Consider the following 72,089-nt stretch of genomic DNA (forward strand, 5'->3'; position numbering starts at 1 on the left):
AGCCGCGAGAGCGCCGAAGGTAGTGTAGCGGGCGTTGATGCCGGTGACCGCGATAATTTTTTGTGCGCATACCAATTCTTACACAGAGGCGCACGGCGCATACGCGGTCAACATGCCTCACGTTATCTCCGGCGTGCCGCGGGAGATAAGCAGCCACGCCCCTTTGTGTTGGCGTTTTCGAAGCCCGTTTTTCGTAGAAAAATAAAATTAGTTCTTGCCCAGACTTCAAGGAGTGTAGGTGTTTGCTTCTCGCTGCTCCTTGGGGCGAGTACGCTACAAGTACCCGCGACGTTTGGAAAAACAGCAGCCATGTCAGACGAGGAAGGCACTTCAAGCTCATCCACAACCAACGCCTCGGAGTTAAAGCTTCCACATTATTGGCCCAAAAACCCCAGGGTGTGGTTCAGCCAAGTCGAGGCCCGCTTCCAGCTTCGACGCATCACATCGCAGGAGTCGAAATACCTCCACGTCGTTGCAGCATTGCCACCTGACATCGCTGACGCCATAGATGTGCTCGCCTCCCCTCCATCGGAGAGGCCTACGACGAACTAAAAAGCATCGTCCTGAAACGTCTTGAGGCGTCCGAACAGAGCAGGCTGCAACAACTCCTGTCTCATGAAGAGCTCGGTGACAAGCGTCCCTCGCAACTTCTCCACCGAATGCGTCAGCTGCTGGGCCAACAAGCGTCAGAGGAGCGTCAACAGCCATTGCTTCGCGAGTTGTTTTTGCAGAGACTGCCACAGTCAACACGGATGATACTCGCTGGCTCGGACGACGTGGCTCTCGAGCGTCTGGCTCAACTCGCCGACCGCATCACCGACTGCACCGAGCCATCAAAAATGTCTGTTGCTGCAGCGGGAATATCCGAACATGCAAGCCGGTTAGGTCGCTTAGAGGACAGAGTTGACCGACTGGCTGCAGCAGTGGAAAACCTCGCCCTGTCGAACAAACACCGTCCTGCACAGCATCGTTCATCGTCCCGTGCTCGAAGCCCGCAGCACCGCGGCCACTCAAGCGAGGCAGAGCAGAGCGTCTGCTGGTACCACCGCCGTTTCAGAGAGCGAGCCACTCGCTGCACCCAACCATGCTCGTGGACGGGAAACGCACCGGCCAGACGCTAACGGCGGAATGCGACACGGGCCAGCGCTCAAGCCGCCTCTTCTGCGTTGTCGACCGCATCACCGGCACACGCCTCCTTGTCGATACCGGAGCTGAGCTATCTATCCTACCAGCAACAGCCCAACATCGCCGACGCGGCAAGTCCATTTCCAGCCTAATTGCAGTCAATAATACTGCTATTGCATCATATGGAGTGCAGTCAATGACGATAGACATCGGACTCAGGCGCACATATCGATGGCTCTTCGTTGTGGCCGACGTCAGAATGGCCATCCTAGGAGCGGACTTTCTGAGCCACTTCAATCTTGACGTTAGCGTTCGCGATCGTCGTCTCAAGGACAACGTCACTTCGCTCGCTGTTGTCGGACTGAAGTCTGACCTGTCTTCATGCGGCATTTGCACTTTCCACCCAGAGTCAAACTTTCAAAAGATTCTGGCTGAATTCCCTGAAATCACCAAACCTCGGAACACCGAACTGCCAATCAAGCACAAGGTGACGCATCACATTGTCACCACCGGACCGCCCGTCACCGCTAGACCTAGAAGGCTCGCTGGACAAAGACACGAAATCGCCGGTCGTGAGTTCGACCACATGCTCCAGCTCGGCATTATTCGACCTTCTTCCAGCAACTGGTCTTCTGCGCTGCACATGGTGCCAAAACAAGAGCCTGGTGACTGGCGGCCTTGCGGTGATTATCGGGCACTCAATGCTGCGACAACGGCAGACCAATATCCTCTCCCTCACATCCATGATTTCAGCGCTCGCCTCGCGGGAACGACCCTTCACTAAGCTGGATCTGATGGCCGCTTATCACCAGATTCCAGTAGAACCAAGCGACATCCCAAAGACGGCCGTGACAACACCGTTCGGCCTCTTTGAATTTGTTCGTACGCCGTACGGACTGAAGAACGCGGCACAAACGTTCCAGCGCTTCATGAATGAGGTCACTCGCGGACTGCTCTTTGTCTTCGTCTACTTAGACGACATTTTGGTCGCCAGCAAAACGCCGGAAGAGCACGAAAATCACCTGCGGCTCCTCTTCAAGCGTCTTGACGAGCACGGTCTGGTTTTCAAGCCCCAAAAGTGCATATTTGGTGTTGAAGCACTAGATTTCCTAGGCCATCGAATCACCCCGCAAGGCATCTTGCCGCTCGAATCACGGGTACAAGTCGTTAGGGAATTTCCCACGCCTACCTCTTTCCGCAAGTTGCGCGAGTTTCTCGGGCTGATCAACTTCCATAGGCGCTTCATCCCATCCTGTGCACACATTCTACAGCCGCTAACTGACTTGCTGCGCCGGGACACCAAGAAAACACTCGAGTTTCACTGGTAAGCGGAGCACGAAAAATCCTTCCAGGACGCCAAAACTCAACTTGCCTCCGCAACACTTCTGATGCACCCGCTTTCCGACTCGCCAACGCGGCTCATGGTTGACGCTTCAACGACGGCAGTGGGAGCAGTGTTGCAACAATACGACGGCAAGGACTGGAAACCGATAGGTTTCTTTTCGAAACGGCTGAAACCGGCGGAAGTGCGCTACAGCACCTTTGGAAGAGAGATGCTGGCCATTTATTCCTCCGTAAAGCATTTCCGTTTCTTCCTCGAAGGTCGCACTTTCCACATTTTAACGGACCACAAGCCGCTGACATATGCGTTCAAGAACAACAGTTCCTCATATTCGGAAAGAGAACTGCGCCAACTTTCTTTCATTTCCGAATTTTCGACGGACATCCGCTACATAGCGGGGATCGAAAATCAAGCAGCCGACGCACTCTCCCGTATCGACACCGTTTCAGCGTCCGTCGACTTTGAGGCATTAGCCGCCGCCCGCGGGAAGACCCAGAGCTAACCGTGTTGCGGCAGAATCCACTGTCACTTGTGCTCGCAGAGATCCCACTACCATACACGACGACTATGGTCACATGCGACACATCGCAGAAATCTCCAAGACCCTTCGTCCCCGTCCAGTTTCGGCTCGCAGTGTTTGACAGCCTTCACGAACTCAGCCACCCAGGAATCCGCGCGACGCAGAGGCTCGTCACGGACCGCTTTGTGTGGCCAGGCATTAGACAGCTTTAGAATAGCGTACGCTAAGTTAGCGGTCGTTGCGGGCGTAGCGTTAGCGTATGGGCGCCATATGAGCTTTAGAATAGCGTTTGTCCTCCGCAAACGCTAACGAAAGCTCGCAGCGCCACCGCAGTAAGATGCATCATTTATTTGCTCGTAGAAGCTGGTTTCTTGAAGAAAAAAAGTTATATTTCATTGTTAACCCTTTTAGAACTGTGAAACGTTGTGTGTGATGTTTATGAGTGCAAACATTTTTGGTTGCGAGACGCGTCGTCACAATTGCAGCCAAGACAATCCAATCCGAGTCGGTTCTTTTGTGTCAAGCTTCAAGTCACAGCCGCGCTTGTCTCCCGCCAAAATGCCTCGGCTTCGACGAATGCGTCGCAGTGTTTTGTGCGATTAGATGATCTACTGTGACATGTCGTGGAGTGACTTGGAAGATTTGTACATCATAGTGCCTTGGGAACCTAGACCGCGCACCTACAAGTCGGCTAGCGGTCTCATCAACGCTAGCGCCTTGGACCCGCAGACATTCCGAAGATGGTTCCGTTCCGAGCAGCAACACCTTAAGCCACTTACGGAAGGTCTGCGCGTCCCTCATGTTGTCCAAAGTGCGCAAGGTGTCGTCGTGTCAGGTGAAGAGGCACTGTTAATGACTCTACGCCGACTGTCGTATCCGAACCGGTGGTGCGACATCGAACCCCTGTTCGGTCGTGCTTCGTCGGCCATGTCGAGCATCGTGAGTCAACTGATGGCACACATCGATCGCGTGTTCGGGCACCTGCTCGACGATCTTACGAGGCACACCTGGCTGACCCTTGACGACCTGAACGTGTTCTCTCAGGTGAGCGTGAACAATTGCATTACCTTTTTATAAGTACCATGAAAGGGCGATAGTTAACTTCGTATAATGAGTGCGCGACAAGCCCTTTTGTTTAAATTCGTGCACTGAATTACTTCGAAGCGTGATGACCTCGTAATGGCGTAACTCTAAATGTAATGTTAGTGTTTCATTTCACCAATGCAGGCTGTCTACAACCGCGGCGCCCCATTGACCAACTGCTGGGGCTTCATCGACGGCACAGCAAGACCAATCTGCCGTCCGTCTGTCGACCAGAGGATCTACTTTTCGGGCCACAAGAGAGTGCACGCGTTGAAGTACCAGGCCGTCATGGGCGCCAACGGCATTGTGTGCGAGCTTGATGGGCCGTACCCTGGCAGCAGACACGACGCCGGTTAGTGAAGGTCTCTTGCTTTCCTAGCGCTGAAACTTTGCCAGTAAGATTTACAAGCACTAGTGCAGCGTTGGCAGTCTCTTGAGTACCGAATGGCCCTAATGCGGATACAATAATGTATGCCAAAGTAAGCAAGTAATTACTGAAGGGCCTCACAAAGATTGAGTTAGTTCTGTTACCCTGAAAATGTAAAATTTCAAGGCCTTGCCTGTTACTGAGCACTGCTGTCACCTGTCACTGACCATGATTTTGTTTGGCAGGCTTGAAGGACTGACAAAACATTACGCACGCGATGAACTTTGAGGTAGAAAACGTTGAATTTGCAAGCAAAGTTTGTGCCATGTTCACAACGTGTCGTATTGACCTGCATCTGCAATCTCTTAATGTGCAAAGCTGACACTCAAAGGTTTTGTCTTTTTTTGTGTGTGTGCACAGGCATCCTGGGAGAAAGCGGTCTCTATGCCAAGCTGCAGCGCCTTACACACGGGTGCCTCTACTGCATCTATGGCGACCCAGCGTACCCACTACGGCCCCTGCTGATGCGACCTTATGGAGGTGCTACCCTCACCACGCAGCAACAGCTGTTCAACGAGGGCATGAGCACCGTTCGGCAGGCCGTTGAGTGGGGGTTTGGGAAGGTCATCGCCGAGTTTGCTTTTGTGGACTTTAAGAAGAATCAAAAGATTCTTCTTCAGAATGTCGGTCAGATGTACCGGGTGGCGACATTGCTTACGAACTGCCACACTTGTTTGTACGGCAGCCAAACCGGCATGTATTTTGGTCTTTGTGCACCACTTTTAGAGGATTACCTGGTGCCACGGTTCAACTAATGTGCTCTTGGTTGGCCGTGCATAGCTTCACTGTGGACTTGTTCTGTAATTGGTCTTAATCATTTTGTTGTGTTGTTTCATGCAATGTTCTGCTCAGTGAGGTCAATTATTTTTTTGTTTTGAATTACTTTTGCATCACTGTTGTGTACGGGTACATCTTGACAGTTCGCGTGGGGTATGTGCTGTGTTCGGTAATTGCACTCCCGTGCGATGCATCAAAGCAGATGCCATTTCTAGTCAAAGTTTCAGCGTTCTTGTGTGATCCTCTGCATTCTAGTGAATGTTTCGTACAAGTGTTTTTTTTCTCCCATTGCGTGGCAGTTCGTAAGCAATGCTTCCTTGTGTTTTGCATTGAGTGGTGCACGTTTGCATCACTGTTGTGTACGGGTACATCTTGACAGTTTGCGTGGGGTATGTGCCGTGTTCGGTAATTGCACTCCCGTGCGATGCATCAAAGGAGATGGCATTTCTAGTCAGTTTCAGCGTTCTTGTGTGATCCTCTGCATTCTCGTGAATGTTTCGTACAAGTGTTTTTTTTTTCTCCCATTGCGTGGCAGTTCGTAAGCAATGCTTCCTTGTGTTTTGCATTGAGTGGTGCACGTTTGCATCACTGTTGTGTACGCGTACATCTTGACAGTTTGCGTGGGGTATGTGCTGTGTTCGGTAATTGCACTCCCGTGCGATGCATCAAAGCAGATGCCATTTCTAGTCAAAGTTTCAGCGTTCTTGTGTGATCCTCTGCATTCTCGTGAATGTTTCGTACAAGTGTTTTTTTTTTCTCCCATTGCGTGGCAGTTCGTAAGCAATGCTTCCTTGTGTTTTGCATTGAGTGGTGCACGTTTGCATCACTGTTGTGTACGCGTACATCTTGACAGTTTGCGTGGGGTATGTGCTGTGTTCGGTAATTGCACTCCCGTGCGATGCATCAAAGCAGATGCCATTTCTAGTCAAAGTTTCAGCGTTCTTGTGTGATCCTCTGCATTCTCGTGAATGTTTCGTACAAGTGTTTTTTTTTTCTCCCATTGCGTGGCAGTTCGTAAGCAATGCTTCCTTGTGTTTTGCATTGAGTGGTGCACGTTTGCATCACTGTTGTGTACGGGTACATCTTGACAGTTTGCGTGGGGTATGTGCTGTGTAGTGCTTTTTTTAACCTTCAAAGTGGCACATCATTACGTGTTGACAGGTGTGCGTAGGAAGTGGGAGCATGTAAAGAGTGGTGGCTGAATCATTTAGAGCTGGGAGTATTGCTTAAAGCAGGGAAAAAGCTGTCTGAGAAAACGGAGCACGTTCACAGTTGAAAAATTGCTGATGGAACTTCGCTGGAGCAGCGCAGTTGAACATCTTGTTGCACATGTTCGTGTGTGAAGTGTACATGCTGCAGTACTGCACACACGGAAACAAGAAATACTCACACCGGTTCAGTTGGTTAATCTGCTCACGTGATGGAATGCCGCATGGCTTAATAGGCATGGTATTGAGATCGGCATATCGAAGAGCTTTGTGCTGTTCAACTGGCATGTGCAGCGGAAAGAATTTTTCCAAATCATGCAATAGCATGTTGAATGGCCAGTGTTCAGGAGACGTATGACCAGCATGAGTACGTTACGATCTGCATAGAGATCAGATCGAAAAGGAAAGAACAGCGCACCTCTCCACATATTGCTTCCACTTGATGGTGCAACAAATGAGCTTCCAGACATAACGCCCACCAGTCAATGACGGAGGTCAGGTGTGCACATGGGGTGTGTTGGTGCTCTTTTGTTAGGTCAAACACAATGAGAAAGGCATTGGTGAAAAGTGCTGTGGGGGCATGCATGCCATTATGTAAAAGTTGTTGGTATGTATCGTGTCGCACCTAAGATTGTTTTCGTCAAACAGTGTGCATTGCTGTGAAGGCAAGTGAAGTGGTGAACTTTGCTGCAGTTTGTGCAAGTTGCACTTCAATGGGCATAGTTTGCTGAGAAATAGGATTGTAGCAAAATACAGTCAAACCCTTCAATAACAAAATCCACGGGGAAGCAAGTTTCGTTTTTGCGACATAGGAAAGGCTTTTGGTGTAGCGCAAAGGAAACACGGACACAGGAAGGCACATAGGAACACCACAAAGCGCTCATATGAGTAACCAACAAGCCACATTGCAACCCCTTTCACGACAATTCGTCGCAAAGATTGGCAAAAGCGCAGATCAATTGTGGAATGCTGAACTCTGCTACAATAGCCACCTGTTCTTCTGCCTTTCGCAAATTCAGAGACAATCCCAAACACCTACCCAAGCATCAGAAACGCATGCTTTTTAATAGGAGGCAGAATCTCTTAAACAGGCCGCTGCTAGTAAGCAAAACGTGGGAGATCTTCACGTGCATACGGAGAGACGCACGAGCAAGCATTTAGACAGTCTGCTGAATGTCTATCAGCATGCAGACTTCTGTGCGTGTCGTCACTTGTGTGGTTGCCAAAAGAGGTGTTCGCAAGGAAGTGTTCTCATTGGAAAAAAAAGAAGGCTTGTTGCTATCATGTAGGCGATTGCAAATGACAGTAATAATAATATCTGGGGTTTAACGTCCCAAAACCACGATATGATTATGAGAGACGCCGTAGTGGAGGGCTCCGGAAATTTCGACCGCCTGGGGTTATTTAACATGCGCCTAAATCTAAGTTCACGGGCCTCAAACATTTTCGCCTCCATCGAAAATGCAGCCGCCACGGCCGGGATTCGATCCCGCGACCTTCGGGTCAGCAGTCCAGCGCCATCACCCCTAGACCACCGTGGCGGGGCTGCAAATGACAGTGGTCACAGCAATACTTGTGGGTGAAAATGTGTGTTCACGACTACCTAATGAGCTGGAAAAAAAAACATTGGTGATCACTACCTGACATATATGTTATTGTGGGAGCGATATCTGAAAATCTCTGCACTGTCGATAGGAGGCAAATGCATTGAACTCTATGGACATTTAACGGAGACGCCAGATTGCTTGGTTGCTGTGAGAATTTTGTTATTTAGGGTTTAACTACAGCGCAGTTAGACATGCAGTGCTGCAAGCCATTTAAAATGAAACGTTCGTCCAGCACCCTGGCCTGTACATTCGTGATCTCTCAGAGGAATGGAGAGCCATGACATGGAACAAAGAGAACGAATGAAAAAGAAATTATGAATGTTTATTGAAGCTTGTTAACAAGTGTTTGGAGCACATCCGCCAGCAACCGATTTTGCTGGAGGATCATGGCCCTCTCCTGGCGCCGCTCCTCGTGAACATCATTGAACTCGCGTACTCGTTGCTGCAGCTCCCTTTCTTGCAGGTCCAGGCGCCTTTCTTCAAGTTGTAGGCGCCTGTCCTCTTGAGCTGCAGCTCTTTCACGGGTTTCCGCCTCTAAGGCGAGGCGCCTTTCGAAAAATTCCAAGTGGCGGTCAGCCGTACGCCGCCTCCTTCCTGTCATCATTGCATACACGACATGTATAAAGACAGTGCAAAAAAAGGAAAAAAGGAATGCTAATTGGATTGCGCTGAAAATTCACAGTTTATGCGTAGTACACCATGTGACTGAATCCAAGATCAAGAAGGGAGCCGACGGATGGATACACGTTTAGGTTTAAAACAGGAGAAAGTGCCTCAGATCAGGCTGGCAGACGTTTCGATAGGGGACCTATCTTTGTCAAAGGCGCCTTGTCATCCCTGGCGTGTTAGTTTTAAGGGGTTAGTGATGACGTCATGTCCAGCGGTGGCGCGTCTGTTGCTGTTGGTTTTTCTTTCTTTGCAGCTACCTTTAACTCTGACATGGCAGACCCGAACGTGTTTGCAAACTCTCTTGAAATGTGGCAAGGGCTACACTCCTCTGCTTTCGAGTTTCTCTCTTTCCAGGCAGAAATTACCAACAGCAACAGACGCGCCACCGCTGGACATGACGTCATCACTAACCCCTTAAAACTAACACGCCAGGGATGACAAGGCGCCTTTGACAAAGATAGGTCCCCTATCGAAACGTCGGCCAGCCTGATCTGAGGCACTTTCTCCTGTTTTGAAACCTATAACATGTGACTGAATGTAATTTTTCGCCACCACTAGACCGCGGCGTACGCTAACATGAAACTTGCATTGCGAGTCCACTGGTTCAAAAACTGCGACCTGTTGTGGTTCCGAAATGAGAAAAACTACACCGTTGCACATGGCAGACAAGCCGAGGCCACTCCATGTACCTCGTGCCCTGTCAGTGATGCGGGCTAAAAGGACGAGTAATTCTACCACTGGCACTGGTAGCCTTGCTACATTTGTTTAAACTCGCAACAACGCTGATATTTCTTGAACATCGCATTTGTGTAACGTTTCTTCAACCTCGCAACAGACGTGGCCCAGTGGCCACGCGTGTGCAGACAGTTCCTTTGTATTTGCTTGGTCATCAATGAGTAAGCACAAAAATTGCACATGCGATGTACAGTTAGCACTATGTGCAATTTGATTTTTTGTCTATTATGATTTTGTCCTCGTCATATTGAGTTAGAGGTTGGATTTTAGTGCATTTCATCCCGTACACATATGCAGCTCTGTTTTGCCTTGCGTGAAAGAGAAACACTGCAGTAGGTCCTCTTGTTTTGATGACTATGTGTCATGTATATTTCGTACTGCTGCACCTTTGTGAACTTGTGGTGGTCTGTACACATAGTGCCTTTGACTTTATTTATGGCAGTGTCACTGTACCTTTTAGCATAGGGACCGTCAGCCTTGAAGTTTCATGTGTCCGTAGGTTGTCAGAACTGTTAGAGCTCTTTCAGCAGAAAAAGTGTGCTCTCAGGGCTCGCTCGGACTCAGACTCAGTGAAAGTTTCCTCATCCTGACTCATTCGGACTCTGACTCGCTAACCTTTTCCTGAACCGAACTTGCTCACACCACATGTAGGCGAACTCTCTCGTGAGTGACTCTTATACTCAGACTGAGCCGTGAGTCTGAGTGCGTCTGGGCGAGTAATATTGTGGTGAGTGTCAGTCCCACTGAGTCCAGTTTGGGAAACTTTTAGTCTGAGTCCGATTGAGTCCATTTGAGGAAAATGCTAATGAGTCTGAGTGAGCTCCACGTGTTATTGTGGACCTATGGCCCTTTCTACTCGCCTGTCAGCATTACTATCAGCCTTTAATAGCCTACGTTTATGCTCAAATTTATTCACACATGCCTCAATGCACTAGCGTTCACACGTCACCTCCATGTTCTGATCAGAGGCGTGAGTTATGAGGGGGGGATGCCATGACCCCCCTTCCCCCCCCCCCCCAGAAACCCTTTCATGGGACATTCTTGAGAGATATCGCTCGTGCGAGTCACATATTTGATAAGGAAATCCTTACTGAATTGCAGTCACTGATAACTCGTACTGTTTCAAGGCACTATCGCGCTCAGTATGAGCTACACCACGCGAGCGCGTGGCCGAGCGCTCTGCAAGGTTGTACAATGGCGCCGATCATGGCATATTTTCGAGTTATTGGGAGAGAGTTTGGCTGTCCCTGCGAGCGCGCATCGCCGCTCCACTTGCTTTCACCCTCGCCCTCATTTTGCCCTGCGGCGATATGAGCTGCGAAAATGATAACTTCGAGGGTGAAAGCAAGCAAGTGGGGGCGATCGCGCTCGCAGGGACAGCCAAACTCTCTCGCAATAACTCGAAAATATGCCATAATCGGCGAAACTGTACAACCTTGCAGAGCGCTCGGCCACGCGCTCACGTGATGTAGCTCGTACTGAGCGCGATAGTACATGATGAAAAGCCCCATCATAGAGCGTCCATTATATGTGGTATTGCCGTTTAAGGAGCTGACACAAATATTGTCTTGTTTTTTTTCTGTTGAAATAAGTAGTTAACGACCCACTTATAAAGAATTCAAAGGTTATTTGTGCAAGCAATCAATGTTTAATTCATTGGAGACGGTTTGGTAGTGCCCACTAGCACTTTCGGTTTCGGATAGCACGGAGTGAGGCGGGACCCAGAGAGGTTGGTGTGTAAACATATGTGGCTACGAAGGTGGCGGTTGGTTGTTGACACCGAAAGCAAAGGCGGGTATCGCGTGCAGTGACGCGACACTCACGTTAAAATTAATTTGAAATATGTTCTAGGCAGCATTATCCGTTGATATTTCGTAGCTGATGCGTGCGTCCCCACAAATATGTCCCACAGGTTATGTCGCCTTCAAAATTTGTGTCGCCACTCCTTTAGAGACACTTGACACCGTGATTCAAAAACGTCACTTCACGCTCACGGACTCATGAACTGACACACTCAGGCCCAGCTCGAGGCGTCAGTTTGAGCCCGAGTGGACTATCAGAAGAAAATGTATTTCTTGATTGCGTGTGCATGAGTAGACTCGTGAGTCAGTGAGCGTGAAATGAGTTTCTTGCATCATGGTGTCGATGCTCTTTAACACCAGTGTCGCACATAATTGGAGCTCTGCAGTACATCTTTTCATCTTGAAGGAAAGGAGGGGACTCCTAAGGGCTCGTTTTTCTTTGTTAGACACAATATTAATGAGAACTAACAGGCATTATTGCCTGTTAGTTCTCATTAACCTTTTCATCTTGTACCTTCAATTACGAGTTATCAGTGGTTTCAGCTTGGGACATTTTTATAAAATACGCTACTCACACGAGATGTTTTCAATCAAGAACTTCCCAAGAAAGAATTTAGGAAGGGGGGTCAAGACGCCTCCCCCCCCTGACTCATGCCTCTGCTTAATGAATACTGAGGTGGCGCACGAATGCTGCTCCGCTGAAATATGTGTGAATCAATTTGAGTATAAACGTAAGCCGATATAGGGCAGATAGTAATTGGTGAAGATTTGTGGAGAGGACCATACGTCACGGATAAAAGATGGGCTCATTCACTCGTGAAATATATGTTGCACTTAGGGGTCACTCAAGCTCGGACTCATCTACATTTTCTTCGACTGCACTCATTTGAACTCGAGGCCCGATCTGAGTGAGTAGACTCACGGGCGAGTTTGCTGACCTATGCATATGTTGCATGGTATTGCTGGTGCCTTATTTGCAGAGATGTGCTTTCAGTGAGCTTTGTGTTTGCTCTGTGATATACGTGCCATATTGTGGTGTGGTGTACCGTTCTGGCAGTTTTAAATGGTGTTTATTCATGTTAGTTTTAAATGTTGTTTAAATGGTATATTTATCTGTTGCTTCATGCAAATAAACAACAAAGTGCATGTTCCACAACAACTGTTACTTATTTGTGTGTGGCAGGAAATGGTATTCATATGCCACACTTTCTCCACATGCACGCCTCACAAATGTGTTCTTTCATAATAGTCGGATACAACCTAAAAGGTCTGCAGAGGTCCAGCCAGGATTACTGAAGCGTGGTAGCCGGTTGTTTGTGTAACTAAACAAACCATCCTGCTCATGCATGCACTTGACAATGCTCTGTGAAAATGGGTTCACCAGCTGCCTGACCTACGACGTTACTGTAGAGGGAGTGCCCATTTGGAAAGGCTTGTGTTCGTCCCCTTTGAGGAGAAAGTGCAACAGACTTTTAAAGGTTGTATCCGATTGCAGTACTTTTTTCTTATTGCGTGCTACTGTAACCCAAGTACTTAACACTTCCTTTCCCTTTTCGTAGTTCGGCTGTCTTTTCAGCCTGCAATATTACAACATAGTCACTTGAATTTGTTGCTGCCACAGTTGTTCTGTCCAACCTACCTCGTCGTGCCCTTGCTGCACCTGCACAGCACTAGCGCCTACCGCTTGCGCCGCCCCTCCTGCTGCTACTGGCGCAGTGCTGGTGCAGTCTCCTCCTGTGGAGCAGGGATGACTGTGAGAAGTCGCCGACCACCTCGTAGGGCTCCTCTGGTGCCGTGGTGACGACTTCCACGTTGTCGAACACAGCTGTCGACCCTAAATGAAATGGCAACAGTCCACGATATTGTACTTGACACAGTTACCATCTCAGTATGTCACAAATGCTTCATGACATGCAAAGTCATGAGAGGTTGAAACGTTGTAGAGTCACACTTTCCTTACGTAGCTGTGTTAAAGCAGTTTTAAAAAGAAGTCAAATACACAATTGTGCGACCAATGACAGTAATCCAAACATGTACAGGCAACAGCAGATGCTTGCTACACCTCTTCTCTTGCAAAGACAATGTGCACACTGATTCAAGAATGAATGATTGCTGTCTGCACATGGCAGCTGTTGGGAATGAGCCACGGAAACGCTATATTCAATTATTTTTTTTAAAGATTGCAACGCTTCGTTAGGCAACACATTCTCTTTTTGTTTGTGGCTATTAATAACTGTTAGCGGGGGAACCATGGTTTCCAGTAAGGTGTTTCATTTTCTAGTGAACAATTCACATGAGCATTACCTCTCTTTCTTTACTTCGTGAACATCATAACTTTGAAAAGGTTAGATATGGCATGACATCTTGATTGTACTATTACGAAAATCCATTTCCCAACTTACCACCTGCTACTGCAACACGCCACTTGTCTAATTTACCATCGCATTTAAAATCGTCGCGCACTGCTCTTGAAAACTGTCTGCTATGTTTGTTGTGCCTCCTTGTTACTGAGTAGGGATGCAAACCACGTAAAGTGGGTAAAGTGAGAGCAAGCATGCCCCTCGTGCACGCTACGACAATGCACCATTCATGGCCCATACCAAGGCAGGCCTGTGCACATACAGTGACATCTGTAGGCTTGCCTTAGTGTTAACGAATGCTGCAAGCCTTTGCAGTAATTTGAAAAAAGCATCTAAGAAAGTTTCACTTCAAACAAAGGCACCCGTTTTATAGGACTGCTTGCATTAATTTAACTGAGCTTTGTCGTGCCTTCACTACGTAGCAGACGACACCACAAAGCCACGCCCCTCAAGCGCCACTATGTTGCGGGAACTAGGTTGAATCCACAACGACAATTATTCATTCAATCACTAATTGACAAACTTACACAGGTTGGGGGGGACCTGGTCGCCGAAACCTGTGCTGTCCTCCCCGCTCGCAGGTTCGGCGTGTAGAGTTGCGGAGGCAGAGTCACGCACCGCCGACGCGACTCTGCGCTCCGCTCTGTCAACGCCTGACGGCGCCTGCGACGATGGGGCGCTGGTGCTTGCCGCCTTTCTTGCCGCCCCAGGGCGGATGCGGTACCCGTGGCTTCTCGCCACATCAAAAATTTCCTGGAGAAGGGTTTCCTTCTCCCCGTACTGCTCCTCGGTACCCGACCTGCGCAAACTGCACGTTCAGCTCTGAACCGCATAAGCACTGCACCGTCGAGCACAGTGCTACATACTGTTTAAACTAATAGCACACTTACTTTCTCAAGTTGGCCCGGTCTTCTTGTGCAAACTGCGCGAGCAGCAGGTCGCAGCGCTCGCGTATTGCCCGCGCGCTGATTGGCCTGCCGAGCGCCAAAGACAAGTTTTCTGCGACATTGAGCCACAGAGCAGGATTGTGGTAGGGATCCTGCTCGCGGACCTCGCGCAGCATGTAAATATCGACTTCGATCGTAAATCGAAAACGCTTTGCCGGCGGCTCCATCGCTGCAGTTTCCCCGATTCAAATGTAGCGGGAGAAAGCTGGCTTCCCGCGCGGCTCGTCTTGGCTGTAGTTGTGGCTAAAGCCATCTCGTGGTTTCACGCAACGCGGGATCTCCTCGAGATCCCGCGAGATCCCGGCCGCAAAGGGGCGTTGCGGGCCGCACGCTATTTCGGATTTTTTGCGGCGGAACATGGCGGAACGCAAACAGTAACCGCGGTTAGCGTTATGGCGCATGCGCATGGCCGCGCCGCAAGGAATCGCGTACCAAAGCTTAGCGATGCTATTCCAAAACTGCCTATTACGCCGAGTCGACGCTAGGCAAGACGTGCCGAGCATGTCAAGCAGTCAAGGTGACTCGTCCACGCGCACAGCACTTCAAGCATTTCGGCCACCAAGTGTCGTTTCGACCACGTCCACTTGAACTTGGTAGGACCTCTTCCTCCTTCCCAGGGTTACAGATACCTGCTCACATGTGTCGACCGCTACTCACGGTGGCCTGAGGCGATGCCGATTCTGGACATCGCAGCCGGGACAGTCGCACAGGCGTTTGTGGCCACATGGGTTTCACGCTATGGCTGCCCACTGCGCATAACAACCGACCGTGGACGACAATTCCAGAGCAACCTATTCTCTGCGCTGGCAAGGCTTCTGGGAACACGGCTCCAGTTCACCACGGCTTACCACCCAGAGAGCAATGGAATGGTGGAGCGGCTACACCGTCAACTGAAGGCATCTCTAACGGCCAAATTGAATAGAGAGCACTGGGTGGAGAAGCTCCCTCTCGTTCTTCTGGGCCTGCGTACCGCGCTAAAAGAAGACCTCGGATTCAGTGCAGCAGAAATGCTGTACGGCTCTACAATCCGACTACCGGGAGAATTCTTTGGTGAGAAACCAAGCACTGCGCCGACACCTTCAGAACATATGGAAAGGCTATATTCCTGGTTGGAGCACCTGCGACCCAACGCGCCACGCGTCAGCCGCGAACAAAGAGTGTTTTCGTTCCCAGACATGAATACGGCAACCCATGTGTTCGTGCGACGAGACACAGTGAAAGCGCCGTTGACTCCTGCGTACGACGGGCCCTTCCGTGTGTTGTCGCGGTCCAACAAAACTGTGACCATTCGTGTTCGCGACAGAGAGGACATCGTTTCTCTCGACCGCGTGAAACCGGCTCACCTCATGGACTAACTCGTTTTTGCTAACATTTGCTCGTTTTTTTTTCATGGCTCCGCGGTCTAGGGGGGGGGGGGCTCTTGTAGCGGGCGTTGATGCCGGTGACCGCGATAATTTTTGTGTGCGCATACCAATTCTTACACAGAGGCGCACGGCGCATACGCGGTCAACATGCCTCACGTTATCTCCGGAGTGCCGCGGGAGATAAGCAGCCACGCCCCTTTGTGTTGGCGTTTTCGAAGCCTGTTTTTCGTAGAAAAATAAAATTAGTTCTTGCCCAGACTTCAAGGAGTGTAGGTGTTTGCTTCTCGCTGCTCCTTGGGGCGAGTACGCTACAGTAGAAGAGAACGATGGACACGGGTATGTTCGCGGCTCGCGCTCAGTGGCCGTTGACAGTGAGTCGCGGCCGAGTCTTGGAATGATAAAGACGTGTTGCTCAGTGTCTCGTTCTCGTCTCCGAGGGGTTTTGCGCGGCGGTTGGCCCAGACCCTTACAATGCAAACACAGGCGGTCTTAGAACAGCTCAGAACACGCCGGTGCCACTGGACGCGTGCAGCTCGTGGCAGGAATTACTAAAATTGCCCCACATCATACGCCCATGGAATGCACATACCTTCGGCCAACTGAAGATAACTTTTTCACGCTGGTATTCACGAATTTCGGTGAGCGAAGCATTGTCGAAATATGGAGAAGCACTTAAAAGGGCGCACGTTTATCATTTTTATAACGGCACGACATGACGAACCGAAGCATTCGGAGCCGAAGGCGTTCACTTCGGCCTGCATGACGCCCCAAAAATTATGTAGTGGCCTTACGTAAGCGTAAACAAAGGCCGATGGTTGTTCTTTGAAGATGACTGGTAGCAGAAGTACTCTCAGTGAGTTTACAGTGGAATTCATGTCGTATTATTTCGACCTTACCGCTGAATCCATCTTCGGGATATCTTTGACGTGAAGTGTATTATCCAAAGGTTAAATGATCGTGTGCGTTCTCTGTCAAAAGAATAATAGAGTTAAAACCCTCAGCTATATAATCAAACCCTCATGGTTCACGAGGGGCCGCTCTGCGGCCTGTTAATTAAGAACCTGCTTGCAACTCGATCTGTGCAAGCACTGATCAAGTCAGCACGAGATCCATGGCGTAAGAACTCAACGCCGCACAGAAGTTTTGTAAGATATGAGTCCAGTTATGACATTCAAAACTAATCTAAACACGTGAGGCACAAGTGGCTGCGATACCGAAAAGGCAGTGTGCCAAACTTTGGTTACGCTTAAAGGTGCGCCGGCGCGCTGAGTTCATCAGACGACAGTTGGCCTCTACCGGAAGTAATTCATCTTTTTGAAAACTTGCAACAAAGTTTTTCCATATTTCAGCCTGTTTATTTAACTACAACTTTTATCACAGTATCAAAGGGAACACGCGCATCTGGTCCAAACACTGCTCTTGATTTATGTCGGCTGGTTGGCCAATAAGGATGCGATGTCTCTTGAGACGCGGACAACAGATACGTGACGTCAACTGAGAGGCGCCCGCCCACCTACGAGAGTGAGAACCGGCCTCTCTGTGAAAAGAGGGCGTGGGAGGAAACAGCAACTTCGCGCTCCGCTTGTAGTCTTTACGCGCCACGCACGACTGCAATATTTGGCTGAGCAATTCATAGCCGTGTCAGCTTTCCGCAGGATGTGTTATTTTAACAAGCCCAAGGGTGCTCCATGACTAGACACGGGATTTTAAAAGTACCTCTTCTGTTCCTTACGCTCCTATCGTGCTATTTTGATATGTGAGCATGAATTAGAGGCTAAGAAGAGTTTTTATAGTGTTTTTATAATGCCTATAAATGCCTATTCTTGGCGTTCGTGCCTGTATGCCCATAAGTGCCTATAAATGCCTATTTTCAATAATGGCGCGTATATGAACATCTACTTAGCCTCAAGTTTCCCTTCCGGGTACAGATTAAGCTCGCTATTCATTTTACCACATGACATTGAGTGTTCGGAACTAGAGCACTGCACGGGCTCGGGTCCTCCCTAAAACCCGGGCCCGGCCCGTGGGCCGAGCCGGGTAAAGTAGTTTTCATGGCGGGATCGGGCCGGGCTCGAGCCTGAAGCTCCGGGCTTTGGGCCGGGCCCGGGTTTCAGGTGGCGGGCTCGGGTCGGACCGGGCTTGGACTTTGCACCGTTCTTAAAGGATCACTAAAGTGAAACACTGAATCGGTTTAGACCGATAAAGTGTACTCTAAAAACCCCAGCGTCATTTATTTCGCCATTAATGAGTAATAATAAAGGAGAAAATCAGGGTAAAAGTTCCATGCTGATATTTCGCGCTGAAATCTCCGCACGTGACGTCACGGATTTCAAGCTGTATTCGTCGTACTTTGGGGACCTTCGCTCAACGAAATTTCCATAAACTTGGTATGTTAAGTCTGTTAACCCTTTCAGCCCTGGATTTTTTTATTTTGGCCGGATACATTTTCTGTGCATGTTTTCCTAATAGTTGGGACCTCAGAAGGCCAAAACCGAAAAATTAAGCCAGTGGTACAAGTATTTATGGATTAATTAGCATGGAATCAAATTAGGTAATCAGGGCTCAGTGGTTGTGAAATTAGGAAAATGGCTTTTTATTTATGCTACTCCCTAGAGTACACAAAATGTGAACCACGTCTCATTTTTCAGTGTGATATTCCTTGAAACAGCTTCTGTATGACGTCCCGAAAACGGCGCTTAGCCGCCTCACCTGACCCGCCACGGCGTCAACGATCACTACGGTCAAGGTTTTTCTTCTTTATGGCTCGCAGCTCCGCAAATATGTTGCAATTTTGGTGTCAATCACAGTGGGATCATTGAAGAAGCATTTCCCAAAAATGAGCAGTTTTGGTTTCATTTACGAGATGCTAGGGGAACTTTTGTGCGGTGTCGTCAATTGACGACGCCAGGGCCGAAAGGGTTAAGGCCCCTCAGAGGTTAATGTACTTCATTTTTAGCCACTATAATCTACGTAGGGCCCAGTAGGTGCCGTCAGAATCTATGACGTCACGGCGTTTGCTGCGTGAATTTCAAGTTGGCGTCACTACCTGCATTTCCCTGCGAGCTTTCTCTCTTACCAAGAGTCTTGTCGCGGCGAGCGTGGTGATTTTGTAATGGTAAAAGAGTAATTGACTGATAACAGAAAAATCGTTTCTTTCTTTAATGTGCCTTGTTCCGCATACGCTCTGCATACATAGAAGTCCCACATTTTATCTCGAAAAAACGCTTTTTTAATGTGGGCTAAGCTATTTGGAGAAGTGTTATGAGGGATGAGCACTGAACTGCTTTTTTCTTCTGCATATGAGCTACTTGATTTATCTGAAACGGGCGAGCTAAACTAAATAGACCAGGCGCTTATATGTAACATCTCGCTATTCCATACAGAGAGCAGTCAAATAATAATACCGCTCTCTAGAACTGACGCTGCATGGAAGCTCCGCGTGCTTGCTCGTCAATGCACCACGTCGCAATGGAACGAGCCGCACTTTAAGCATGCGCGACTATATTCCCTGGACCCAACTCTGAGCCTTCAAATTCCTCCAGGCCTTCGTCGAGCTGACGCGACCCTCCTATGCAGGTTATGGTTGGGTGTCGCATTTACGCGCGCGTCGCGTGCCGCTAGGAATGGACGACACCGCATCATGTGACCACTGCGGCAGTGATGAAACTATTCAACATATTCTGTGCGACTGCCCACAGTACTGTTCCCAGAGACAGTCACTTTGCAACGCGCTCGATAAGTTGGACGACCGCACTCTGTCGGAAGAAAGAATCCTGCGCCATCGACCGGACCAAACGTCACAGAAAAAGGCTGTGCAAGCGCTACTGCGTTTTCTGCGTTCAACCGGTCTCTCAGAACGGCTCTGACTGGAACGTCTTGCGTGTGTGTGCATGTGTGCGTGTTTTTTTTTTTCGTTTTCATTTTATCTCTCTCTCTCTGTCCTCTTTCTTACCCCTATTTCCCCATCCCTGTGCAGGGTAGCCAACCGGTCACTCGCGCCAGGTTAACCTCCCTGCGTTTCCTTTTCATCTATTTCTCTCTCTCTCTATTCCGTGCTTTATTTGCTTTCGTTATTATTTTATATCCCAAATGTTACTCTGTAATCGCTGTAATAAATGTAATATAATAAACTTATACCAATGAGATCAAATCAAATCAAATCAAATTTTATTCCGGTGTACAGCGAACACTGTATACAGAGGAAATTGGGCTAAAGGTGTGTTAGTACACCTGACGAGGGCCCAACTTCCCTACGGTAGGCACATGTTGCAGCATGAATTGCATAGAAGTGTTACACAGTGATGGTACAATATTATACAATGTTATACAATGTGTCAGTTATACAATGCGTAAAGGCACTGCCTCGAATCAAAGTATCTCACATGCTAAACGCAACAATAACAAATACAAAATAAAGTACATTTCAATCAGTCACTTGTACATAACAGTAGTTTAAGACATCAATGAATAGCTGGTAAATATTTATTGGACATAAAAGATCATGAAAAATTACCTAAAGAAGACAAGACAACATTATAAAGCTTTTTCTACATTTCTTCTTATAGCAGACTGTTTAGCACATTTGAAGGAATGTTACAGTTTGAATATTCCCTTATCAGAAAATCAATTTTTGGATAAACATTCAAGGTACGAGGTATGATAACCGAAAGTTTCTGAAGGCCATAATTTGTACGTGTTGTATGGAAGTCATAGTGCTTATGTCGAAAATCGTATGATGTGTTGACATTTAGATATCGTTGTTCAAAACTCTTTTTATCATTTCTGACAAGTTGGTGTATATGAATTGATAGTTTTTTTCTGATATATTTGTGAAATGTTCAACAGGTTGGTTTTCGAAATGCACTTTTCGTGCTTTCACGAATTGAGATACTTTCGATAGCACGTACAGCTCTTTTTTGGAGTACTGAAAGCTTCATTACGTCAGTCTCCCCATACAAGTATGCAATAAATAAAATGAGAATAAACAAGCGAGTAGTACAATAACAGCTTTACTCTAACCGGCAGTGCATAACGTAATTTATTTATTGTGCCTATTGAGCGAGCAACTTGAGTGCATAAGTAATTGATGTGTTCCGACCAAGACATATTCTCGTGAAATACAACCCCAAGAAATTTTATTTTTGATGCGCGTGCAATTTCGTTGCCGCGATATTTCAAACAAAACTGGTTATTAATGGTTTTATTTTTTGGTCTGAACAATACATACTTTGTTTTTGTGACGTTTAATTGCAACCGATTTGTTTGTAGCCATATTGATAGTTCGGATAACCATGCGTTTGCTGCATACTGTAATTCTTGGCAATCCTGTCCGGCGAAAAATACATTCGTGTCGTCAGCATAAATCACAATGTCCTTAATACCTTGCACGTTAACTATGTCGTTGATATTGAGTAAAAATAGGACGGGACCAAGAATAGATCCTTGTGGTACACCAGTTGAGATGAGTCCTGTGTTTGACCTAATATTATTAACAAACGTGAATTGCTGGCGATTATTTAGGTAGTTACTGAGTAAGTCCAACGCAACTCCTCTTATACCGTAAAAATGCAATTTTCTCTTTAGTATGTCATGGGCTACTGAATCAAACGCCTTGCGCAGGTCTAAAAAAAATACCTACTGTTAATAATTTATGCTCAAAGTTGTCTAGCATTTGTCATCCCCAGAGCGGTGACAGAGCTACAAAGCGGGGAAACGTTGTTGAATGTTAGAGCCCCCCTCTAAAACGAAACGACTGCACGGAATCTTGATACATAGAATCCCTATAAAGGCACATTCTTTTTCTATGACTCTGTGACTGCTCCCAGTGCTCATTTGGTGCGAGATGGACATGCACAGCCTGCTTTGTGTGCCCACATTCTTAACGTCGGAGCTTTCGTCTTCCGCCATATCAGGGTCTCAAACTCACCTCAGCTAACGGGCCGCATTCATGAAAATTCAGTCCCGCAAGGGCTAAGGCAATGACGAAGGCAGGAGCGTGGGAGGGGGGAACAGGTTTTAAAACTACCGTCATTTCATAGCAGACCTTTCTCATATCTAATATACGGGATCATTTTTGAAGGGGATTTGGCGGCAGGAGTTCAACAACACATCGATAACCATTGTCGCAAAATAGTGCGGAACGGAGCAACTTGGAGCGCGCCAGACTCCATCGAAGAAGATGAAACCGAGGGGCATTGAGGGCACGTGCAAGTGGCCGGCGCAGCAGTTCGCCTTTAGTATTGCCATTAAACGGACGTCTCTCTTTCACGTCTGGAAAACCAGTCATTTCATATCACCCATAATGACTAAAATCTGGACGCCGATTCTGAAATATAGCTTTTGTTTGACGGTTATGTATCAACACACGGTGACCGCAGGGGGTGCCTCCCGAAAAATATGCTTTCGATCTGTGATGCCTGCGTATCTCAAGAACATACTTATAAAGAAAAAAAAATTCGGCAGATCTCACGTGCCGTGGGAATCGATGTTATGCGAAGCATGCACAGGAAGGTGACTGTGTCGCAATTTTTCACATGAAGCGAAACGTTACGGAATGACGCTAGAGAAATGCGCAAATCGTACACGCACACACATTTTGAAGAGTCGCACATGTATTATATAACCAGTTGTTTACAGATGCTTAATGATGCCAACAGCAACATAGGTGTTACCAACACCAAACGCAGTAAGCTGATATGTACTGCATATATTCTTCAATAATTTATAGCGTGAATTTGAATTGGACAATGAAGGAAAACAGATGCACAGGACAGGCGCTACTGGCAACTAAGCCTTATTCAGAAAAGTTTCCCTAGATATATACACCGCCGAGTCGCACGCACAGGCGCCGTGCACATACGTTACAGTCACAATTGCAGTTGTTAGAGTTGCATTGCAGTTGTTATGCTTATACTTATCCTTTATGACGGAGAACGCACGCACGTTTCACGAACCCGTGTGCATTTGTGGAAGGGCTTCTTGGCAGTTCTTCAATAAGCTCATCATCACCGTGATCAGCGAGCACCAGCAGCTGGACAGAAGTTGTCATCGGATCCGTTCGTGATCGCGGCTACGAACGGTCTAAGTGTAGGGAAGTGCGAGATATAGTAGAGCTGGTGGAAACCACGGATGGCTTTTACGAAAATGATCTATATGATGCCTTCTGTCCTGGACGTGGCACCGAGATCTTGTGATGCCCTGTTCATATCCAAAGCGTCTTTCATGCCGTCTAAAAACCAGACGTTGTTGGGTTTCGATAAATCAATGCTGAAGTCACCGGTAATCATGAGGGACATAGTCCTCTCGGCAGAGTTATTGTAGGAAGCATTGACTCCTGTTTTTGCGTAATCCACGTGGTCGACGTTGTGGACCACGTGGACGAATGGATGGTAGCCCAGCGTGTTCCAGGGGTGCTCTGTCTTCAGCACCTAACTTTCCTTGCGTCGGCCGCAGTGGTGTAGTGGTTACGGTGCTCGGCTTCTGACCCGAAGGTCATGGGTTCGATCTCGGCCGCGACAGTCGCATTTCGATGGAGGCAAAATGCTAGAGGCCCGTGTACTGTGAAATGTCAGTGCAGGTTAACGAATACCACTGGGTTAAAATTTCTGGAGCCCTTTACTATGGCGTCTCATAATGATATCGGGGTTTTGGGACTTAAAACCCCAACAATTACTATTATTAGCACTTTCCTTCCGTGTCAATGTGTATGTTCGCGGTTACTGCGTTCATTGAGACTCTGTTTTTACCTTTGGCACATACCCGCATAACATGAACTCTGGTATGGGGTTTGTACCACACGTGACTGAAGGAAAGGGTTTCATGACGTACGCGACAGGTATTCTTCGTTATCATGTCATGACCAGTGAATCGTGTTCGTCATACACTCATCCTATGCTATGAAAATTTTGGTATTACAACCTATGGAGACGACGGGAGAGCGCCCAGACGTAGGCGGATAGATAGATAGATAGATAGATAGATAGATAGATAGATAGATAGATAGATAGATAGATAGATAGATAGATAGATAGATAGATAGATAGATAGATAGATAGATAGATAGATAGAAAGAAACGCCCAAAGGGCCTGAGGTTCGCTATGAAATGCTTCGCATTTCTTAGCATTCCGCTCGCAGACAGTCATGTGCGAGCGGAGGGCCGCTAGCGAGAAGTCCGCGAGCTGCGTAGTTGAGGCCCATATAGTGCGCTATATAGGGCGAGAGCTACTGATACTGCCGCAGCAGCGTTGGAATGTGCAGGAATAGAATAGGTCCATTAAACAAGGCGTGGGTGAAGTATATTCGCTTGACGAAATATCTGGCTAGAAAAAGGACAATGACAGATTCCGTGCCGGGTGATGTCCCCTTATCTCGAACCATATGCATCCAATCTTTAAGCTTCGAGAAGCTTAGTCGCGCCTTTATTACCACACTCGAACGAACCCCGAAAATATATCGAAATCTCTTCGTCCACCTCCTGCCAGTCCTAACCGCGTAGTCCAATGGCCACTTTCTACCGGACAACATCGCTGGGAAGGCATAAGCCTATTATAATATAGAAAAAGTGAGCATGGTGCAAGCCGTGCATAACATACACTGCTGAAAATTGCAAGGAGAAGCCCTCAAAGAGGCGGTTTATAGATGACATTCAAGAGTGGCACGATGTTCGGGAATGAGAGAAGTGGAGGGAGCTACAAGCCATATTCATTCTACAGAGCTCCAAAAAGACATCCTAGATTTGCTCCAGTGGTGGAAGTTGAGAACGACTGCCGACGCCTTCGCAATCGGCAAGGCATATCATATGTGGTGCGCCCCTGCGGCTAGCGCGAGCGGTGCAGGAAGCTTTAGCGCGGCAGGATATGTGGTGCAACAGCGCATGGCGTGCTTAAAGTAGGGATCTCTTGATACCTTGATTTTGCGCACAATAACATGTAAACACTAAACTATCAACTATGCCGTAAGGAACTTATACACTGTCTATACTAGCAGTGGTGTGCTATATGAAAATAATACTATGACAAATAGTGTTTTTCTTGCTTTCGGCTGCTTATACGCATACACGTGGTGCACGCGGTTCCATACATTTACCTAGACTGGTGTGTGTACAACAACTGTCACAAAGTTGTTTTTTTTCCCTCTGTTTCTGTTGCTGTGGCAAGGTTCTAAAATGGTGAAAACAGGTGCTACATATCGAGAAGGGTGCACGTCTCCCTTTGTGGTTAGAGCATGCTATAAATTTCAATAGTCTACAGAGTGCAATAAAAACAAAGTGAAGTGATCGTTTTGTTCTCTGCCAAGCTGATCTAGAACACATGATCTGGCGGTGCTCTGTGTTACGTGGCGGCAAGGTCATCATGCCGTCCAAATGGGAGGCTCCTATTACCAGCTCCGCGCTAGAAGAACAGCTATATGGGCCGTCCAACTGACCTGCGACGCAGCAGAGAGACTTGGTCTTTCTGTCCCGATGTCGGAGAGCGGCCCGCGACGTGCTAGAGCGCGTTCCGGTGGACCATAATAAAGATTATCTATCCAAATCCATCCTTTGTTCTTATTGCGCTCCCTATCGAAACTGAACTCGTGCTGCAAATCACTTTCCTTGCTGAAATATCTGCTACAAAACGCCCTTCATGATCCCAAGTGTGTTTGCCGAAAAAAAAATGCGTAGAGTATGCCACTGCCGGAGAAACAATCATTGTATCTAATATATCCGCTCAACTGTTTGCACCGTGAGCCCCTTTTTACAAGGAATTACCTCATGATAAAGTATAATATAAACATACGCCAACAAAGCGTAGATATTTGCCACTTAAACACCTTGCTGTCGATTCCATGTTCGGGCAACACCACCTAGATTACTAGGTCGGGCCTCAGTCGGGGCCTGATCTGTGGTCGGGCCGGGCCGGGCCGGGTAGGCGAAGTTTTTTCTCGGGTTCGGGCCGGCCCGGGTCTCATTTTGAGTCACTGGGCGGGTTGGGGCGGGTAAATTTGAACGACTTCCGGGCCCGGGCCGAGAATTACGGCCCGTGCAGTGCTCTATTCGGAACTATACGGGCGTTAACCTAGTGCTCTAGTTCAACCAACTCCCGGAAACAACCGCTAGTCGCAGTGAAATCGGACGCACCGGCGAGCATACGCCGCCGCGCTGACATGCGAAATTGCGGAGAGGCATCAGGAAGAGCGAAGAGCAAAACAAGAAAGAATAATGTGGTGTGCCCGCGAGTTTTGTTTAGTTTATAGCTTACTTTTTACCCCTTTCTCTACCGAAGACGAGCTGAGCTCGTCCACGCTGAAAGAAGCGTTTGCGGGCACAGAAATTAAGCTACCCTGATTCATATTGCAGAGTTCTCTTTGTCTTGAGCAGCTGGTGCAGTAAAAAATTAAAACAAAGCGCGCTCAAAGCATGCATTTTGGTCGAGAAAATACTGGAGTTTGGTAACCGGAATTAGAAAATGGCGTCCTCCTCTGGGCCACTCGTGCTGGCAGCGCCTTTTTTCAGATAAAAGAAACGTTAGTGGAGCTGAAACACCCTTCCCTACATGCTTCGCCCCTTCCTATCTTTTTGTTTTTCTAAATCATCGGATTCGGACGAAGACCGCGTCCCAACGTTGGGCAGTACAACCCCCCCCCCCCCCGACGCCTCCAAAGCTCTATTTCACAGGCTTCCTTCTGCCTGCGCATTATTTTTTTAATTTTCAGAGATATTTTGTTCACCGAATACCGGAGGGGTTAGTGTAGTTTCCATGGTGCAGTGCAGTGAAGCCAATCCTCTGCTTATTTTAAAAAAATTCTTTTGCTTGTACCTTGGAAATATAGTGCCTTTAAATAGTTTTTAGTTGTTTCGAGACACGTAGAATAATATCGGCGAAGAAAGAAGTCGCATTGTTCTATCGTTTTTCGTAAAAAAAAATTGTTAGGGAATGGGTTAAGGCGTTCACCGCCTGGGGAGAAGCTGGTTCTACGCGATTCGACCCGGCCAGTAGGAATAATCTATAGTCTTTAGCGACCTGCATGGATATTTGCTCCTGTTCTACCCTCTCAGTCATGCAGAAAAGAACGGCACAGGGGTGTGTTGATTTGACCGTAGACACTTGGCTGACCAGGCTACAGAATAAGCAGAGACACGTGATCTGCAAAACGTGCGTGACAAAGACATTGCGCAGTTACATTCAAGTGTTGGTGCCTGTGTGCAACGTTAAACACTAACGTTTCTTGTTTTCCTGTCGTAAATAGACACCGCGCACGTCTTCCTTTGAATTATTTGCATCATGTGAAAATTTATTCTGCGTATATTTACGATATTGGAGGCCTAAAGCGTGTTTGCCTCCCTATTTTGGTGCCTAAAACACGCTAGAGTGGTTGCTTGGGCGAGTTGGTACGACATACTTCACTAAAAAACAGCGCTAAAAATCGGCGGACAAGAGAAGAAGGACACAGACAGCGCCGCCGTCTGTGTCCTTCTTTCTCTTGTCCGCCGTTTTTTAGCGCTGTTTTATGTGAACTACAACACGCGTTTTCAGTGCGTAAAAATCCGGCCTCTATGAAACATGACCCCTTTAACTGGCAACCCCACATCGAATACATGGCTGAAAAATGTGCGCTTGGTTGGCATGTTGCGTAGGCTAAGCAACTACCGCACAGGTATGAGAAGAGACGCACTCCTAATGATCTATCGCATGTACGTTCGCCCTATTTTGGAATTTCGTTGCGTACTTTTCTCTGGTGCTTCAGCTTACAAGATACGGCCTCTAATTCTTCTGGAAAGAGAAGAGCTGCGCTTATGCCTCGGTCTCCCTAAAACTGTTTCTAACAATGTTTTGTATCGAGGGCTCTTCCGGTTTCGCCTTCTGACTGTTCAGACATTCATCACCACGATAATCGAAACAGCTTTTATTTCCACTCGAGAATATTTTTTGGGGCTGCATGGTCGCAATTTCGCACACCACAAGTTATATTTGTACAACGTTTACTGGACCCTCTCGACGTACGTATCTGCGATACAACCCCGACTCGTGATAATTCGTACGTACCCTGTAGATATTCAATATGACGATATTTTTCCTAATCATGCAATACTAATCCCCCATCATATTTTATACTTGTTTATTACATGAACACCTGCAGAGCATTAGAACTAACGTTATTATTGCTCAGGCGCATCACAGTGTGACGAAAAGTCAGGGGTTGGTATATTTAGCACGAATTCGGTTTGGTCCTATTCCTTTGGATTACCCGATTTCATACCCGTTTTTCTGGGTGAATTTCAGGGAGTGGTGCTCGCATTGCGCAGGTTAACTCGGCAATTACATCTCCCGTTATAATCACAGATTCTCTGTGTTGCGCTTTCCGCTGGGGCTCACTCCCATGTAATAAAGGCGCTTCGTACACTGGTACCCGCATATCTGATAAAAGCTCGATTAGTGTGGGTTCCTGGTAGTGATGCAGAACTATCGCTAGCACTACCGATAGTATCGATAGTTGAGTGACTATCGTACTATCGATGGTAGAAAAAAAACTATCGATAGCGGTATCGATAGTAAGATTGATACTACTATCGACAGCATAAAGCAACCACACCAACTCATTGCGGCATAAACTTCGTTCCTCGAGTGCGTGGTAAATGGTGGAGCACAAAGAGCATGCAGAAGGGCAAGAAAGTTGACATGCACGTTCTTTCAAAATAATGCTTCGTTGACACTAATAATTAAGTTCAAGTGTTCACCTGTAGCGGAAAAGAAGCCGTTAAATATGGCGGAACTGAGTGGATTCAAAGTTATATTGCATTCTCTGAATTGAAAGGTAAAAAATATCAAGTAGTAATTGTTGAGATTTTACGTTTCAACATGAAAAAAAATTGCGCAGCTTGCGCTATGCGGCGCAAGGCTTGTTGACAGCAGAGCTGCTGGGCACCTAGTGGTCCTGGCTTGGCTAGGCTTTTATGCTCTCGCCTGCCTCTTCCCCCTCTTGCTGTACTGTACACATGGCTGTGCTTTCACTCTCCTATAGCAATGTGTCACAGAAATTGGACAAGTGTTTGCATTCGCGACACTCGTCCACTAAAACGTAAGGGAACATACGGGCGGTAACAACCGATTAGGGGCCACACGTTTCAGCTTCTCCTTTGACCATGCATCTGTATCGAGTGCTTGTGCGGTGATCGAACGCGTGCCGGTTCATGATGACGATAATTTTCTATCTACTACGCACGTCAAAACTCGACCATAACATTTCTGCTGTAACAAATTCCTGTAGCACGCATGTGCCACTGAATTTCGGCAAATCCCGCTATTAACCACATTGGTCCACTAAAAGGTAAAGGAACACACGGGCGGCAACCACCGATTAAGGGCCGCACGTTTCAGCTTCTCTTTGTAACCATCTGTACCGTGTTCTTGGGCGGTGATTGAACGCGTGCCGGTTCACGATGACGGTAATTTTCTATCTACTACGGACGTCAAAACTCGACCATAACATTTCTGCTGTAACAAATTCCTGTAGTACGCATGTGCCACAGAATTTCGGCAAATCCCACTATTAACCACATTGGTCCACTAAAAAGTAAAGGAACTCGCCGGCGGCAACCACCGATTAAGGGCCGCGCGTTTCAGCTTCTCCTTTTGACCATCTGTACCGAGTGCTTGTGCGGTGATTGAACGCGTGCCGGTTCATGATGGCGATAATTTTCTGTCTACTACGGACGTCAAAACTCGACCATAACATTTCTGCTGTAACAAATTCCTGTAGCACGCATGTGCCACAGAATTTCGGCATATCCCACTATTAACCACATTGGTCCACTAAAAAGTAAAGGAACTCGCCGGCGGCAACCACCGATTAAGGTCCGCACGTTTCAGCTTTTCCTTTTGACCATCTGTACCGAGTGTTTGTGCGGTGATTGAACGCGTGGCGGTTCATGATGGCGATAATTTCCTATCTACTAAGGACGTCAAAACTCGACCATAACATTTCTGCTGTAACAAATTCCTGTAGCGCACATGTGCCACAGAATTTCGGCAAATCCCACTATTAACCACATTGGTCCACTAAAAAGTAAAGGAACTCGCCGGCGGCAACCACCGATTAAGGGCCGCACGTTTCAGCTTCTCCTTTTGACCACCTGTACCGAGTGCTTGTGCGGTGATCGAACGCGTGCCGGTTCATTATGATGATAATTTTATATCTACGACACACGGCAAACATCGACCATAACAGCTCTGCTGTAAAGTATCAGCAGCTAAGTTGGTAATTGTAAGATGTAACTGATTTCTCTTTAATTATGAATTTTTTGGTTGTACAACACCGGGCATTTTCGCTGCGGAAAGAATTTGTCTCTGTCACCAAAATGTTCCTGATAAACAAACTCAGTGTTAATGATAGTGGGCTATCATGATGGTTTTGACAATATCGTCTGCCAACAAAGGCGTCATTATTCACAGAACTATCAGTATTATTACCTGCAGTAATGGTACCGATGGCACTATCGATTGCACTATCGGTAAAACTATCTATAGGTTATCGATAGTAGTACTATCGATGGTTTTTCTTACATAATCGATAGTTTCAAAAAAAGCTATTGATGCTATCGATAGCGCATTTAGCTATAGTTCTGGATCACTAGTTCCTGGACATAAAGGGTTTCTCCTAAATGTAATTGCTGATTCTTGACTGAAGTCGTCGATCAGTGGACCGATTTTACCTTATTTTCCAACATCCGCTTATGTGGTGGCTGCGCGATTTCGCAGGCGAAGCATTATGGAAGTAGTAGGCTACGCATTTGGGCTGGTTGGTTCATGATTACGAGTGAAAAACAGCGCTAAAAAGACGGGACAAGAAAGGACACAAGCAGCGCCGTGGTCTCGTGTCCTTTCTTGTCCCGTCTTTTTAGCGCTGTTTTTCACTCATTACGGAAGTCTTTGCACACACAGCACTGACAAGTTCGACAGAATATCGGCACTTATTATATGCCTGGCGGAGGTCATTCTGTGAATCCCGTATACTGAAGTGCCAATCCGCCTCTTTCATTTTCCGGTGCTTCCCTCTGCCGTTTTGGTAGGGGTTTGGTAGGGGCAGGGACAACCGGTATTGCCTGAAGCAAGGCCTCGGAGATGATACACGTTTAGCGACTTTTCCGCTTAGGGAGAGCGCATGCGCCGGGCCGTGTTGAAAAAGATTCAGAGGCTGCGCTGTCGTGTACCGAAGCTAAATTTCTATCAACACAGGTCCGATCAGTAGTGATAACTATCAATAAATTGAATATCGATAGTATCGATCGTTTTTTTTTTAAACTATCGATAGTGTAAACAAACTATCGATAGTCCAGTCGGTAGTACCATCAGTAATATTACTAGCGATATTACTGGCACGCGTGTTTATTGCTTTGTTTCGACGGATTTGGGTTTGACCATCGAAGACTGTTCGGAGCCTTTGACACAGACCGTGCCGCAACGTCTGAGAAGCTTCCCGATTGTTTGAGATCATTTTGTTAAGCTTACGCGCTGGACGCGAATAGTCAAGTTTATTCGAAAGCTTACGCGAGCACAAGCGATAACGCTGAAAGGTTCGATGACTGATGTATAAAAGACGAAGCGTTCCATCGATCATCAGATTATTCGACGGCCGGTGACTGTTCTCGCCGCTATCAGTTTGCAGCGTGTATGTCTTGTATGTTGAGTTTCGATTTACTGGGCACAAGTTCGCCCAAATAAACAGCTTTGTATTTCCCAGTCTTTCTGCAGCATTCTTCACCCTCACAGTCACGTGACAAACTATCCCTAATGGTGCGAATAATGACTATGTTGCTGGCTGGCCATCTAGCCAAAATATTTGCGATAGCCTACTATCAGCTTCGCTTAATTTATGAGCAATTTTCGGCGAGAGAAATAAATTATATCCGCAGTGGAAATGGCGGAATATGTCCGTTAATAAATCTATGTTCAGAAGCAACCAGTTACACCTTGCGATTAACAAACTTGGTTCTTGATATTTTTTTTTTATTTTGGAATGATAAAATGCAATATCAATTTGAAGCCGCGTAGTTCCACCACATGTAACGGCTTCGTTTCCGCTACAGTTTGACTTTATGATCATGTGTCAGCAAAGCACTCTGGTGAAGAGCACAAGCATGTCAACTCTCTTGCCCTTCAGCTGCTCCTCCGGAACCACTGTATACCATGCGCGCGAGGAACCAAGTTTATGCTGCAATGAGTCCGCGCTGTTGATTTTATACTATCGATAATACTTAGTATCAATAGCCCTATCTACAGTTTTTATACCGTCGATATTTCGATAGTGACTCCGCTATCGATAGTATTGATAGTACCATCGATACTTCTGCATCACTACTGCTCAGGCACATTCTCCACTGTGCGCATTCTGCGGTGAGCTGGAAGCTATCGATCATTTCTTTCTGACCTGCAGGCGATATACTTTAGCATAACAGACTGTTGGGCTAATTGTATCATGAACACTGAAAGAATAAGCGCTAAAATTCACGAGCACAAAAGGGAGAACAGACAAAGGACTGGCGCTACTAACAACTGTTACTTTCGTCACACCACCGAGTTTAATTACATATAATGTGGTGTCGCGCGTGCGCAACTTCGCATTGGAAACATAGAGAAAACAATCAAGTATAATAAAAAAAGACAATATGCGATAACGCCTGCCATATAACAAGGTGCGAGTTACAGCTGCGTATGTCAAAGGGAGCCTTGCAGAAATTGAAATTCGGAAGCACGCAAGGATATTGAAGCCTCAGCTATACACGCGCCATCAGTCTTTTGATAAAAGACGCTTCTAAAGCGAGCCGAGATGACATGCGCTCGCTTTTGCCCAATATTCTAGTGTCTCGGAAAATCGGCTCGCACCCGCGTGCAGAAATGTGCGCGACCAGATCCGCATACTCGTCCTCTTTCTTTTTAGGGGCGTAGCTCCTCTTAGTCTAACCTTGTCCCATGTCAGGCTTTACCGCGGCAGTATCTCCCGAACAGTATAATAGATGGCGCTGTCCCATAAAGATGCATGCAAACTGCAGTTGGGTGACGATATACTAGATGGCGCTGTCCCATAAAGTTGGAAAGAAATATTTTAAAAAAGAAAGAAAAAAAGAATAAAAATAAAAAATAAAAATACAGAACAAAATAAAAAACGAAAATAAAAAATAAATAATACAAAAAATAAAAAAAGAAGGAGAAACGGAGAAGGAAAGGAACAATAATCAAAGCGCGTATCGCTTTGATCACTGCTGGGCGAAAACCACTGAACATTTCACGTGTACACATGATTGCTTCAAGAGCTTCGCCCAAGCTCTTCATCGTTCACCCGTGGATATGCTGTAATTTTTTTTTTTTTGCACTTGTGCGTGCTCCCTAAGTCGGTCATTGACGCATCTTTCGGACTGACCGATGTACGTTTTCCCGCAGGACATGAGAATAGAGTAAACAACTCCAACAGAGCATTCGACGAAAGGGTTCGCATGCCTGCTGCTGCATCCTCGTTTGCTTTGAGCACAAGTTGGAGGGCAAAGTTTGCAACTTATTAGGGGCAAAAAAACACCAGAGGCACTTCATGCGGTTTGCCACCTTCTCGAGACCGTGCGACAGGGTGTGTATGTATGGCATGACCAGTGGTCTCCCATTCAACATCCGAGCCCCTACCCTTTCTTCTCCGTGTTTGACTCTTTGCAAGAGCGCCTCGGCGACTGCTACTATGACCTGCGAAGGGTAGCCTGCCGCCAAAGGCGGGTCACTTGCCAATCAAAGCTTTCCTGCATGCGATGTGGGCACGACCCTCCGAGAGCAGATTTCATGCACTGTACAACTATTCCCCTTTTGATGAGCTTTGAGTGAGCCGATTCATTAGGCAATAATTCTTTCTTGGCACGCGGAAGGTGCGCCAAGCAAGCATGATGTGCACGGAATCGCAAACTTAGATCTAAAAATTGCAACTCATTGGAGTTGGGGGTCTCGTGCGTGAAAATAAGCCCTCGTTCTAAACGACTAAAACTTGTAAACTACCCTACACTATATTAAGCAAGGAAGAATCACTGTGTCTGGTCAAAAGTACTAAAAGGTCATCAACATACCTAAAACTTTTAAAACTGGCCCCCCATAAAAGCATCATGCAAGGAAGAATCAATATCAGGTGGATGGATGGATGCGAAACTTTATTGTAAGTCCTGAGGTGCACATAAAAATATTTCACATAAAACAGGAACTACGCATGCTCCAACGCACACGCCTTGTCGTTGCAAGTAAGGTGCTTGTCGAAAACAATAAAAGTTAAGAAATTAAATAATAAAAAGGTAAATAATAAAAGTTAAGAAATTTTCAGTCGAAACCCCTGTGTGATTTTGGAAATCACACTCGCCGTTCTTTTCAATGCAAGACTTTACAGCCACTAGAAGCTTGTCTTGAGGCACAGAATAATAGAGGTCTTCAATATCCACCGAAAAGGCGCTTCCTATCTCTTCGGTTATTGGGTGTGTTATTGTAGTGTCCACGCGCATGCTGCGCAACTTGTCTTAGCGACATTGCGTATTTAAGAAGAGCGCTGAGGCATGGATCAATTTTGTGCGACTGTGTACATAAAAGATGATGCACTCCTCTGCATGCCCGCCTAGCGAAGAGTGTATGCTAGGCAACCTCATTCGATTTGTTAACACGAAAAGGATCCTCAGCAATCAGCTTCCTCAATTTTTGCTGCAGAAACTGGCTCACATTGTGTTGCCCCGCCCTTCCCTCGCTCACAATAGTTCCAAAAGGTACTATCGCGCGCAGTATGAGCTACACCACGCGAGCGCGTGGCCGAGCGCGCTGCAAGCTTGTACAGTGGCGCCGATCGTGGCATATTTTCGTGTTATCGGGAGAGGGTTTGGCTGATCCTGCGAATGCACATCACCCCCACATGCTTGCTTTCACCCTCGCCCTTCTTTATTTGGAAGAACCTTTTGCCTTTCATTTTGCTCGCTGGTTCCGTCTTTACTGAAGAAGAAAAATTCGAGCACAATACAGCGACTTCACCGCCCACCAGACATGTCGTGCGAATCTTATCAAAGAATGAGCGTTAACTTCGTGCAAGAATGGATATGCAAGTGCTGTTTTAATTGAATTGGGTACTTTCCGATTGCGTCATGCTTCTAGAGAAAAGGCAGAGCCGGCGACGACGCGGGCCGTGAAATATTTTAAAAAATGTTTTACCAGAGCTCTGCTGCCAATACCCAACGCGTTGCCGTTGATACCGTTTCGGTGATCGCTAGCAGCATTTCTTCTTTGGCGCGGCAGCTGTTACTTTGTGTTGACAACAACTACGCTGACAATACGTTTTAATAACACTAGTTCTGAACATAAATCACTCTCTAGTCAGTTAGCCAAGGAAAGGGGGAGGCAGGAAGTGCTTTTCATGGATACGTCAACGTGAGACCGTGTGCAGTGTTCTCGAATAATAAACTTACCTGGCTTTCCAAAATAATTGTGTGGTCATCAAAAGAGAGCATAACACTGCCTGGATAAAAAAAGGTAACTAATATTTAAGTGAAAACAAAAGCTGCGCTGCTTTTTTTTTTTTTTTTTGCGTAATATCCATTAAGTGTAGCTTGAAATGGCGAAGAAAAGTCAATTTCTCGCAGTCAAAGAAATTAGCAGGAGGAAAATACCACGAGTATTGTAATATTTTTTCACTGGAATACAAAGCAAATAACATAGTGAACAAGCCACAGTCAAAATATATATGAATAACAATGCGAATAATGCATACTGACTTCATTCAGAACGCATAAAAAAGGCAGAATTGTGCACAAAAATAAACCAAAATGAAAAACACTAAGATGCATAACATCAGAAGCAACTACAAGGGAATTTCTGCTATTCCGGCCAGTCACTTGGGCGATGGTGCCTGGCTGCGGACCCAATGCTGACCGGCTGCTGCTGAGCCGATGGCGCGTCAGCGCTGATAATAGGCAGTTTTAGAATAGCGTACGCAAAGCTTTGCGTTGGCATTTCGCGCAACTGCGCATGCGTCGTACGCTAACCGCTTGCGGGCTCCCGTTAAGTAACGGAAATAGCGGGCCGCAAACGCTAACGCTAACATAGCGTATGCTATTCTGAAACTGCCTAATATTAAGCTGCAAGAACTCGAGTGACGGGACAGGAAATTAGATGAAGCGGTCGCCATGCCTTAGTGGTGGGTCATGGCCCCTTGCACGGCAGTCACATCCTGCATTCTGGACTGTAGTGACGCGTACAGATTGTCACGAAACTGCGTTCATTTTGGAGCGCATCCATTCTTCTTCGACAGCGCTCCATAAGCTCATCGCGGATGAACTGTGTAATCCTCTTTTGCACAGGACTGACCTTCATTCTGCCCATACGGCCATCAATGATGTTGAGGTCTGCCCCTTTGGGTACCACCTGAGGCACCCGCACCCCCTCGCATGTTGAGAGAGCTCTTCAACACCTTTGCAGTGTGGACAGGGACGGTCTTGCTGGAACAGGATGTCCCCGTCAGGGAAAAGCCGTCAACGCGTAAGGTATCACGACGTAATCGAGGATGCTCGCAATACCTTACCGATTGTCAGCGGTCCCTCAATGCGGTGCAAAACGCCAAGCCCATCACGGGACACAGCGCCCCAAACATTAACAGCCGTGCGTCCGCTCGATGCTACTTCTGCAGGTAGAGGGGTTCGTAGCGGGAATTGCCAGGGCGCCACACACGTTCCTTTATGGTCCCAGCGTGTCTGTGAACTAGATTCCGTCAGAAAAAAAGTACTGTTTCCAGTGGGCCGCGGTCCAGGAGACGTGTTCTGTGCGAAGTTAAGACGCGCCGTCTAGTTTGACAAGGAAAGCGCGGCTTCTGGGCCGCAACGTGGCTCTTGAGTTTGCCTTCCGCTAGCCGTCGTTTTATTCTCGACCGCGCTTTGCAGAAACTCCAGCGGCCGCACCGATATCTCTGGCAGTACTGAAAGGGGCTTGCCTTCGTGGCGTCGAGGATGTCGGCGTCCTGAGCAGCAGTCGTTGCGCGAGGGTGCCGCCTATGTGGAGCATCGCTGATGGCGCCTCTTTCATATAAGCTTGGATGATGCGATTTACGGTCTTATTAGACCTCCCCGTCACTCCCTGCTATTTGGCGTTGTGTATACTGCTTCTGGGGACAGCTCAACTATCCGCAGGCGCACACTGTTAGGCACTCGGGACATTTTCTAATGTGAAGAACATTCAGTGTCTTACAGTGCACGCTACACACAGCCACTTTCATGGAATACGGTAGCGGTTGCATCAGCCTAGAATTCCCGATTGAATTAAAAAGGAAGCAAACAAAAGAGCAAGGCTAGATATCACGTGTTTTTGTGAAGGTCGACTTGCTGAGCACAAATTTGTCTTCAGGACACTGTGGCAGTTATCATTTTCGAAGCTGATATCACCAAAGGGTCAAACGAGGGCGAGTGTGAAAGCAAATGTGGGCGATGTGCATTCGCAGGAAGAGCCAAACCCTCTCCCGATAACTCGAAAATATGCCATGATCGGCGCCACTGTACAAGCTCGCAGCGCGCACGGCCACGCGCTCGCGGTGGTGTAGCTCGAGCGCGATAGTACTCGGGTTTATGTGTTTTTGCTGTGAAAAACACGCTAAGGCTTCCGCCCTTACTACTCTTAATATCTTCGCCGGCATTGCTCAACTCTAGACTACCGCCAAAGGTCAATAAACTGAGACTTTACCCTGACAGAACTCTTCTTGACGGGAACAAATTTCTTATTTAGTGCAGCCAAAGCTTTCTCATTATACAGGCATCTAGGCATAACAACAAAACCACCCTCTTTGTCAGCTTGAAGTAGAGCCAAATTATTCCGTTTGAAGAAAGTCACTGCACGATTCATCAGTTTGTCTTTTCGTTGTTGCTTCTCTTGAGATTGGTTGTTGACTAGGCGTTCAGCACCTTCCAAAATGCACCTTTCTCTGTTTTCCTGAGACGTCTTAGCTGATATGTCTCGGTTGATGCCGATCAGATCCTGGGCAGGAACATTTGTGGGGGCAGCAAACTTTGGTCCTTTTTCCAGCAGGCTTGTTACGTCCACAGAAAGCTGTACACTTCCAAGCACTTCGACAGGCTTGCAGCTTCTTGGAACGTTCTTGTCCAAATGCCTTTGTAAGGCGCTCAGAACGCTTAGCCATCTTGACTCAATTAATCGTGCCACTAAGCATTTGAACTCCCGCAGTTTTTGCTGCTAGCCATTGCGGGTGATTGGTGAAACACAAAACGCGCAGCGAGTCCTGAAACAACCGAACTTGCCGCCACATTTCAGATTTTAAAATTTTACGGAGTCTTTTAACATGATTCCACGAAGGCTTCACAGCGCCAAAAAGGCCACCAACCTCATGACGTAGAATTCCCTTGCGAATGCAGAAGGCGTAGCACCTTGCCCGGCAGGTAGCGTCGACGATATGGGCAATTAAAACATCGGTGAGTGATGACGGAGAATGCACACAGAAGAAAGGGCCCAACGTACTAGAAATATACTTTAGCAGAACAGACCACTGACCTCCAATAAAAAGGCTGGACGGCGCATTCCCGCACTGCGAGGCGGGCGCTTGTGAAGCCACCGGAAGGTGCCCTGTTTGTCCCGGAAGCCGGCGTCTTCTGTGCGTCTCAGTCGCGCAATTCAAATATTCTCGGGTGGCAGCTGTTGTTATGATCGTTTTTATTTTTATTTTTTCAAACTCTGCGATTACGCCTCACTTTAGACGCCGACGAACGCTACACGAAAGATGACAGACGCCGTGCCGACACCGTCCGAATACGGCGGAGTGCTGCAACGTACAAAATGCGTAAAAAGTAATGCAACTTTGAGGTACTTACGCGTGAAATGTCTTCCCTGACGACTTTTCCGGTCGATTTGTACAGTTTACTGCGCTACAAGCAGGTATTTCTTTAAAAAAAGAACAGAAATGCTCTTTTCCGGGACAAAAACTGCGGCTTCCGGTGGCTTCACGCCCGCGTGCTCGATGCGCCATCCAGCTCCTCCTAGTGGAGATCAGTGGAACAGACTGTTAGTCTTGTTGGTTATCCATGAACACTGAAAGAATAAGCGCTAAAATTTTCGACCAGAAAAAGGAGAACAAGCAAAGGACTGGCGCTACTAATAACTGCTTATTTTCGTCACACCCGCCGAGTTTAAATACACATAATCACGGTGTTCCGCGTGCGCAACTTCGCATTGGAAACATACAGCACAAGAAAATCAATTATAATGCAAAAAAACAAAATGTGCCTGCCATATAACAAGGTGCGAGTTACAGCTACGCATGTCCAAGGGAGCCTTGCAGAAATTCGAATTTGCGCTCAAAGCAAACGAGGATGCAGCACCAGGCATGCAAACCCTTTCGTCGAATGCTCTGTTGGAGTTGTTTACTCTATCCCCATGTCCTGCGGGAAAATGTACATCGGCTTGTCCGAAAGATGCCTCAACGACCGACTTAAGGAGCACGCACTAAGTGCAAGAAAGAAAGAGGACGAGTATGCGCATCCGGTCGCGCACATTTTTGCATGTGGGTGCGAGCCGATTTTCCAAAACACTAGAATATTGGGCAAAAGCAAGCGCATGTCATCTAGGCTCGCTTTAGAAGCGTTTTTTTCAAAAAGAATGATGGCGCATGTATAGGTGAGGCTTCGATATCCCTGCATGCTTCCGAATTTCGAAGTTCCGCACGCGCAACACCATGATTATGTGTATTTAAACTCGGTGGGTGTGACGAAAATAAACAGTTGTTAGTAGCGCCAGTCCTTTGTCTCTTCTCCTTTTTGTGCTCGTGAATTTTAGCGCTTATTCTTTCAGTGTTGAGGCGATACACTACAGCACGAAAAACCCTTTTCTAAACACCTTTACGAGCTATTGCAATGAATTTATCTGTGCCAGTAAAGTTAGTTGTGAGTTGTAAAGTTTTTGTAAAAATACATAGGTATGTGAAACAGGGCTTCATTTTCTTTAGTCCTGGTGCATGACGACAAACTATCATGGCATAATACTACGTTGAGCTCTGATCTGTTTGAATGTGCCTCTCAGATATTTTTCGACGTCTTTATTTCCTTCAATGGGTAAAGGGACATCTTCCAGAAAAGCGTCCACTCACAGTGACACAAGACAAAATAAGTGCTTGAAGGGGGAGGCATTCAGCAGCGACCGGCGCAGGCACCGTTTCTATGAAGCTGCCTGGGTGGAAAAAGTATTCTAAATTCCAGGAGGAGGAGGGGGAGGGAGAGGTCAGTGTCCTCCCTCTTGCCTAATCCCTTCTAGTATCAAGTGAGCCGTAAGCCGTTAAACAGAGCCGGTTCACTTGAGTGAGCTGAGCCGTACGGAGCCGCTCACTGAAGTGAGCCGCTTTGCCCATCTCTGTCTGTCTGTCTGTCTGTCTGTCTGTCTGTCTGTCTGTCTGTCTGTCTGTCTGTCTGTCTGTCTGTCTGTCTGTCGTCTGTCTGTCTGTCTGTCTGTCACGATTCAGCCACCCGGCAAAGTTTAAGCACTTGCTGAGCGCCCAGCCATCTTGAACTGGTAGCTGCGTTCATACTTGTGAACATCATCATCATCATCAGCCTGTCTACGCCCACTGCAGGGCAAAGGCCTCTCCCATGTTTCGCCAATCAACCCGGTCCTGTGCTTTCTGCTGCCACGTTATACCTACAAACTTCTTAATCTCATCTACCCACCTAATTTTCTGTCTCCCCCTCACGCGTTTGCCATCTCTTGGAATCCAGTCAGTTACCCTTAATGACCACCGGTTATCCTGCCGACGTGCTACGTGCCCGGCCCATATCCATTTCTTCTTGATTTCAACTATGATATCCTTAACCCCCGTTTGTTCCCTGACCCACTCTGCTCTCTTCTTGTCTCTTAAGGTTACACCTATCATTTTCCTTTCCATCGCTCGCTGCGTCGTCCTCAATTTAAGTTGAACCCTCTTTGTAAGTCTCCAGGTTTCTGCTCCGTAGGTAAGTACCGGTAAGATGCAGCTGTTATATACCTTCCTCCTGAGAGATAGTGGTAGACTACCATTCATGATTTGATAATGCTTGCCGAATGGGCCCCATCCCATCCTTATACTTCTAGTTATTTAACTCTCATGGTTCGGCTCCGCGGTTACTACCTGTCCTAAGTAGACGTACTCCTTTACAACTTCCAGTGTCTCGCCACCTATCGCAAAGCGCTGTTCTCTGCCAAGATTGTTCCACATTACTTTAGTTTTATGCATATTAATTTTCAGACCTACTCTTCTACTTTCCCTATCCAGTTCAGTAATCATGAGCTGTAATTCGTCTCCCGCGTTACTCATCCATGCAATGTCATCAGCGAATCGCTGATGACTTGTGAACATTGTCGATCAAAAGCAAATATTACGCATAGCACAGGCGCACATGGTGGTGTGTTTCTTTACTAGTATTAGGTGGTGTGTTCCTTTACTAGAAACTAGATAGATACGTAATTCTGAAGACCCTAGTGCTTCTTAGGCTGCGCCGAAGATGCTAGTGTTTTTGGGCTGCGTTGAAACGGCGCCGAAACGGCCGGCAGAAACAAAAACAAAAAAAATGGCCGGCAGAAGACCATCGTCTTTCGACATTTGTAGCGAAGCACGCAGATACGCGGCCATTTTTTCCCGTACCTTCAAGCAGGCCGCCTTCGCCAGTTCTTTATCTAAAAGCGTTTACTTAGTGTGCATGCCGTGACAATCGGCCACACCGAGGGCTTGCCGGCTTTCCAATAAATTTAATTTTGATTTCATGGAAAAATGACATAAGCAAAGTCATTCTGTTGTCGAAGTTCTCCGTGAACCCGAGCCCATCGGTCTAAGGTGTGTCCTCCGCAGCATTCCATACGACAATGTATATCAGTCGACGATACGAAAAATTATTGTTTAGCACGTTCATGAATTTATGAAGCATTCTGAGGAATTTGTGCTTCATATGACAACACACTTCTTCCCCCTGCACAGCTGCATGCATGCCCGCCAGCACTGAATGCATTGTAGAGAGCTTCGGAATCAAATAAAAGAATACATGACAGAGGAGGTGAAATGAGAGTTCTTGGCCTCGCTTGTGATGAATGACGTTAGATCGTGAATTTACTTTTCTCCCACCTTTTATCCACATCATTTCTTAACGAAGTAAAATTGAAGACGCTGAACTTTATCACACCCCCCTAATTAAACCCTAACGGAGTATGGTCCAGATGCAAATAGTGTTAAGAAGGACTGCAGCCCTTAAAGCGCCCAAATATATAGACTAGTTTGCGTTCGCAGTGTACCACACCCAACCTGTTTCCCACGTTCAGTGGCAGCCGCCGGTTCCTGAGTTGTGGACTTTAGTGGTGTGTCACTATAAGGGTCGAAACCCGATTCTCGTGTCCTACGTTCAATCCGCGCCCGGAGCGCGGGATACATCAGCGTGCTATTACGCCTGCTGCTGACGTCTGTGCACAATCGAAAACAATCAGCACACAGAGAATGTAAGCATGCGCGCTTCCGTGCCAGTAGGCATGCGACTGCGAGAAACATAGCGGATTAGACGACACGCAGTGTCAATGCAAAGATCGCATCAGCATCTAGACCCAAGACGCGATACATCGACCGGAAGCAGCCGACCGGAACTATCGAGTTGCCAGCAGCAGCCGTCAACACCGCCAAGTTACGCGGAAAGGAAACCACACAATATTGAAGCGAGGGGAAGTAATGCATTGGGCGGGCACCTCGAACGGCGCTGCCCTCTCCTGCGGTAAGAAACGAGTTTAGAGGGAATGCGTCAGGTATATGTAGCGATCGCTTTACCTCTGGCCCTACTTTAGCTTTGCGAAAAATTCTTTCGGGGAAGGGTCCGACTTTCATGGGAAGGGTCCGACTAATTCCAAGCTGTTTTTCACGCCAAGCTGGAGGGATGGTTCATGACCCCTTTAAGAGATGGATCATAATTTACCCAAGGTATTCAATAACTCCACCTGTGGTATGTCCTCATAATGATAACTCTCTGAGATGTGCAGAGGACATTGCAGTGGGAAAACAAGAAGGGCACATTTACTCGGATTAAGCAAAAAGTGAATGTGTTCGAGCCAGTTCTATAGGGTATTAGGTAAATCTGCATCTGTTCATATAATGTTTGGATATTGTATGCCGTTGCAAAGAACGCGATATTGTCAGCGTACACATAGGTTGTTTTTTCCTTGTGTCGTGGAATGGTGCTCATTAGTAGATTAAATAACAGCGGGGAAAGCAATGAGCCTTGCGGAACTCCTCTCGTTTGTGTGTGAGTAGTCGATGACAAGCCGCATTTAAAATAATAACATTTTCTGTCCACAAGGAATTTCCGAATCCACGCCACTATGTATGCCGGAAAATTGCGGTATTGCAACCGATCTAATAAAATACCATGTTCTACAATATCATTTGCTTTAGCCATGTCTAAAGTAACTAAAACAGCATATGAATGAAGGAAAGAAGTGTTAATTTTTAAGGGCTCGTTTTTCTTTTATACACAATATTAATGAGCACTAACAGACAATAATGCCAAGGAAAGTATAGGGATGTGTTTAGTAGGAAATGTAAGGTAAATGTGCATCGGACGCGTTATTCGAAGGTCGGAGGTTCGGTCTCTGGCTGCAGCAAGTTCTGTTTTCGTCCACTTTTCTTTCTTCACATTTACCTTACATTTGCTACTAAACACATCCCCCATACTTTCCTTGGCATTATTGTCTCTTAGTGCTCATTAATATTGTGCAAAACCGCATATGTATTACGTTGTCGTGTTCATTGTATACGACTTTCTAAAACAACATGGGCATTCCAAATGAACAACCAGCCCTGAACCCAATTTTACAGGGGCTTAGAATGGATATCTCGTCAATAAAACCATTGATTGGAGTATGGATAATTGTTTCAATCAATTTCACTAGATTTGACGTCAAGGCGATTGGCCTTATGTGATCCAAAATATACCTTCCATCTTGTTTCTTAAGCAACAACATTATTTTAGCAACTTTTCATTCTAACAGTACCCTTGCGTTCTTTAAGGAATAAGTCACAAGTTATAAAAGAACGTTAGGCGATTCCTCAAGTAAAACTTTTAACATTGAATTCAGAATTCCATCTGGTCCAGTACCTGTGTTCTGTAAACATAGTGCAGTCTAATTCAATTCAGATAAAGAAATTTCTGGAAGTTCATTCGAAGGTACCGACATGTTGCGAATAACCGATATATTTGTAGTAGAGCAACGTTCTCAACCTTTGGCTATCTCTTCCAGTGAGGCGTTCATTTCTTGCGGCGTTAAGATACATGATTCTAATGTTAAAGGCGTTGGCTGTACTGTTCTTGTCAGAAGATATGCGAACAAAGCCCGCTTATTTTTTATTTGGAAAAGTAATCGTAATGTCTACTGTCAAATTCTGCTTTCATGCGTTTAAAAGTGCCCTTAAATAAGCTACCAAGAAAGTGATAGTCTTTCCTATTTGTTGGGCATTGATTATGGAAAAGCTTTTCCAGGCAGCTTTTCATATTCTGTAATCGCGCGTACATTCATCATTCCACCAACGAGAAGCGGATCGTTTACTCGATGGGATAACCAACTCGGTGTTTTTCCGAGATCCGTCTACTATTAAGCCAGAGGAGGTGAAATGTCTACTGTCAAATTCTACTGTCAAATGTCTACTGAAATGTCTACTGTCAAATTCTGCTTTAGCGCGGTTAAAAGTGCACTTAAATAAGCTACCAAGAAAGTGATAGTCTTTCCTATTTGTTGGGCATTGATTATGGAAAAGCTTTTCCAGGCAGCTTTTCATCTTCTGTAATCGCGCGTACATTCATCATTCCACCAACGAGAAGCGGACCGTTTACTCGATGGGATAACCAACTCGGTGTTTTTCCGAGATCCGTCTACTATTAAGCCAATGTTAGACGCATATTGCTGACCACTGGCATTCTGAAGTTTTGAAAGGTCAGAACACAGACAGCTTTGAAACTTATGATTGATATTATGCGTGTTGGCTAATCTAAAGCCACTATTGGGCAATTATCATCAAACACTACAGGTAGGTGATCGCTGTTAGTTGCAGAGTCAACCACGGACCATAAAAAAACATTTATCGCATTTCCGCACGACGTTAAATCTAACACTGAGCGCGTCTCACCTCGAAGAAATGTTACCTGCCCTTTATTCATACACGCTAGATTTTTAAATGGTCCAATCCCACAGTCTCCCACAGAAATCTGTTCTTAGCCCCCAAGACAAATGATGTGAATTAAAGTCTCCGGTGAGTAAAATTTCCTTTCTACAGGCTGCCAAAACGCTGTCCAGGAGGCTTGTAATTTGCACACCGGTGGGGAAATAACAATTTATGACCGAAAAAGGGTGGCAACCTGGAAGACACAAATCTAATGCGATAAGTTCACAATCAGTCCGACATTCTGAAAGAAAGTTTCGCGCTATGACATATTTTACTTGATACAAGAATCGCGAAACCACCACCACGTGTTTGGCGATCTAATCGAAAAGAACGAAAACCGGTGTGATAGAAATGTTTCTGGTTTAAGCCAAGCTTCTTGGAGAATACGGTACCAGGGTTTAAGTTGGTAACAAAGTAATTTAAGTCGGTTGAGCTGAGAATAGGTCGGCAGTACCACTGACGTACCTCACTGACCATGGGTTGGTGCACCGCAGAGACGCTTGTCGCTTCCTTCTTGTTATCTGTTACTCCGTGAGCGACGATTCACTCTTTTTATTTTTTGACTTGAGAGCAGCCGAAATGATCTTGTACGTTTATGAGCTCGAACAATCATTTCCATATCTTGTGGCATCACTTGTGCTGGCTGAGGAGTACATCGGTATGATTGCACGTGTGATACAGACTGCTTAGCCTTATGTACAGATGTAGAAGTTTGTCCAGCACTAGGCTACGTATTCAGTGTGTCATGGTGATATGTGATTGAATGCTGTAGTAACCTGGATTCCTTGCATCATCTGACTTGAAATGATTTGCATCAAACATTCAGATAAGTTGCATAACAGTTTATCCATAGCCTTGACCATTGCCTTCTCGACAGCAGAATAAACTGGCGTGATAGATTAGAATCTAGAATTGAAGTGTGACGTGCTGCAATACCAGAATATTTGAAGGCCTGTCTTTAACCATATCAATAGCTTTCCTTCGCGAACAGCGTCGGCGGTCAATAATTTCTAGTATGTCTAATTCATAGCACGAGCAGAGCAGTCAGAGTCGTCTCCAAAGTGACTCCCTCCACGAGACAACACGTTTCTGATATTGCGGAGCATTCGCTTGAAGAATGGCTCTCTCCATAGGCACGGCAACGAAGGTTCGATTTACTCCTCATGCACTGTGGCCGAACCTCCAGCACTTTTACATTGAATTGGACAAGAAGCGAGGGGCTCTATGCGAAAGATGAGGGGACAACTTTATTTCTGACGGGCATGTTGTGCCACAACTGTTGCAATGACAGATTCAGTTGGGATCCCCTCGTTGTTAACAATGCGATTACCGGTAAACGGAAATGACGTCTGATCCAGGAAGCCTGTCTAGGGTCTCGTATGGACTTAACTTGGAGTCGACGCCGTGTACGAGGTCTTAGTACACACAGGTGAAACGGTATGAAAGCACTCAACGCGGTTGAAGCAAACGAGGTACACTTAAGCAGATCCTGCACACAGGTCTGGTCCGGTGACCTACGCACTGTGCCTCCTCGTCCGAATTGGCGCACATCGGTGATGGTGTGGAAATGGTTTGACGTGGCTTTTGTATGACCAGGAATCAGCGTGACAGCCTGTGCGTCCGTCAGGAAGCCAGATCTGCTCCATTTATTCAGTCAGTGCAGGTGATATTCATAATACAGTCTGGGCAACGCCCCTTAGATGAACAAGCGATACAGCATCAAGAACAGTCGGGCCAAGCCCCTTGAGCATATGGCGCAGCGCACGAGTGAGGCGCGATACGATACATTCTTTAGGGGCGAAGCTCCCTTAAGGCGGCACCCGTTCGTCCCTCGTAGTCGTAGTCGTAGTCCGTAACCAGTCTTACGCTTTGACCTCCAAGGTGGTGCCGGTGGGAGATTTTTCTTGTGCGTTGTTGAACAATAAAATTCGCAGCGGTAGCTAAAAGCCGACTTCTTCTGTCTCTCATTCCATTAGCAGCCATTCTTACCTCCAAGGTAGTGCCTGGTGAGATTTCTCCTGTGCGTGATTAAACAATAAAAATTTTGTTCAAAACGCCGTTGATGTGAAATAAACCAACGAAAGACGCCAGATGTTTTGTAAAAGCAAAACGGAAGAACGCCAGATGTTTCTAAAGCAAAACGAAAGACGCCAGCTGCTTAACGAAAGACGCCAGATGTTTCTAAAGCAATGGTTTTCTAAACAATGAAAATTCACAGCGTACATGTAAAATTAAAGTGAGCTGCAAGTCGTCATAACTCATCGAACCTTTAGTATAACGCGCCTATCTCACGTCGGTGATGATGTACTGGGCAGAATTCATGGAATTTCACGGTTTACCGATGAACCTCCGCAGCTTCGCCACATCATCATTAGCTCCGTGGATATGCTGTGATTTTTTTCCTTAGCAAAACAAAGAAATGTACAGTTTTTATATATAGTAGGGAAACACGGTGGCTTGAGTGGCACTTTATAACAAATGAAGAACATATAGAAACACGGACAGAGTTAAAGCAATTTTGTTTAAATTCTCGATCATATTCTAGTCATCGTGGCGGTCTTGGCGTTCTCAGCGACCTTCAGGGTGCTGGCGTAGGACTACTCGGCGTGCCCGCAGTAGTTGAGTCGTTACTCGGTGCTGTGTCTTCGACGTGCCGTGCAGCTGTCGAACTATTAATTGGGTCCTACTTTGCTCCTGTTGGGGACAAAGTCTGATGTTGAACCACTCGGTGTGCCCGCGGTAGTTGGGTCATTACCTGGCGCTGTGTCTTCGACGTGCCACGCAGCTGTCGAGGTACTTGTTTCTAAGTTGCTCCCGTTGGGAACAGAGTCCTGCTGGAAGCATTCTCCGTCCGTAGCAGAGCTTGCCGTTGCGCCGGAGGCAGCGCCCTTCCTCTGAGATTACGCGGTACGACCTAGGATATGTTGCCGGCTTCAGAACCCGTGCTTTGGCCCACGAGCCCGCGCTGGACTCTCAAAAGTCGCCCTGATGGAGTGGGGCTAGTGGCTGTGTGGACGATCGAGCCTGACGACGGTTGACGACTCGGTGGGACGGGCCACACTGGTAGCCGGGTAGCCGCGTCCGTACCCGCGACCCTGGAGGATCTTTGCAGGTGCCAGTCCGCATTTCTAAGAGAGGTCCTGTAGGCCAAAAGAGCCAACCAAAAATTCTGCTCAGCTTAGGTATCCTTCCTAAGAATCTCTTCACCACCTGCAGCCCCTTTTCAGATAGCCCATTAGAACGCGGGAACCATGGGCTTGAGGTAATGTGCTTGAATTCGTAAGTGCGCGCAATGAAGCGAATTCACTGGTCAAAAATTGAGGACCACTGTCCGATAGCCCCTCCATAGGTATGCCATAACGTGCAAAGATAGCACTAGTGGCGTCGACGGCAGTCCCGCAGTAATGTCTCGGAGGCATTCGACTTCCGGGAACTTTGATAATGCATCGTAGACACACAAGGACTTCCCGCCATAGCAAAAGAGGTCTATGCCTACGCGATACCAAGGTTGGTCAGGCACGGAACGCATCACAGGCGGCTCCTTCGGCTGGCTGTAGGCGTATTTTATGCATGTGGCACATCTCTCGGCGAATGCTGTATTTCAGAGTTCATGCCAGGTCGGAAAACGAGACGACGAGCCCTAGCTTTACATTTGGTGACTCCTAGGTGCCCTTCATGGATCCTATGCAACGGCTCGCGCTTCATGCTGCCCGGAATTATGACCTTGAGCCCCTTAAACAAGACGCCGTGAATGGAAGACAGCTCGGGTAGAAAAGGCTTCAACAGGCCCTCTATTGGTTCACCCGTAGTCAAATTCTGCAGCACTATTTTCAAATAGCGGTCTTGGGCAGTTTCCTCGGCAAGACGCATCCACGTTCCCTCGCTGATAAATGAGGATACCGCACTTACGGCATGCACTTCTGCGCCATCCGTGCTGACGTCATTACTGCCTTCACTGCTGGGGGCTCTCGACAGCATATCTGCGAGCATGAGCTGCTTCTATGGAACGAAATGCAGTTCAAAGTTATATCTAAGCACTCGCATGAAAAAACGTTGCAGCCAGGCTGGCATGTCGCCGATCGCTTTCTTTGATTTGGCAATCACAGGGTGATGGTCCGTTTCAATGATGACCGTTCGGCCGCACAGAAAATTGTCCAATTTCCCGCAGCCGTATGCAATGGTAAGGGCTTCTTTTTTCTGTTTGGGAGCAGCGCGTTTCCGCTCCAGACAGCGTTCTTGATCCGTATGCTACAGGCTTCCACGACCCGTTGTAGTTCTGCAACAGCGCGGCACCTACACCACTGTGTGATGCATCACATTAATCTTTGTTTCTCTTGCCGGGTCGAACACCGCCATTAACAGATGGCTACACAAGCTGTGGCATATTTGACGCCATTCTTGTGCGTGATTTGGAGTTCATTCGAACACCGCATCTTTCTTTATTATGCTGCTCAGTAGTTTCATCCTATCCGCTAATGTGGGAATAAACTTGCCGAAGTAGTTCACAACCCCTAGCATTCGTTGTGCTGCTTGCTTGTCGCGTGGCTCAGGAATCTATAGCATTGCCTGAATGAGTGAAGGATTCGGCCTGATGCCTTCCGCAGAGATTACGTCGCCTAGGAAGCTTATCTGAGTGACGCCAACGACGCATTTAGCTGGGTTAAACGATAGTCCTGCCTTTTCGGCAGCCTTCAACACTTGCCTCAGTCGTTCGTCGTGCTCTTGCCTCGATGATCCCCAAACAAATATGTCATCGACACAGACTTTAGTTCCAGGCAAAGCCTAAGATGCCAATAAGGGCTTTGTGAAAGACCTCAGAAGCTGCTGATATGCCAAACGGCAATGGCAAAAAACGGTAACGACCGAAAGGTGTCGCGACAGTGCAGATTCTCGACGTTTCGTCATGCAGCGGAATTTGGTAGACTCCAGAATTGCCGTCTAGTCGCATGAACACCTTAGCTCCCGCGAGCTCTGACTCGATATCTTCGCTCCTTGGCATTTCGAAGTGTTCCCGCTTCATGGCCTTGTTAATTTTACGCGGGCCCATGCACACGCGCCGTTTTCCACCCTCCTTGCGCTCTATGACGAGAGGGCTCACTCATTCTGTAGGTTCCGTGACTTGTACAATTATGCCTTCCCTATGCATGCGATCCAGCTCCTTTCGAAGGGACTCCGTCAAGTCCAGCGTACTCGACATGCCGTCTGGACGATTGGGAGTGCACCTTCACGCAGGACCATGCGGTAGTGGCGTTGGAGACAACCTGCGCCAGCAAAAAGATGGCAAAACTCTGTCACAACTCCTTCGGAACTGCTTTGCGAAATGTTGTCCACCTGTCGCGCGACTATTCCGAGCGTCTGGCATGCCTGCAGACTGAGAATCGCTTGAGCTCCCTTGCGGACAATGAAGAAGTCTTGAACGGAAGTACGGTCATGCAATGTCACTTCTTGCCTCACGATACCCATGTGTTTGGTCTCGTTTGCACCGTAGGAGCGTAAGACTGCACTGGTGGGCTTTAACTGTGGCTTGCTGTTCAAGCTTACGTACAACGCGGCTGGGAGCAAATTAACCTGAGACCCAGTGTCCCCTTTGAAAGCAATAAGATTTCCTCAAAGTTTTGCCGTTACTATACAATCCGATCGACTGCTCTTACTACCAATCGTGAGAACTTCAAAATCATCATCGCTGCCGTGTAGCTCACCTATTTGCGGCTTTGTTTTGCAGTATACGAAAAAGTGATTTTTCTTATTACACGCGCGGCATGTTTGTCCGTGCGCTGGGCATTTGCGCGGTGCGTTCGCCCGGCCGCACTTTCGGCATTTGCAACTCTTCTGCTACTTAGCCTGTGAACTGCCACGTGTCTTGAGCACGGCATCTACTGGTTTCTGCTCTCTCGTCCAGATTTCTTGGTTTGCTGCCGTTATCTCAGCTGCCTTGCATACTTCCTCGGCCTTTTGCGACATTAACTTCTTGTCGGACTAATGATTCTCTCGAGTCTTGGCGTCGTTTGTGCCAAAAACCATTTGGTCTCTTATCATTGAATCTCCTTGCTCTCCAAAGTTGCATGCTCCTGCTTCGTCTTCAAGTCTCGTAAAAAATGTTCAAAAAGCTCACCTGGTTCTTGTTTCGCGTACGAAACAGATAACGCTGATGTAATTCATTGACGTGTGAAGCGCAGTAGTCGTTCAAACTTCTTTACTACCGCGTCATAGTCATCCTTGTCCAGGTCTTCGGTGAAGCTGAAGGTGTTGTACACCTTCTGTTTTCGTCGAAACACCACGTGTCTTCGTAGGCTTTGTCGCTGTCAAAAAGAGCTCGAAACGTTGCTTGAAAAGGCCCCATTGATTGCCTATATCGCCTTCCAACTGGTTCTGGAGGCTTCACGAATTCCATGCTGGCATTCCGCGGATGAGCGGCTGGGGTACGGCTAAATGCTTCTGACACCATGTATGGGACCAGGGATCAGCTTGACAGCAGGTGCCTTCGTCAGGCAGCCAGTGCTGCTCCATTTATTCAGTCAGTGCCATTTATAATACACTCTGGGCAATGCCCTTTAGATGAACAGCGATAGCATCAGAACAGTCGGGCGAAGTCCTTTGAGGTTATCGTGCGTAGCGCACGAGTGAGGCGCGATACGATACAGCTTTAAGTTCCTTCTGGACGACAGCCTACGCGTTCGCGAGCCTGATGATCCTCCATTTGCAGGCATCAGTGCAACAGCAATGCTGCTGACACCACTACGGAAAAATGCTAACTGTTGACTTCTTCCTTTTTAGTGGACCAGTGGGGAGTAGTGGGATTTACCCAATTACTGTGGGACATAACCGTTTGTGATGACCTGTTTATGATGGTTTTCCGGAGGTTTGCCTAGGCTCTGAGGACTTAGGTCCAGTTCCGAGGTCATACTGGCTTGGGCCCATGTTCGTGCCCTGCACTTAAACCTCCATACTGGCCTCAGGTTGGGAGGCTGCGGCACGACGCGTCGCAAGGCCTAGCGTGGTGGAACGGGGCCTGGCCTTTTGGGCCTCGTGGCTCTCTTGGGGTCGCCGAAACCTCAACAGGGGTTAGTAAGAGCGCTCACCTCCATGAAGGTGTTCGCGCTGTTGAGGGCACTCGCGATACCAGCAGCTGCCATTTTTCGCTGTCGCGGCACGGAGCCGAAGCGAAGTGGTGCCGCACTCCAAGACCCCTAGCGGTCAATCTCCCGTTCGGTGAGCGCGTCACCGCGAACCCGTGCTACAGTGGCTAGAACAGGGGAAGTCTGATGAACGCGCCGGCTAGCGCGTGCCGCCTCAGAAGCAAGCCGCCAGGTGGCGATGGCACGAGCTTGCACGTCGGCCGCGGAGGCAAATGCGCTGCGTGGGGGCTGGAATCGTCCGCACGCGCAGGCAATGCGCAACTTTTTAAATAGTATTGTTGGTCGGTGCATGGCCTCAAATGGCGCCGGAGTAATTATGCTAGCTTCTGGAACTCCAAGCGAGCGCGCGACGCCACTGAAGTATTTTAGCGATGTGATCAAGGCATGGTAAAGAACGACAAACTCAGTTGTGAGCGATTATTTGCAACATCTTGATGGCTACCTCAGTGAACCATCATCTCTTCAAGCACTCGTCTGTAAATAACACCCATCATTCGTAACGATATAAATGAGTCGCTATAGCCACTTTACTTCTGCCAACACATAACCAAACACAAACACAAGAATTCCGAGCGGTAACTCGGAAGAAAACATTTCATTTTCTACACACGAGTCTCACGACACATTAGGAATGGTGACTAATTATCTGTCCACAACAATACATTCACACTCATCGATGTTGCTGAGCGTGATGCATATGAGCTGGCACGTTTCTTTTGTTTTTATCCAGGAGAAAACGTTTTATAGTCCACAAGCACATCACAGGACATTGTCTGTCTTGGGCTGTAAACATAAGTGACGCGCCTGAGCTTCAGGTGCTTCTCCTTTTCACGGGAAGAGGATCCCTCCTTGTTTAGAACCTTCGTGTAGAAATGCCAGTAGGTGAGCAGAAAGAACTTTTGTCACCTGCTTGGTGAGGCTCGGACCATGTTGTGCGCACCCCAGTGTGACGTCGTTTTTATGCAAGCAGGAGACAAGCTCTTCCAAGCTGTCGCTGTGCAGCTCGTTGTAACTAAACCACATTGAAAAGTGATTTCAAGGGCGTCAACAAGCGAGAACAGCTTCTCCGAAGGGCAAAGGAGGCCCCCGTTGTCGCAGAACTTGGTGAGCATCGCCAGGTATTCCTTAGCTTCGTCTGCTGGAACGAGGAGCTCGTCTAAGCATTCCTTACACGCAGTCTTCAGGATTGTTTTGCGTGCAACATAACCTGCCATGAAAAAGACTAGCCGCGGGTCGCTCAGCTTTTCAGGGTACTCATGGCTAGGGAGCATTTCAGCCTTCTTTATCATGTTAGAAGCTTCTTCAACTTTACCATTGTCCAGCAGTGCTTCCAGCTCCTGGCTTGCATCCTTAGCACCGAGAAGAAATGTCAGATTGCAAAAAGAAACGAAGACGAACGTGCGCGACTCACCGCCGGTCAACGTCCAAACAACGCGGGTGGATAGATGGATACTATGAGCGTCCCCATTATAACGGGCGGTGTCATGTCTGCCACCATGCTCGAAGGAAGAAAAAACTTCCTTGTTTCATGCTGGCCTAATACCTTATCTACATTGATTAAATCTATGTTATTATACCAAAAAATTAGAAATTCACGGTCTATCTCTCTGCCTCTTAAGGCAGAATGACCTTATTTCTTTCCCCGTTATTTATTTTTGTACTTTATCTCTACTTTTCTGCCCCAATACTCTAACCGTCTCTTACTTATTTCTATCGCGGACGTGTTGAGCTTTCCGTTGTAAAACCCAAGGCTTCCTGTAGACTCGTGCCCACACGTATACCTGAGTGAATATCGCCACATTCAATCAGTACATGTTCCATTGTTTCCTTAGTTCCCCCGCAGCATGTACATTGTTTTTCTTCGTTACTGAATCTCGCTTTATAACTACGCGTTCTAAGGCAGCCCGACCTTGCTTCAAACAGTAAAGCGCTTCCCCTTGAATTTTCATGAAACCTTTCCCTCCTTATTTCGTTTTTTCCCTTTCGGTAGTTCATCAGAGCCGGCTTCTTTTCCATCGCTGTCATACAATAAGTCCTCTCCGCCTCTCTGAGCTTCCGCTTAATGCTCCTTGTTGCCATATCGCCCGCACTGCTAGCGTATATTTACTGGTGAGCCTCCTAGTTCTTTTTCTCCACTGCGTGTCAACGCTTTTTGTATACAAATACCTGAAAACCTTCTCTGCCCATCTACTCTTCTTCATTTTCCTCAGCCTCTCTTCGAATTCATTTTGCTCTGAGCTTCCCTCACTTCAAAGCCTGTCCATCCCATATCACCCTTTACCGCCTCATTTGTCGTCTTCCCGTGAGCGCCCAACGCGAGGCGGCCCACCGTCCTTTGATTTACATCCATTCCTGATTGTACCTCTGACTTCATGCACACCACTGAGTTCCCAAATGTAACCCCCGGGACCATCACACCCTTCCACAACCCTCGAAGCACCTCGTACCTATTGTGTCCCCATAAAGCTCTGTGCTTCATAATTGCAGCATTCCTTTTCCCTTTGCTACCGATGCTTTCTTGTACCTCCATATATCTATCCCCCTCATTTACCCATACTCCGAGGTACTTGTACTCGCTTACCCTCGGTATTTTTTGGCCCTGTATGTAGACCGCATGGTCTTCGTGATCATCGAATACCATCAATCCACATTTTGTTGCACTAAATCCTAGTCCTAGAGCCTCACATTCCCTTCCGCATATATCTGCCAGTCGCTGTATATCATCTTGACTGTCCGCAAATAAGACAATGTCATCAGCATAAAATAGACCTGGAAGCTTCTGCTCAACCATCGTGCCGACCTGTATGTCCGACAAATTAAATCCAATTTTCGTACCTTCTAGTGCTTTTTCCATCCTCACCATGTACAGCATGAATAACAGCGGGGACAAAGGACATCCCTGTCTCAGCGCCTAGCTAATTTCAACGCTGTTCTTGCTACTTATTTCTTCCCATTCTATACAAACTGTATTTTCTCGGTATATTTCCCTCAAAAGCTGTATACAGTCGTCCCCTATGCCACTTCTTTCAAAATATCCCACAAAATTTCCTGATTAACGTTGTCATACGCCCCGGTGATATCTAGATAAGCTACGTATAAGGGCCTGTTTTCTATTTTCGATATTTCTATACACTGGGTAAGAACAAACAGATTATCGTCTAACCGCCTGTCGATTCGAAATCCATTCTGAAATTCTCCCAAAATATCATTTTGTTCTACCCACGCTTCTATTTTAAATTTTACTGCCTGCATCACCAACCTGTATAGCACCGCCGATGTAATGGTTAGGTCTATACGAGCGAATGTTATCCTTTCTCCCCTGCCTTTATAGATTAAGTTCATTCTACTTTTCGCCAACTGTCTGGTATTTCCCTCTCCTGTAAGCACTTTTCTACGGCTTTCAGCAGTGCTTCTTTAGTGTTATGTCCGAGTTCGTTAATGAGGCTGACGGGAACCCCATCTAAGCCCGGAGTAGCGCGCTTAGGAATTTTTCCTTCGGCCTTCTTCCAATTGAAATTCTCTAGTACTACATCTTCGTCAGTTGCACTCCTTTGCGTACTTTTACTCACCGGGGGAATCCCTTGGGTGACCTTTTTAAACGAATCGGCTGTTATCTTCTAACGTGGATGGATGGATGGATGCTATGAGCGTCCCCTTTATAACGGGGCGGTGACAAGTGTGCCACCAGGCTCGAAAAAAAAAAAAGAAAACCTTTACTCTCTTTTTCCTTTTTTTTAGCGTTGGCCTAGTGTCTTTACTTCAATTAAAACTATTTTACTCCAGAAGACAAAAAAAAAACCTTAAGTTTTCAGCTTCGTTCTGTGCCCTTTACGGCAGAATGTCCTTATTTTTTTTTCCCCATTATTTATTTTTGTCCTTTCTCTCTAGTTTTCTGCCACCAATACTCTAACCGTCTCTTACTTATCTCAATCGCGGGTGTGTTCAGCTTTCCATTGTCTCTAAAACCCAAGGCGTCGTGTAGGCTCGTGCCCAAACGTACACCTGGGTGGATGTCTGCACATTCAATCAGAACATGCTCCGCCGTTTCCTGATCTTCCCCGCAGCACGTGCATTGTTCTTCTTCTTTACTGAATCTCGCTTTATAACTACCCGTTCTAAGGCAACCCGATCTCGCTTCAAACAGTAAAGCGCTTCCCATTGAATTGTCGTAAAATGCCTCCCTCCTTATTTCATTTTTGCCCTTCCGGTAGTTACTCAAAGCCGGTTTTTTCTCCATAGCTCTCATCCAGTAAATCCTCTCCGCCTCTCTGACTTTTCGCTTAACGCTCTTTGTTGACATACTGCTTACACTACCAGCCGTATATTTACTAGTGAGCCTCCTAGTTCTTTTTCTCCACTGTGTGTCCACGCTCTTCCTATACAAGTAACGGAACACCTTCTCTGCCCATCTACTCTCCTTCATATTCCTTAGCCTTTCTTCGAACCTTATTTTGCTCTGAGCCTCCCTCGCCTCAAAACCTGCCCATCCCATATCGCCCTTTACAGCCTCATTTGTCGTCTTCCCGTGAGCACCCAACGCGAGGCGTCCCACAGTCCTTTGATTTATATCCATTCCCGATTGCACCTCTGCTCTCATGCACACCACTGAGTTCCCAAAAGTAAGCCCCGGAACCATTACACCCTTCCACAGACCTCGATACGTATAACGACTGCGCGCGCCCACGTATAAACGACTGCGCGCGCCCCTCGCGGTTCGCTCGCGGCGGCTTCAATGCGCTCCGTAGGCGCCGCTTGCCGCTCATCACATTTCCCCTATTCTAGCCACTGTACCCGTGCCAACGGACGGGGGCTTCGAGGGGGTTCCACCCCTTCACGCTTCGCCGCTCGTCGCTGTGCCGCGTCCGGGGAAAGGGAATCCTGGGGTGCCTGACGCCAGGTGATTGGACCTTTAAGCCCCACTAACGGAGGCAACGCACACGTTTGGACCCTGCTTCGCGTAGACAGCATCCCTGGGCTGACCCACCCAGGGCAGATCGGCGGTCGCCTTTTCCTAATTTCTTTCCTAGTTTTCCTGTCTCCTACTCCCTTCAATTACTTCCTAGTTTTCGTAGGCGGCCTGGGTTACCATTGTGTAAATAGCTAACCTTGGCCTATGCGCATTGGGTTATAGCAGTGGTGTACGGCTGGCGTCGGCGTGTTTTTCGGCATCACGAAGATTGTAGCACCCCTGGCTCGGCTCCATTGCGGGTGGCTGTCACCACTGCTGAATCAAATTGAACTACAATGCCTAGAGCCTTTCCTAAGTTAACTGATCGTTCCGACTCAAAGCGCCTACGCACCGAAACACTGAACTTTCTCAGCCGAGCAATGGAAGTATTCCCCACTATGCGCACATTGAGATGAGTAACGAACCAGCTAGAACCGTGTCCCCTTTTGTAGTTGCCAGATCACTAACACACACCATAGGTGTTAGCTATAAGATTACTGTCACGAGCGATAGCAGACGACGCTCGGTTTGTGTCTCGCGCTTTCGCGCGAAGAAAACGAAGAAGATCAATGCCGAGCTCGCGCGCGCTCGGGAGATTCGAAGAATAAAGAAAAGGGTCTGGCAGTCCCTTCCTGGTCTCCAATGTGTTCGGACGTCTTTCTTACGCCGCCTCGGAACCCATAGATTCCGACGGCCACAACGGCACGTCACATTTGGCGCCCAACGGCTCGGGGTGAGCTAAGAAGACGTTCATATTTTCTATGTGGGGACATCGCTCTGTACGCGCTCCGTTGGCTGAACCACTGACTTCAGGACAACGTCGGCTCCGTGAACCCAAGATGGCGACCGCCCCGTGTTCCATCGACGTGTTCGAACAGCTGGATGACGCCGCCAGCGTGGAAGCCTACAGGTCAGCTGTGTCCGAAGCCGATGCCCTGAAGACCGAGGTAGATCAGCTCCGGCGCGAATTGGAGGGACTCAAAACCATGATTTCGAAGGACCGCGACGCCGCTAAAGCCGACGACGCACCACAGCCACCTCTTGACCCGCAGCTGCAGGCAAGTCACAACTTCTTTTGCAACTTACTCGCTCCACTTGTAGAACGCATCGAGCGCTTGGAGTCGAGAACGCATGAGGATTCTGACGCCGCATCATGCACGAGTGCAGAGGAGAGCAATGCGTCGATGAATTTTCAGCGCCGCTCGCAAAATCAACAAAGCAAAGCCAGAAGCGACAATGTCCTATGCGTGTCTAACGGGGAAGACGCTCGCGAGCGACTTTCAAGTTTCGCGACGAGCTCCTTACCGCATCTCGGAAAAGACCTAAACGCCTGGTTTCACCAAGTCGACTATTGGTTCAAAACTTTCAGCGTTCCTGAGGAGGTCGCCATACCGTTCATTATTTCGAGGCTCCCAGCTAAAGACTTTACATGGATGCGTCAGCACACAAAGGTGGCTGCTATCACTACTTGGGCTGATATGAAAGCAGCGTTCCGCCGACGTTATAGCATGGATTGCGATGTAACGTCTAAGCAGCGAATGCTCGGAGCAACGCAACGTGCTGGAGAGTCCTGCACAGACTTTGCATACCGCAAGTTGGACTTCATGGAACAATGCAATTATCCTGTAATACAACAAGAGAAGTGTCAAGCCATCATGGCTACGTTATCACCTAAAGCAAAGAAACATTTCTTCGATAAGACTTTTAGGCAGTTAGACGACATGATAAGTTCCTTTCTGCGCTTTGACCAGATCAGAAATTCTGAGGAAAGTGTTCAGACTGTGGTTGCGCAAGGATGCGAGAGTCCGTCCGGAACGCAGTCCGCCAAACGCCGCGTTGACTCGAAGCGTTCGCCTCGAAAGCTTCTGCGCAATCGTCAGCGCACGAGTAGTATAGAGTCGAGTGGTTCCTCAGATGATCAAACAGCTCAAACAAACGCGCCTAAAAAAGAAGACACAAAGGGCAACCGGTCTCCGTCGTGGCATTCGACTCGTTCAGCAACGCGTGTTTCTGAAAGTACACATGCAAACGCCTCCAAAATCCGTAAGCTGTGTTTGAACTGCTCCAGAAGCGGTCACTTTGTCACGCAGTGTCGCTTGCCGCTAACTGCCGAATTTCTGAAGTGGCAGGAAGAGTTTGAGTCTTCCAGTCCAAAACAGCGGGGAAACGAACAGCTGGTGACGCCAATGCCCTCGAGCAGTCACCAGTAATTGAGCAGGTGTCGTGTGCTACAGAAGCGGGTACCTTTTGCGTTCCTGTCACCATCAACGGCCAAACAGTTAACGGCATTTTGGACTCTGGAGCTGTGAAAAGTTCGATTACGGCACCACTAGTTCAAAAATTCAAACTAAGCATTGAGCCTTCGTCCCTACGTTCGGTAGGAGCAAGCGGCCATCACCTGCAATACTTGGGTCAAGTCAGAGCCGTACTAGTAATAGTGGATGACTAAGCACTGCAGCATGCCTTTGTCATTGTTCCCGGTTGCCTCACGAAGGAATCCTTCTAGGCGACGACTTCTTGCGGGCCTCAAGAGCTGTCGTCGACTGGGACTCGGAGAGCTTTGCGGTATCTGTTCCTCAAAGACTACGCAAGGTCTACCTGGTTAGGGAGCAAGCACTGCCAATTTCATCACAGAAGTTAGTTCCCGTGGCCTGGCATCGCATATCGGAAGACGAAAATTGCGTAATGGTCATCACAGGGACGAAGCTCTTGTGCGACCACATATCACCCCGCCACAAACTGCTTGTGCGAAAGGGCCAGTGTGCAATCAAGCAGATGACTGCTATGACTACCGCCGGGGGAGAAAAGTGGGCCGATATTCTCCCATAAGTTACATTCGGCTATAACACCGGTACCAAGGCACGGTTCGTCAAACTCCGTTCCTCCTGGTGATCGGTAGGGATCCAGTGCTGCCACTAGACGTTGTTTACAGCCGCCACAAACACGAAGAGCTCAAAGAAGAATCAAGTTATTTCGCGGTAGCGCGTGAATGACTACATAAAGCCACAAAGCTCGCTGCCACGTTCATCAGGCTGGCTCTATAAAACAAAAAGAGCACTTCAACTAGCACCCCAAGGACGATGTGTTTGAGAGAGGGCAACTGGTGCTCCTCAAGGATCCTATCTGAACCCCATTGCTCAGATGGATCAACCTCATGCTTCGGACTAGAGCGCACATGTGGGCCGTGAAGTGTAAATAATCGTTAGTGTTTGTGATACTTTTGAGTGCGTGAAAGTGGAAAGACTTCGATTGACTTTTGTAAATATTTATAAACCGGACTGTTCATGTTAGTTTAGTTAAGTTTCACCAATATTCTGTTTTAGTGTTACGTGATGTATTACGTCGGGACGACTACTTTCAAAACCCGGGCATGTCACGAGCGATAGCAGACGACGCTCGGTTTGTGTCTGGCGCTTTCGAGCGAAGAAAACGAAGAAGGTCGACGCCGAGCTCGCGCGCGCTCGGGAGCTTCGAGGAATAAAGAAAAGGGTCTGGCAGTCCCTTCCTGGTCTCCAATGTGTTCGGTCGTCTTTCTTACGCCGCCTCGGAACCCATAGATTCCGACGGCCACAACGGCACGTCACAATTACTAAAATGGCTAGTGGAGTCCCCTTCTTAGAATTTAGCGAGAAGACGCAATTTGAAAAAGAAAAGAACCTCATCAACTTCGGCGACGTCGCTACCACTATAACACCCCATAGATCCATATACTCCGCTCGTGGAGTCATATCGGACGCGGAGCTTCATTTTCTGACCGACACTGAACTTCTCGAACGGCGGACGTATCTGAACGTGACCAATGTTATGCGGATCGTCATCTGAAGAAATAATCAGGGAAAACCCACTAAACACTTGGTACTAACTTTTGCCACTTGCGAACTACCACAAGCATACGAACTGGCTACATAAAGAATAAGGCCATATATTCCGAACCCCCGCCTATATTTCCATAGTCCGAGATAAGGCCGCGGATCTCAGAGCTACGGTGGTTGAACTAGCTGTGCCAAATGTGATGTCCAAGGTCATGCCTCAGACGCCTGTAATGAAACGCCACATTGTGTAAACTTCCACGGAGACCATGCTGCATATCGATGCTCTCATCAGAACTGGAAAAAGGAAAGAGGTAGTATCGCATTGAAGGCCTGAGACATCTCATTTAGAGAACTACCTAGAAGATGCTCGGCATTTCACGGCACAACCTGTACTGATGGGGCGTGTCGGAGGGCAGCGTCACATCGCCCTCCTCCAGTTTCCCAGCCCATGCGAAGTGAGCCCCGAGTCGTGGTGAGTCGTGCTGGCTGTCTCTGTGGTGGCAGCGATTAAGTCCGCTCCACCCACCAAGCCACAGAGCCCGGCGACTCTAGGGACGTCAGGCCTCACGACGACGCCTCGATAGGCAGGGTCGGAAACGGAAACCAGCCCGCATCCGCGGACATCCAGTGCCTCGCACGAGGCAACAGACACCACTGAGTACCCCTGGTGCCAAAATACCGGCGCGACTCCTTTGTCTGTGCCAGAAAACCAAACAGCCCATAATGGGGCCTGGTGACAGTCCTGCTGGTTGAGTGACCACTATCCGCCTAAACACCTGGCACTAGCTCTTCGTACACACAGAACCATTTAAAAGCCAATATGAGCCCCGCCATAGTGGCCTAGTGGTTATGGCTCTCGAGTGTTGACCCAAAGGTCGCGGGATGGAATCCCGACCGCGGCGGCTTCATTTTAGATGGAAGCGATAATGTTTGAGGCATGTGTGCTTAGATTTAGGCACACGTTAAGAAACCCCAGGTGGTCGAAATTTCCGGAGCCCTCCACTATGGTGTTCCTCATAATCATATCGTAGTTTTGGGGCGCTAAACCCGAGATATTATTAATAAATAAAGGCAATATGAACACAGAAATAATACAGCAACCTCGATGACGTGCAAGAACTCCTGCAGGAACACTCACCAAAAATGGTTTGTGTACAAGAAACAGACCTAAATCAGCACATAATAACTTTCTACGATAGTACGCCATTTTCCACGATGACCACCACAGCGCTCTCGCATCGTCTGGTGGTGTTGCTAGCATAATAGATAAAGGTGTACCTTGTCACGCTTTGCAGTTATAAACGCCCCTGGAAACAGTAGCTGTTGTTTTAAGCAATCTGGTCGCCATCTGCCCACTTCATATACTGCTGAAGAAAATATGAAGACCTTCAGGCGCGTCGCAATGCAGAACACCGAGTTTCTGTTGCAACGAGTCCTGCATTTCATGCTAAAGAAATGAGGAGAGTCGTCCATGAAACCCTGCAGCCTGGTTCTTGTTGACCTGAAGGCGTTGCTGCCTTGTTGGAGAAAGGGCCGAAGTACAGCGTTCCACTCAAGATCCCGACACACGAACTGCACGCGCTAAAGAGCAAGCTGGCTTATAAAGCTGGTGAAGATACTGGAAGGTGCCTTTTAGATGGTGTGGACATCATCGTGAGAACTGCACGGAAAAAGGACCTTCTTCCAAAGGACAGCACTCAGCAAGTCGTCTACTACTTTGAAAGGAACGACCTTAGACTGCTACAAGCAGATAAAGAAGGTGGATTCGTGGTGATATCAATGTCATCGTACAAAGAAAAGGTCGCTCAAGCATTATCGAAGAACTTTGTACAGGTGAGCCGCAAAGCCTGCTGAGTGAAGACTAAGGCGATAGCCATGTGTAACGAAATGGGGCTCTCCAGATTAGCTAATGCAATTAGCAAATGAAAGAAAGGTACCTTGGATGTGTTTTTCGCTGTTAAAACGCACAAGCTGAATATGCCGTTCAGGCGTATCGTTAGTGAACGCGTTACGTGGTTACAGCAGGTTAGCTATTTTTTACTTCACCATTGAAAGTGCTTGATTTTCGTGATCCATTCCTAACAAGAAATTCGACAGAGGTTATTGCCGTTTTTAAAGAGCAGACAGAACTAGAATTTTTATTTTCTAGTGATGTCGAGGATTTATTTTACTTCGTACCACATGCAGAGCTGTTATGTCTGTCAGAGAGTGCATTGAGCTTAATGGGACTATCGCCTTTCAAAATTCAGCGGGGATTAGTGCTGAAATGTTTTGTCCCTCCTCGAGTTCTACCTTCGGTCCACAGTCGTATCATTTGATGAAGCTTGTTTGTCCAAAAGAAGGGGATATGCATTGGATCCTGTGTTGCCCCAGTGTTGTGCAATAATTTTTTATCCTCTATTGACCATGATTTAGAATCCACCATTGACAAAGGCACAGTCCTGCGAATTTTTAGATACGTTGATGATTTTTTGGTGATTTTAGGTACCGATTTTAACTTGGCCTATGACAACACTGTGCAAAGCGCCTTGTGCTGCTTTAGAAAGTTAGGAAAAGGCCTTAATTTTACGCATGAGCTGCCCATGAACGATTGTCTCCAATTTTTAGATATTAATATCAAGTGTCTCGAAAGACAGGTCTGTGGATGTATTTACCCAGAGCCAAGAAAGAGTTCTTGTCGTATGGGTCCGCACACTCAAAAACAATTAAGAGGGCTATCGCTTCTCTTTGCCTTGAATCTGCCCTGACTAAGACCCGTGAACACATGGTTGAGACGAGCTTTAGTGTCCAGATTCACAGACTGCAAAACGCGGGTTTTCCCAGCTCTGTTGTGTCTGCTGTAGCAGAAGCATTGCTACAAAAAATGAAAGGGAAAAGAAAAAACACAAAGGCTTGGCCTGAGCACAGGAGACCGCAAGTAGTTCCCTATACGCAACAAGTTGCGCGTGCCCTGAAAAAGGTTGCTGTCATGTATGGCGTGCCTGTAGTGTTCTCGGCACCAAGGAAGCAGAGTGGTTAAGCGCATGTATTGGACGAAAGAAAAAAACCACAGTGTATCTCGTGTATGGCGTGGTATCTCGTAATGCCGCTATATACGAGATACCACTGACTTGTGGGTTGGTTTACGTAGGCCAGACGGGACATTGTGTAAACACTAGAGCGTGATAATAATAATCTGGGGTTTAACGTCCCAAAACCAAGATATGATTATGAGAGACGCCGTAGTGGAGGGCTCCGGAGATTTCGACCACCTGGGGTTCTTTAACGTGCACCTAAATCTAAGTACACGGGCCTCAAACATTTTCGCCTCCATCGAAAATGCAGCCGCCGCGGCCGGGATTCGATCCCGCGACCTTCGGGTCAGCAGTCGAGCGCCATAACCACTAGACCACCGTGGCGGGGCAACACTAGAGCGTGAGAACATTTCAAATCGTTAGAAAAGGGAACAGGATCGAATCTGGCCCTTCACTGTAAACAGTGCAAATGTAAGCCGGTACGGACTGAATTGAGAATTTTGGGCCGAAGTCATGAAAAATGGCACGTGAAATACTAGAAGCCTTTCACATTGCGAGGAACAGCGAAGCGTGTTGTAGTGATAGCTATGTGGCAGTGCGCAGAATGGAACACGATTTCCTGCAATCTTTGTTATAATCTTGAGAAGCGAAAATGACACACCGTAATAGCGTGCCATGTTTTGTGTTATGCCTTTTTGGTTAGTTGGGTTGCTGTGAAGGCGATCATATGACCATGTGACCGCTTGAGTGTATATATTTGAGCCTCGCTTTGGTGATTAAAGAGTTGGTGGTCTAGCCGCTTTCCTGTCTCCTTCGCCATTTCCTGTGTTCGTCGTTTTCGGCTGGGTATATTTCCTTGACGCAATGTGCCTAAGCTCAGATATTCGAACTCTTTTTCAAGCCACGCATGCATCGCAGAGAACACTGATGTGGGCCGCTTCCACAAATTCCTAAGGCGTTTGCCCCCTGTGACGATACAAAATGGTGGTGTTGCCAAACAGAGGAACACATCCAAGGTCGCGACAGTGTAGCGACTAGTGCGAACTAGCATGGCCTTTTAGAGAGTTACTGTGATCACGCAGGCGCTCATTTACGCAGCGCCCCGTCTGCCCAGTATACAATAAATGTATATTATTAAAATAAATGTAATATTCTACAGCTTGAAGCTTTTTTTCACGTCCAAAATGCACAAGGCGAATGTTTCGCTTCGTGTTATTGTTACAGAACGTGATACGTGGAAGTATTGTGGCTCAGGATACATCCAGAAGTGTCTGTCTTCGCTGCATATTCCTGACTCTTTGCTTATTTCAAGTTAGACGGCGGTTGTTGAATTTTTGTCCAAATCTGATCCGATGAGCAGTACAGCAATCAGCATAGACGTAGAAGAGTTCTTCCATTCTCTTCAGCACAACCGCCCCATGTCCACGCTGAAGCAGTGCATCACCACTCATAATAATGCACTCACTGTCAGACCAAGTAGCGCTATCGCTGTCGAAACATTAATTGAACTTTTTAGTTTTTATTTAGGATCTAGGGACATTTCCTTTTACAGCAAATGCTATTTGCAAAATGCAGGCATTTGCATTGGCTCCGGTGTTGCCCCCATGTTGAGCGACATTTACTTAAGCAACGTTGACCGAGTTGTGGAAGAAAGCGTCCAAAACTGAGCAAACAAATGTTTTTCTGTATGTCGATGATTACTTATTGTTTATGAACGACACCCACCGGGACTCAACTGCCGGCGAGATTTCCTACATATTTGAAAAGGAAGATTTCAGCCTGAAGTCCACGCCTCAGCGCATTGACCGAAGGGTGCATCCAGTTTCTGGACCTGTGTCTGATGTTCTCTCCCGCCCATGTATGTTAGAAATATGCCCCAAGGTCTGTAAAACTGCATTTAAATCATTCCTCGGGCCACACTAAACTCGTAAAAAATGCTATAGCTGCGTCATGTTTCCGTTCGGCGATTAAAAAGTCCTGTCCTCACATGATGCACGACAGCTTCAACTCGCAGGCTTCGAAACTGAGGCAGTCTGGCTTCCCAGAGGAAAGGCTTCCTTCTGCGCCGGAAAAGCTGGTGCTGGACATCAAGAAGGGCGGAACCAGGGCAGAACAAGGGTGTGAGCGAGCGCAGCATAGGAACATGGCTGTCCTTCCCTACGTGCATGGCTTGACCCGTTGCATAAAGAGACACATCCCGCTACAATGTTTCTTGTAATTTCTGCCCCTATTAAGCTGGGCTTTGAGCGAAAGCTGACCGGCGTATGGCTAGCAGGTTGCTGACACAGGAAAGTGCCTCTCAACTCCGACACGTTAATTACACGTTAATAAGTACATTTCTTGTACTTCTGTGTGTGGTAAGGGACTGTTACCAACAACCGAAGGAGCAGACATAAAGATGCCGAAGCAGTGCGCGAGAGAGGTAGATGAACGTAAAGTTTTGAGCTTCGGCACGTCGACGGGCTGAGAAAGAACGCGGCCAGCTAGCAAGACAGCTGTACGTTCGGCCTGAGAGAACAAAACGGACCGAGCTGGTGCCACCAGACCAGTCAGGACGAGCTTGTCGTGTCCCTGAGAAGTGCTCCGGAGCGGGCCGTATCGTGCTGTTCCTGGGATGGACGAGCAGCTGATCCTTTTCCAGATTCGGGTCCGGCACCACCACTTGCTGAGGGCATGGCCTTGGTGCTACGTCGGGTGCAGCGTGGGCCTGCGCGTTCCTGATCGAGCAGTTCCCGGTCTGCTCATGCGCTCTCGCACAACTTGATCGTGCACCTTTCCTCACAAGATTGCGTTGTCTGCACTTGCCACGGTACTGTGAGTGAAGTCCGACTGTGAGGACGCGCCGAGTACTCGCGCGTGCTTACTGGGGGACTGTCACATTTAGAACTTTAGGAAGTAATTGCATTGTTTGGCTTTTGAGAGAGAATGTAATTGTAATTTTGTGACGTCGATAAATGTCTTTCTTTTCCTTGACTTGGCTGTTTGTGTCTGAGGGCCGAAGAACCACTTCACTGTGGTATACTGATCGCACTTTCGTATGACCATGCGTATATTGGGCAGACAGGGCGCTGCGCGAATGTCCACCTGCATATTAACTCTTTAAAAGGTCCTGCTTGTTCCCACTTGTCGCTACACTGTCGCGATTGCGCATGTGTTCCTCTGTTTGGCAACACCACCATTTGCTATCGTCACTGGGGGCAAACGCAGTGCGAAATTGTGGAAGCTGCCCACATCAGTGCTCTGTCCGATGCATGCGTCGCTCAGACCTCGATTGCCGTACTTGAAAAGGAACTCGACTATCTGAGCTTACGCAGATAGTTATCAATTTGCTCATTTTTATAACTTGTTTTCTAACCGGTCTCTGATGCACACGAGTCATGCCGCCTTGTTACTTAAGCACGGGCTATGCGCAATAAATGTTTCAGTTGACAGTCAGCGCTTGTCCTGCGTAGTTGTTCCCTTTTTGTCTCTTGTTTTTTCGCGCTGTTTATTATTATGTGTTCATAACCAGATTCTTTCTATTTGTTGCTTGACACGGAGAAGGCTTATGATACTACGGGGTGGTATTGGTATTGAAATACCTCTCACACTTAGGCATCCGTTGTAATATGTGAAACGTGATCGAAAGTTGTCTCTCAAATCGTACTTTCCGTGTTCGAGTGGGGAATGTTTTGTCACTACCGTTTGTACACGAAATAGCAGTACTACATGGTGGGCTGTTGAGCTGTACGCTCTTCATGCGATAGCAACAAATAGGAATGTAACGCGAAGAACGGAAAACAGCTCGAAATTGCCAGCGCGTCGCTCGAGCCCAAAGCACGACGCACGGAGAAAACGCACACTCTCATGCGTCACAGCTCGATACTTCGAAGCGCACTGCTGAAACATAAAGCAGGACGCACGAAACGAACGAACAGGCAATTAGGCAATTACACGAACCTACAGCAGCGATATGCACTGACTCCTTAAGTGTGGCAGAAGCTTCAAGCACTGTCCGAAAGCACAAAAATCCTGTAATTGAGTCGCTGTATTCAGCCTTGTGCAACGTTTATTTATCCAAGCAGCGCATTGTGATATACTGGGTGCTACGTATTGGCGGACCAGCTAGCTGTATCCATCCACCCAAACGTTGGCAACTCATCCATGGCTGTACCTTTAATGGACCTAAAACCATTTCTAATAAAGAAGCTCAGCAATTAGTGGCAACGCTTATGGGATAGCGAAACACAAAACAAAAGCTGGGTGATTCCACGTTAGATCGAACAAACGATGGCTGGTCGACCTCTCAAATTTATTTCAAAATTTATATTATTGCCTGATGAGTGGAAAGAAGAGACCCGCAATTTTTTTTGCCGCCAAAAATTTTTTCGAACCACAGGAAATCAATAATGACGAAGAGGTGGAGTGGAGCGCTCATCCGCTCTGCTGCTTCGGCCAACTTTCGTTATGAATTGCACAAAATATATTGAAGTTAGGTAGCTGAAATTTATTTACCTAAATATATGCATGTTTTTGCTTCTGCTCAGGTATTTTTAGTTTTTATGTGTAGTGTAGATGTTTTTATAAAAAACCTCAAAAATGGCCCAATCGGCAAAATTTTCTTTACTTTGAAGGTCTTTATCTCATAAAAGCCTTGTAGCAGAGCGACAAAAATTCTGCATTACGTTCTTCGCATGCGTATCTACCAAACTTCTAAATCTTGTATTTATATAACTTCTCAGTAAAGAGATATGATCGGGCTAATTTCAAGAAACACCGAACAATGGAAACTTCTGACGACAATTAAAAAAAAAACCCATTTTTTAAATTTCTTAAACTTTGTCCTCTTATTCTCCTCCACATCATCTTTCACAATCAATAAAAACATGTTGCATAATGTCGTTGCACTAATAGTTACGGCCCCTCCAATAAGACCCTTAGGCAAGGATGGGCAATTCCGACTTCTTGCCCAGCAAGTGTATAAAATACAGGCAGGATTGAATTTCTTTTTATTAAAGGTCAGCAGGTACCTAAAAAGGTGTTAGCGGCACTGAAGACGTTAATTTTGAAATTATTTGGTCACTGCAGCGGCCACGAGCGCGGAGCTACCGAGTAGGCGCGCGCGCACCCGAGATGCTCGTTGTAAGAGACGGCGCAGTGAGAGCTCGTTCTCGCATCCTCAGACCGATTGAGTTCGAAACAGCAACACCTCTCGGGTGACTTGAACGCACGTGCACTGGAGCTTCGCTATTCTATCCGCCCTCTGTTCGCATCTCAGCTAGGCGCTGATAACACGGCGGAGATGGAAGCAAGATGAAAACTCTATAAGCGAGCTATGAGCGCTCGCTTCACGCACGCTGCTGCCACAGAAACTGCGCTGCGCCAGTTGCGATCAGTGGAAAGCATGAACGTGGCGCTCCAGTGGCAAAGCAAAATATGGATTGTCAAAGGAAAGAAAAGCAAAACTATCGGTAACCGGATGCGCTTGTCTATATTAGATGCCGGCAGCAGACGGCGTGAACTGGCCGCGTGTTCGGTGCGCTGTTCACACTTCATTCGGCGCGGATACTTCTTGTGCTTTGCTCTTACTCTACTCCTCCTGTGCGCCTCATGACGAGAAAGTATAGCTCTGAATAAGTCTATTGTGGAGACTACCTTTCGAAGCACAAGAAGCCTAAAGGAGTACAGACACGAATTTTTAAAAAATTTCGGATTGTTGCTCTAAATAAAATACTGGTGTCGAGAAACCTAAAACGACTATTGTGGTGCCTGGGAATGCATCCTATATTTTAATTAGCGCCACCTTAAATAGACACTTTCGGTTTCGATATCGAGGGTGGCTTCTCAGTGTTCTTCATAGCAGTGTGACGTCACGGAGATACAGAAATTCGCGACGTACAAGCGGGAAATCCGATCTGCTCGTGGTGCAATAGACAACGATGAGTGAATTGTCGTCCAGTGACACTGACAGTGATTTCTACGATTTAGCCTGCATGCAGGGCGCAGAACTCGCGAACTCGGAGGAACTGTCTTGACTTGTCGGGATAATGTCCTTGCAGTGTGGCTGGCTTGCAAATGCTCAGCGACGAAAACTTCAAAGTCAAATTAAAATATTTTATACGTGTTCTCCGACTCCAGTGTGTGGACAGCGTGGACACTGCATACGAACGAAGCAAAAAATGTCCCTTTTGCGACGTCTCAAAATCGTGCCAGTACTTCTTTAATTAACGCAAAAAAGCCAAAATTTCGCAGAGTTACCTACCTAGACATAAATGCTTTGAAGGAACGTTTAACGCCCGAAAGATCAGTGACTGTCAGTGAGACGGACTACTTGTGCTACGCGTGCTTTTGCTACCACTGCAATGAAAGATCTTCACGGAACGCACTGTATAACGATGACATTCTTATAGCCCCTGAAAAAGAAATCGACGCAATTGACCAGATCACTACGACTACCGGTGCACGTGCGTTCAAGTCACCCAGAGGTGTTGCTGTTTCGAACTCAATCGGTCTGAGGACGCGAAAACGAGCTCTCACTGCGCCGTCTCTTACAACGAGCATCTCGGGTGCGCGCGCGCCTGATCGGTAGCCCTGCGCTAGTGGCCGCTGCAGTGACCAAATATTTTCAAAATTAACGTCTTCAGTGCCGGCAACACCTTTTTAGGTACCTGCTGGCCTTTTAATAAAAGAAATTCAATCCTGCCTGCATTTTATACACTTGGGCAAGAAGTCGGAATTGCCCATCCTTGGCTAGGGGTCTTATTGGAGGGGCCGTAACTATTAGTGCAACGACATTATGCAACATGTTTTTATTGATTTTGAAAGATGATGTGGAGGAGAATAAGAGGACAAAGTTTAAGAAATTTAAAAAATGGGGTTTTTTTTAATTGTCGTCAGAAGTTTCCATTGTTCGGTGTTTTCTTGAACTTAGCCCGATCATATCTCTTTACTGAAAACTTATATAAATACAAGATTTGGCAGTTTGGTAGATACGCATGCGAAGAACGTAATGCAGAATTTTTGTCGCTATGCTACAAGGCTTTTTTGAGATAAAGACCTTCAAAGTAAAGAAAATTTTGCCGATTGGGCCATTTTTGAGGTTTTTTATAAAAACATCTACACTACACATAAAAACTAAAAATACCTGAGCAGAAGCAAAAACATGCATACACTTAGGTAAATAAATTTAAGCTACCTAACTTTAATATTTTGTGCAATTCATAACGAAAGTTGGCCAAAACAGCAGAGCGGATGAGCGCTCCACTCCACCTTTCGTCATTATTGATTTCCTGTGGTTCGAAAAAATTTTTGGCGGCAAAACAAATTGCGGATCTCTTCTTTCCACTCATCAGGCCATAATATATAAAATCTTGAAATAAATTTGAGAAGTCGACCAGCCATCGTTTGTTCGATCTTACGTGGAATCACCTAGCTAGATGTCATCAACCACACCGTGGTAACTGGCCGCCGATATTAAAAACACGCCACGCAGAAGTAACAGTTTGCAGACCCAGAAGAGGGCACACGCACAGTACACACTCATACCTTTTGTCCGATGGTGATCCACCCTTGTGTGATAAATGCGGCGAGCCTCTCACTGTCGTTCACATGATGTTACAATGCACAGAACTAGACGCTATAAGAAGAGAGCATTTTCCCCTAAAATACCTGCAACAAATACGACTTCATTTTTCATTGTTCTTAACCAAGGAACCTCTGTCTAAACGTTAGTCACTTTTGCGATGTTTAAAATGTGTACACAATTTTGGCGTTATATTTTCAGGCATACCGTAGCGGGGCCTCTCAACAGAGGTTGCTGCTGCGGTAGTTGTATCAAAGGAAGAACCTGCTTCCCGGCCTCGAGCAGGCATTCATTCTAATCACACTTTCCACTTGTTGAAATCATACGCACTTGTCATTCATCAAACAGCCATAGATCGCTTGACGTGTCATTGCCATAATGTTACATTATATACATATCTTTTAGGCTTCTGTGTAGTACGCTATTTTAGACCTCTTTACAGCCATAATAGATTCTGTTCGGCTAAC

The 72,089-nt window shown here is 47.2% G+C and overlaps 3 protein-coding genes across 3 annotated transcripts; all 3 read left to right on the top strand.

Moving 5' to 3' along the window:
• The first annotated feature begins 659 nt into the window (after positions 1-659).
• Positions 660-1,121, top strand: LOC119376899 (uncharacterized). Its single transcript, XM_037646569.1, has one exon. The coding sequence runs from the start codon at positions 660-662 to the stop codon at positions 1,119-1,121; it is 462 nt and encodes a 153-aa protein (XP_037502497.1).
• Positions 1,122-4,358: 3,237 nt separating this feature from the next.
• LOC119376900 (uncharacterized) lies at positions 4,359-5,366 on the top strand. Its single transcript, XM_049411502.1, has 2 exons — positions 4,359-4,422; positions 4,858-5,366. Exons 1-2 carry the CDS (start codon positions 4,359-4,361, stop codon positions 5,250-5,252), a joined length of 459 nt encoding a protein of 152 aa, XP_049267459.1. The 3' UTR covers positions 5,253-5,366.
• A 9,907-nt stretch (positions 5,367-15,273) lies between these two features.
• Positions 15,274-15,957, top strand: LOC119376901 (uncharacterized). Its single transcript, XM_037646572.1, has one exon. It carries the CDS (start codon positions 15,274-15,276, stop codon positions 15,955-15,957), a length of 684 nt encoding a protein of 227 aa, XP_037502500.1.
• Positions 15,958-72,089: the final 56,132 nt, after the last annotated feature.

The sequence above is a fragment of the Rhipicephalus sanguineus genome, unplaced genomic scaffold (genome assembly GCF_013339695.2).
Source record: "Rhipicephalus sanguineus isolate Rsan-2018 unplaced genomic scaffold, BIME_Rsan_1.4 Seq271, whole genome shotgun sequence".
Lineage (NCBI taxonomy): Eukaryota > Metazoa > Arthropoda > Arachnida > Ixodida > Ixodidae > Rhipicephalus > Rhipicephalus sanguineus.

Bases quoted from the DNA above. Each gene is read 5' to 3' on its own strand.
- LOC119376899 (XM_037646569.1), top strand. From the start codon at position 660: ATGCGTCAGCTGCTGGGCCAACAAGCGTCAGAGGAGCGTCAACAGCCA.
- LOC119376900 (XM_049411502.1), top strand. From the start codon at position 4,359: ATGGGCGCCAACGGCATTGTGTGCGAGCTTGATGGGCCGTACCCTGGC. The intron at 4,423-4,857 runs GTTAGTGAAGGT...GTGTGTGCACAG, and splicing joins TGGCAGCAGACACGACGCCG to GCATCCTGGGAGAAAGCGGT.
- LOC119376901 (XM_037646572.1), top strand. From the start codon at position 15,274: ATGCCGATTCTGGACATCGCAGCCGGGACAGTCGCACAGGCGTTTGTG.